Source organism: Stegostoma tigrinum, chromosome 43, assembly GCF_030684315.1.
Source record: "Stegostoma tigrinum isolate sSteTig4 chromosome 43, sSteTig4.hap1, whole genome shotgun sequence".
NCBI classification, from domain to species: Eukaryota; Metazoa; Chordata; class Chondrichthyes; order Orectolobiformes; family Stegostomatidae; genus Stegostoma; species Stegostoma tigrinum.
This window is the reverse complement of record NC_081396.1, coordinates 13,844,364-13,916,452: the sequence shown is the minus strand read 5'-3', so window position 1 is coordinate 13,916,452 and position 72,089 is coordinate 13,844,364.

The window sequence follows — 72,089 nt, the reverse complement described above, 5'->3', positions numbered from 1 at the left end:
CATTTCCCACTGTCACTGCATCCCATTTCACTCAGTCACTGCATCTCCTTCACCACAGTCACTGCATCCCATTTCACACAGCCACTGCATCCCATTTCACTCAATGCTTCACTTTACACTCAGTCAGGGCATCCCATTTCCATCAGTCACTGCGTCCCATTTCCTCAGTCACTGCATCTCCTTTCCACAGTCACGGCAATCCCATTTCATTCAGTCACTGCATCCCATTTCCCACAGTGACTGCACCCCATTTCCCACAGTCACTGCATCCCATTTCCCTCAGTCACTGCATCCCATTTCCCTTAGTCACTGCATCCCATTGCCCTCAGTCACTGCATCCCATTGCCCTCAGTCACTGCATCCCATTTCCCACAGTGACTGCATCCCATTTCCCACAGTCACTGCATCCCATTTTTCCTCAGTCACTGCATCCCATTGCCCTCAGTCACTGCATCTCATTGCCCTCAGCCACTGCATCCCACTTCACTCAGTCACTGCATCTCCTTTCAACAGCCACAGCAATCCCATTTCCCACTGTCACTGCATCCCATTTCCTCAGTCACTGCATCTCCTTTCCACAGCCACGGCAATCCCATTTCACTCAGTCCCTGCATCCCATTTCACTCAGTCACTGAATCCCATTTCACAGAGTCAGCGCATCCCATTTCCCACAGTCACTGCATCCCATTTCCCTCAGTCACTGCATCCCATTGCCCTCAGTCACTGCATCCCATTTCCCACAGTGACTGCATCCCATTGCCCTCAGTCACTGCATCCCATTGCCCTCAGTCACTGCATCCCATTGCCCTCAGCCACTGCATCCCACTTCACTCAGTCAGTGCATCTCCTTTCCAAAGTCACGGCAATTCCATTTCACTCAGTCACTGCATCCATTTCCATCAGTCACTGCATCCCATTACCCTCAGTCACTGCATCCCACTACCCTCAGTCGCAGCATCCCATTTCCCACAGACACTGCATTTCCTTTCCCTTAGTCACAGCATCTCATTTCCAACAGTCACTGCATCCCATTTCACTCCCCACTGCATCGCATTTCACTCAGTCACTGCATCCCATTTCACTCAGTCACTGCATCCCATTTCACTCAGTCACTGCATCCCATTCCACTCAGTCACTGCATACCATTTCACTCAGTCAGTGCATACCATTTCCCTCAGTCACTGTATCCCATTTCCTCAGTCACTGCATCTCCTTTCCACAGTCACGGCAATTCCATTTCACTCAGTCACTGTGTCCCATTTCACTCAGTCACTGCGTCCCATTTCCATCAGTCACTGCATCCCATTTCCCACTGTCACTGCATCCCATTTCACTCAATCACTGCATCTCCTTCACCACAGTCACTGCATCCCATTTCACACAGCCACTGCATCCCATTTCACTCAATGCTTCACTTGACACTCAGTCAGGGCATCCCATTTCCATCAGTCACTGCGTCCCATTTCCTCAGTCACTGCATCTCCTTTCCACAGTCACGGCAATCCCATTTCACTCAGTCACTGCATCCCATTTCCCACAGTCACTGCATCCCATTTCCCTCAGTCACTGCATCCCATTGCCCTCAGTCACTGCATCCCATTTCCCACAGTGACTGCATCCCATTTCCCACAGTCACTGCATCCCATTTTTCCTCAGTCACTGCATCCCATTGCCCTCAGTCACTGCATCTCATTGCCCTCAGCCACTGCATCCCACTTCACTCAGTCACTGCATCTCCTTTCCACAGCCACAGCAATCCCATTTCACTCAATCACTGCATCCCATTTCACAGAGTCAGCGCATCCCATTTCCCACTGTCACTGCATCCAATTTCCTCAGTCACTGCATCTCCTTTCCACAGTCACGGCAATCCCATTTCACTCAGTCACTGCATCCCATTTCACTCAGTCACTGCATCCCATTTCACAGAGTCAGCGCATCCCATTTCACAGAGTCAGCGCATCCCATTTCCCACAGACACTGCATCCCATTTCCCTCAGTCACTGCATCCCATTTCCCTCAGTCACTGCATCCCATTGCCCTCAGTCACTGCATCCCATTGCCCTCAGTCACTGCATCCCATTGCCCACAGTGACTGCATCCCATTTCCCTCAGTCACTGCATCCCATTGCCCTCAGTCACTGCAACCCATTGCCCTCAGCCACTGCATCCCACTTCACTCAGTCAGTGCATCTCCTTTCCAAAGTCACGGCAATTCCATTTCACTCAGTCACTGCGTCCCATTTCACTCCCCACTGCATCCCATTTCACTCAGCCACTGCATCCAATTTCACTCAGCCACTGCATCCCAGTTCACATAGTCACCGCATCCCAGTTCACAGAGTCACCACATCCCAGTTCACAAAGTCACCGCATCCCAGTTCCATCAGTCACTGTATCCGATTTCAATCAGTCACTGCGCGCATTTCACTCAGTCACTGCATCTCATTTCACTCATTCACTGCATCCCATTTCACGCAGTCACTGCATCGCATTTCACTCAGTCACTGCATCCCATTTCACGCAGTCACTGCATCCCATTCCACTCAGTCACTGCATCCCATTCCACTCAGTCACTGCATCCCATTCCACTCAGTCAGTGCATCACATTTCTCTCAGTCACTGCATCTCATTTCCTCAGTCACTGCATCTCTTTTCCACAGTCACGGCAAGTCCATTTCACTCAGTCACTGCGTCCCATTTCACTCAGTCACTGCGTCCCATTTCCATCAGTCACTGCGTCCCATTTCCCACTGTCACTGCATCCCATTTCCCAGTCACTGCATCCCATTTCCCTCAGTCACTCCATCCCATTTCCCTCAGTCGCAGCATCCTTTATCCCCCAGACACTGCATTTCCTTTCCTTAAGACACTGCATCGCATTTCACTCAGTCACTGCATCCCATTGCACTCAGTCACTGCATCCATTTCCATCAGTCACTGCATCCCACTACCCTCAGTCACTGCATCCCATTGCCCTCGGTCTCAGCATCCCATTTCCTACAGACACTGCATTTCCTTTCCCTTAGTCACTGCATCTCATTTCCACCAGTCACTGCATCTCATTTCACTCCCCACTGCATCCCATTTCACTCAGCCACTGCATCCCATTTCACTCAGCCACTGCATCTCAGTTCACTCAGCCACTGCATCTCAGTTCACTCAGCCACTGCATCTCAGTTCACTCAGCCACTGCATCCCAGTTCACATAGTCACTGCATCCCAGTTCACAAAGTCACCGCATCCCAGTTCCGTCAGTCACTGCATCCCAGTTCCATCAGTCACTGTATCCGATTTCTATCAGTCACTGCGCGCATTTCACTCAGTCACTGCATCCCATTTCACGCAGTCACTGCATCGCATTTCACTCAGTCACTGCATCCCATTCAACTCAGTCACTGCATCCCATTTCACTCAGTAAGTGCAACGCATTTCACTCAGTCACTGCATCCCATTTCACTCAGTCACTGCATCCATTTCCATCAGTCACTGCATCCAATTACCCTCAGTCGCAGCCTCCCCTTTCCCACAGACACTGCATTTCCTTTCCCTTAGTCACTGCATCTCATTTCCACCAGTCACTGCATCCCATTTCACTCCCCACTGCATCCCATTTCACTCAGCCACTGCATCCCATTTCACTCAGCCACTGCATCCCAGTTCACTCAGCCACCGCATCCCAGTTCACAACAGTCACCACATCCCAGTTCACAAAGTCACCGCATCCCAGTTCCGTCAGTCACTGCATCCCAGTTCCATCAGTCACTGTATCCGATTTCTATCAGTCACTGCATCCCATTCCACTCAGTCACTGCATCCCATTTCACTCAGTCACTGCATCCCATTCCACTCAGTCACTGCATCCAATTTCACTCAGTCAGTGTGTCACATTTCACTCAGGCACTGTATCCCATTTCCCTCAGTCACTGCACCCCAAGCTCGCTCAGGCACTGCATCCCGATTAACTCAGTCACTCCTTCCCAGTACCTCCGTCACTGCATCCCATTCCACTCAGTCACTGCATCCCATTCCACTCAGTCACTGCATCACATTTCCAACAGTCACGGCATCCCATTTCATTCCCCAATGGATCTCATTTCACGCTGTCACTGCATCGCATTTCACTCAGTCACTACATCCCATTCCACTCAGTCACTGCATCACATTCCAGTCAGTCACTGCATCACATTTCCCTCAGTCACTGCATCCCATTGCCCTCAGTCACTGCATCCCATTGTCCTCAGTCACTGCATCCCATTTCACTCAGTCTCTACATCCCATTTCACTCAGTCACTGCATCCCATTACCCTCAGTCACTGCATCCCGTTAACTTCAGTCGCAGGATCCCATTTCAAACAGACACTGCATCCCATTTCCGTCAGTCACTGCATCCCATTTCCCTGGTCACTGCATACCATTTCCATCAGGCACTGCATCTCATTTCACTCAGTCATTGCATCCCATTACACTCAGCCACTGCATCCCAGTTCACTCAGCCACTGCATCCCAGTTCACATAGTCACCGCATCCCAGTTCACACAGTCACCACATCCCAGTTCACAAAGTCACCGCATCCCATTTCCGTCAGTCACTGCATCCCAGTTCCATCAGTCACTGTATCCGATTTCTATCAGTCACTGCGCGCATTTCACGCAGTCACTGCATCGCATTTCAATCAGTCACTACATCCCATTTCACTCAGTCAGTGCGTCACATTTCACTCAGGCACTGTATCCCATTTCCCTAAGTCACTGCACCCCAAGCCCGCTCGGGCACTGCATCCCTATTAACTCAGTCACTCCTTCCCAGTACCTCAGTCACTGCATCCCATTTCACTCAGTCACTGCTTCCATTTCCATCAGTCACTGCATCCCATTACCCTCAGTCCCAGCATCCCATTTCCCACAGACACTGCATTTCATTTCCCTAAGATACTGCATCTTATTTCCACCAGTCACTGCATCCCATTTCATTCCCCACTGCATCTCATTTCACGCAGTCACTGCATTCCATTTCACTCAGTCACTGCATCCCATTCCACTCAGTCACTGCATCTCCTTTCCACAGTCACGGCAATTCCATTTCACTCAGTCACTGCGTGCCATTTCACTCAGTCACTGCGTCCCATTTCCATCGGTCACTGCATCCCATTTCCCACTGTCACTGCATCCCATTTTCCATTCACTGCATCCCATTTCCCTCAGTCACTGCATCCCATTGCCCTCAGTCACTGCATCCCATTGTCTTCAGTCACTGCATCCCATTTCACTCAGTCACTGCATCCCATTTCACTCAGTCACTGCATCCCATTTCACTCAGTCACTGCATCCCATTACCCTCAGTCACTGCATCCCATTAACTTCAGTCGCAGGATCCCATTTAAAACAGACACTGCATCCCATTTCCGTCAGTCACTGCATCCCATTTCCCTCAGTCGCTGCATCCCATTTCACTCAGTCGCTGCATCCCATTCCACTGAGTCACTGCATCCCATTCCACTGAGTCACTGCATACCATTTCACTCAATAAGTGCATCACATTTGCCTCAGTCACTGCATCCTCTTTCCTCAGTCACTGCATCTCCTTTCCACAGTCACGGCAATTCCATTTCACTCAGTCACTGCGTCCCATTTCACTCAGTCACTGCGTCCCATTTCCATCAGTCACTGAATCCCATTTCCCACTGTCACTGCATCCCATTTCCCTCAGTCACTGCGTCCCATTTCACTCAGTCACTGCGTCCCATTTTCATCAGTCACTGCATCCCATTTCCAACTGTCACTGCATCCCATTTCCCAGTCACTGCATCCCATTTCCCTGTCACTGCATCCCATTTCCCTCAGTCACTGCTTCCCATTTCCCTCAGTCACTGCATCCCATTTCCTCAGTCACTGCATCTCCTTTCCACAGTCACGGCAATTACACTTCACTCAGTCACTGCGTCCCATTTCACTCAGTCAGTGCGTCCAATTTCCATCAGTCACAGCATCCCATTGCCGTCAGTCACTGCATCCCATTGTCTTCAGTCACTGCATCCCATTTCCCTCAGTCATTGCATCCCATTTCACTCAGTCACTGCATCCCATTACCCTCAGTCACTGCATCCCATTACCCTCAGTCGCAGCATCCCATTTCCCACAGACACTGCATTTCCTTTCCCTTAGTCACTGCATCTCATTTCCACCAGTCACTGCATCCCATTTCACTCCCCACTGCATCCCATTTCACTCAGTCACTGCGTCCCATTTCACTCAGTCACTGCGTCCCATTTCCAAGAGTCACTGCATCCCATTTCCAACTGTCACTGCATCCCATTTCCCACTCTCTGCATCCCATTTCCCAAAGTCACTGCATCCCATTTCCCTCAGTCACTGCATCCCATTGCCCTGAGTCACTGCATCCCATTGACCGCAGTCACTGCATCCCATTTCACTCGGTCACTGCATCCCATTACCCTCAGTCACTGCATCCCATTAACTTCAGTCGCAGAATCCTTGTTCAAACAGACACTGCATCCCATTTCCCTCAGTCACTGCATACCATTTCTCTCAGTCACTGCATCTCATTTCACTCAGTCACTGCATCCCATTTCCGTCAGTCACTGCATCCCATTTCCCTCAGTCACTGCATCCCATTGCCCTCAGTCACTGCATCCCATTGCCCTCCGTCACTGCATCCCATTTCGCTCAGTCACTGCATCCCATTTCACTCAGTCACTGCATCCCATTTCCGTCAGTCACTGCATCCCATTTCCCTCAGTCACTGCATCCCATTGCCCTCAGTCACTGCATCCCATTGCCCTCCGTCACTGCATCCCATTTCGCTCAGTCACTGCATCCCATTTCACTCAGTCACTGCATCCCATTTCACTCAGTCACTGCATCCCATTTCCCTCAGTCACTGCATCCCATTTCCCTCAGTCACTGCATCCCATTTCCCTCAGTCACTGCATCCCACTTCCCTCAGTCACTGCATCCCACTTCCCTCAGTCAGTGCATCCCATTTCACTCAGTCACTGCATCCCATTTCACTCAGTCACTGCATCCCATTTCGCTCAGACACTGCATCCCATTTCCGTCAGTCACTCCATCCCATTTCCGTCAGTCACTCCATCCCATTTCCCTCAGTCGCAGCATCCTATATCCCACAGACATTGCATTTCCTTTCCTTAAGACACTGTATCGCATTTCATTCAGTCACTGCATCCCATTTCACTCAGTCACTGCATCCATTTCCATCAGTCACTGCATCGAAATACCCTCAGTCACTGCATCCCATTTCCCTCAGTCACTGCATCCCACTTCACTCAGTCATTGCATCCCATTTCACTCAGCTACTGCATCCCATTTCACTCAGCCACTGCATCCCAGTTCACATAGTTACCGCATCCCAGTTCACACAGTCACCACATCCCAGTTCACAAAGTCACCGCATCCCATTTCCGTCAGTCACTGCATCCCAGTTCCATCAGTCACTGTATCCGATTTCTATCAGTCACTGCGCGCATTTCACGCAGTCACTGCATCGCATTTCACTCAGTCACTGCATCCCATTTCACTCAGTCACTGCATCCCATTTCACTCAGTCACTGCATCCCATTTCACTCAGTCACTGCATCCCATTTCACTCAGTCACTGCATTCCATTCCACTCAGTCACTGCATTCCATTCCACTCAGTCACTGCATCCCATTCCACTCAGTCACTGCATCCCATTTCACTCAGTCAGTGTGTCACATTTCACTCAGGCACTGTATCCCATTTCCCTCAGTCACTGCACCCCAAGCTCGCTCAGGCACTGCATCCCGATTAACTCAGTCACTCCTTTCCAGTACCTCCGTCACTGCATCCCATTTCACTCAGTCACTGCTTCCATTTCCATCAGTCACTGCATCCCATTACCCTCAGTCACTGCATCCCATTCCACTCAGTCACTGCATCCCATTCCACTCAGTCACTGCATCACATTTCCAACAGTCACGGCATCCCATTTCATTCCCCAATGGATCTCATTTCACGCTGTCACTGCATCGCATTTCACTCAGTCACTGCATCCCATTCCACTCAGTCACTACATCCCATTCCACTCAGTCACTGCATCACATTCCAGTCAGTCACTGCATCACATTTCCCTCAGTCACTGCATCCCATTGCCCTCAGTCACTGCATCCCATTGTCCTCAGTCACTGCATCCCATTTCACTCAGTCTCTACATCCCATTTCACTCAGTCACTGCATCCCATTACCCTCAGTCACTGCATCCCGTTAACTTCAGTCGCAGGATCCCATTTCAAACAGACACTGCATCCCATTTCCGTCAGTCACTGCATCCCATTTCCCTAGTCACTGCATACCATTTCCATCAGGCACTGCATCTCATTTCACTCAGTCATTGCATCCCATTACACTCAGCCACTGCATCCCAGTTCACTCAGCCACTGCATCCCAGTTCACATAGTCACCGCATCCCAGTTCACACAGTCACCACATCCCAGTTCACAAAGTCACCGCATCCCATTTCCGTCAGTCACTGCATCCCAGTTCCATCAGTCACTGTATCCGATTTCACTCAGTCACTGCATCCCATTCCACTCATTCAGTGCGTCACATTTCACTCAGGCACTGTATCCCATTTCCCTAAGTCACTGCACCCCAAGCCCGCTCGGGCACTGCATCCCTATTAACTCAGTCACTCCTTCCCAGTACCTCAGTCACTGCATCCCATTTCACTCAGTCACTGCTTCCATTTCCATCAGTCACTGCATCCCATTACCCTCAGTCCCAGCATCCCATTTCCCACAGACACTGCATTTCATTTCCCTAAGATACTGCATCTTATTTCCACCAGTCACTGCATCCCATTTCATTCCCCACTGCATCTCATTTCACGCAGTCACTGCATTCCATTTCACTCAGTCACTGCATCCCATTCCACTCAGTCACTGCATCTCCTTTCCACAGTCACGGCAATTCCATTTCACTCAGTCACTGCGTCCCATTTCACTCAGTCACTGCATCCCATTTCCCACTGTCACTGCATCCCATTTCCCATTCACTGCATCCCATTTCCCTCAGTCACTGCATCCCATTGCCCTCAGTCACTGCATCCCATTGTCTTCAGTCACTGCATCCCATTTCACTCAGTCACTGCATCCCATTTCACTCAGTCACTGCATCCCATTTCACTCAGTCACTGCATCCCATTACCCTCAGTCACTGCATCCCATTAACTTCAGTCGCAGGATCCCATTTAAAACAGACACTGCATCCCATTTCCGTCAGTCACTGCATCCCATTTCCCTCAGTCGCTGCATCCCATTTCACTCAGTCGCTGCATCCCATTCCACTGAGTCACTGCATCCCATTCCACTGAGTCACTGCATACCATTTCACTCAATAAGTGCATCACATTTGCCTCAGTCACTGCATCCTATTTCCTCAGTCACTGCATCTCCTTTCCACAGTCACGGCAATTCCATTTCACTCAGTCACTGCGTCCCATTTCACTCAGTCACTGCGTCCCATTTCCATCAGTCACTGAATCCCATTTCCCACTGTCACTGCATCCCATTTCCCTCAGTCCCAGCATCCCATTTCCCACAGACACTGCATTTCATTTCCCTAAGATACTGCATCTTATTTCCACCAGTCACTGCATCCCATTTCATTCCCCACTGCATCTCATTTCACGCAGTCACTGCATTCCATTTCACTCAGTCACTGCATCCCATTCCACTCAGTCACTGCATCTCCTTTCCACAGTCACGGCAATTCCATTTCACTCAGTCACTGCGTCCCATTTCACTCAGTCACTGCATCCCATATCCCACTGTCACTGCATCCCATTTCCCATTCACTGCATCCCATTTCCCTCAGTCACTGCATCCCATTGCCCTCAGTCACTGCATCCCATTGTCTTCAGTCACTGCATCCCATTTCACTCAGTCACTGCATCCCATTTCACTCAGTCACTGCATCCCATTACCCTCAGTCACTGCATCCCATTAACTTCAGTCGCAGGATCCCATTTAAAACAGACACTGCATCCCATTTCCGTCAGTCACTGCATCCCATTTCCCTCAGTCGCTGCATCCCATTTCACTCAGTCGCTGCATCCCATTTCACTCAGTCACTGCATCCCATTCCACTCAGTCACTGCATACCATTTCACTCAATAAGTGCATCACATTTGCCTCAGTCACTGCATCCTATTTCCTCAGTCACTGCATCTCCTTTCCACAGTCACGGCAATTCCATTTCACTCAGTCACTGCGTCCCATTTCACTCAGTCACTGCGTCCCATTTCCATCAGTCACTGAATCCCATTTCCCACTGTCACTGCATCCCATTTCCCTCAGTCACTGCGTCCCATTTCACTCAGTCACTGCGTCCCATTTTCATCAGTCACTGCATCCCATTTCCAACTGTCACTGCATCCCATTTCCCAGTCACTGCATCCCATTTCCCTGTCACTGCATCCCATTTCCCTCAGTCACTGCTTCCCATTTCCCTCAGTCACTGCATCCCATTTCCTCAGTCACTGCATCTCCTTTCCACAGTCACGGCAATTACATTTCACTCAGTCACTGCGTCCCATTTCACTCAGTCAGTGCGTCCAATTTCCATCAGTCACAGCATTCCATTGCCGTCAGTCACTGCATCCCATTGTCCTCAGTCACTGCATCCCATTTCCCTCAGTCATTGCATCCCATTTCACTCAGTCACTGCATCCCATTTCACTCAGTCACTGCATCCCATTTCGCTCAGACACTGCATCCCATTTCCGTCAGTCACTCCATCCCATTTCCGTCAGTCCCAGCATCCTATACCCCACAGACACTGCATTTCGTTTCCTTAAGACACTGCATCGCATTTCACTCAGTCACTGCATCCCATTACCCTCAGTCACTGCATCCCATTACCCTCAGTCGCAGCATCCCATTTCCCACAGACACTGCATTTCCTTTCCCTTAGTCACTGCATCTCATTTCCACCAGTCACTGCATCCCATTTCACTCCCCACTGCATCCCATTTCACTCAGTCACTGCGTCCCATTTCACTCAGTCACTGCGTCCCATTTCCATCAGTCACTGCATCCCATTTCCAACTGTCACTGCATCCCATTTCCCACTCTCTGCATCCCATTTCCCAAAGTCACTGCATCCCATTTCCCTCAGTCACTGCATCCCATTGCCCTGAGTCACTGCATCCCATTGACCGCAGTCACTGCATCCCATTTCACTCGGTCACTGCATCCCATTACCCTCAGTCACTGCATCCCATTAACTTCAGTCGCAGAATCCCTGTTCAAACAGACACTGCATCCCATTTCCGTCAGTCACTGCATCCCATTTCCCTCAGTCACTGCATACCATTTCTCTCAGTCACTGCATCTCATTTCACTCAGTCACTGCATCTCATTTCACTCAGTCACTGCATCCCATTTCCGTCAGTCACTGCATCCCATTTCCCTCAGTCACTGCATCCCATTGCCCTCAGTCACTGCATCCCATTGCCCTCAGTCACTGCATCCCATTTCCCTCAGTCACTGCATCCCATTGCCCTCCGTCACTGCATCCCATTTCGCTCAGTCACTGCATCCCATTTCACTCAGTCACTGCATCCCATTTCATTCAGTCACTGCATCCCATTTCCCTCAGTCACTGCATCCCATTTCCCTCAGTCACTGCATCCCACTTCCCTCAGTCAGTGCATCCCATTTCACTCAGTCACTGCATCCCATTTCACTCAGTCACTGCATCCCATTTCAAACAGACACTGCATCCCATTTCCGTCAGTCACTCCATCCCATTTCCGTCAGTCACTCCATCCCACTTCCCTCAGTCGCAGCATCCTATATCCCACAGACATTGCATTTCCTTTCCTTAAGACACTGTATCGCATTTCATTCAGTCACTGCATCCCATTTCACTCAGTCACTGCATCCATTTCCATCAGTCACTGCATCGAAATACCCTCAGTCACTGCATCCCATTCCACTCAGTCACTGCATCCCATTTCACTCAGTCACTGCATCACATTTCCCTCAGTCACTGCATCTCATTTCCACCAGTCACTGCATACCATTTCATTCCCCACTGGATCTCATTTCACGCAGTCACTGCATCCCATTCCACTCAGCCACTGCATCCCATTGCCCTCAGACACTACATCCCATTTCACTCAGTCACTGTATCCCATTACCCTCAGTCACTGCATCCCATTAACTTCAGTCGCAGGATCCCATTTCAAACAGACACTGCATCCCATTTCCGTCAGTCACTGCATCCCATTTCCCTCAGTCACTGCATCCCATTTCCCTCAGTCACTGCATCCCACTTCACTCAGTCATTGCATCCCATTTCACTCAGCTACTGCATCCCATTTCACTCAGCCACTGCATCCCAGTTCACATAGTCACCGCATCCCAGTTCACACAGTCACCACATCCCATTTCACAAAGTCACCGCATCCCATTTCCGTCAGTCACTGCATCCCAGTTCCATCAGTCACTGTATCCGATTTCTATCAGTCACTGCGCGCATTTCACGCAGTCACTGCATCGCATTTCACTCAGTCACTGCATCCCATTTCACTCAGTCACTGCATCCCATTCCACTCAGTCAGTGCGTCACATTTCACTCAGGCACTGTATCCCATTTCCCTAAGTCACTGCACCCCAAGCCCGCTCGGGCACTGCATCCCTATTAACTCAGTCACTCCTACCCAGTACCTCCGTCACTGCATCCCATTTCACTCAGTCACTGCATCCCATTTCCGTCAGTCACTGCATCCCTGTTAACTCAGTCACTCCTTCCCAGTACCTCAGTCACTGCATCGCATTTCACTCAGTCACTGCATCCCATTTCACTCAGTCACTGCATCCATTTCCATCAGTCACTGCATCCCATTACCCTCAGTCGCAGCATCCCATTTCCCACAGACACTGCATTTCCTTTCCCTTCGTCACTGCATCTCATTTCCACCAGTCACTGCATCCCATTTCACTCCGCACTGCATCCCATTTCACTCAGCCTCTGCATCCCATTTCACTCAGCCACTGCATCCCAGTTCACATAGTCACCGCATCCCAGTTCACACAGTTACCACATCCCAGTTCACCCAGTCACCGCATCCCAGTTCCGTCAGTCATTGCATGCCAGTTCCATCAGTCACTGTATCCGATTTCTATCAGTCACTGCGCGCATTTCACTCAGTCACTGCATCTCATTTCACTCATTTACTGCATCCCATTTCACGCAGTCACTGCATCCCATTTCCCTAAGTCACTGCACCCCAAGCCCGCTCGGGCATTGCACCCCTATTAATTCAGTCACTCCTTCCCAGTACCTGAGTCACTGTATCGCATTTCACTCAGCCACTGCATCCCAGTTCACACAGTCACCGCATCCCAGTTCACACAGTCACCGCATCCCAGTTCACACTGCCACAACATCCCATTTCAAACAGTTACTGCATCTCATTTCACTCATTCAATGCTTCACATTCCATTCAGTCACCGCTTCCCATTTCCCACAGTCACTGCATCTCCTTTCCTCAGTCATTGCATCCCATTTCACTCAGTCACTGCAGGCCATTTCCCTCAGTCACTGCATCCCATTACCATCAGTCACTACATCCCATTACCCTCAGTCACTGCATCCCAGTTCCATCACTCACTGGTTCCCGTATCTCACAGACGCTGCATTCAATTTCCGACACTCACGGTATCCCATTTCCCACTGCATCTCATTTCAATCAGTGATTGCATCCTACTTCCCACAAATACTGCAACCCATTTCGCTCAGTCACTGCATCTCATTTCACTTGGTCACTGCATCCAATTTCGCTCATTCACTGCATCCCATTTCCCTCAGTCACTGCATCTCATTTCCGTCAAACAATGCATCTCATTGCACTCAGTCACTGCATCCCATTTCACTCAGTCAGGGCATCGCATTTCACTCAGTCACTGCATCGCATTTCACAAAGTCACTGCATCCCATTTCACTCAGTCACTGCATCCCATTTCACTCAGTCACTGCATCCCAATCCCCTCAGTCACTGCATCCCATGTCCGTGTGTCACTGCATCTCATTTCACTCAGTCACTGCATCCCATTTCACTCAGTCACTGCATCCCATTACCCTCAGTCACTGCATCCCATTAACTTCAGTCGCAGGATCCCATTTCAAACAGACACTGCATCCCATCTCCGTCAGTCACTGCATCCCATTTCCCTCAGTCACTGCATACCATTTCCATCAGACACTGCATCTCATTTCACTCAGTCACTGCATCCCATTTCCGTCAGTCACTGCATCCCTATTAACTCAGTCACTCCTTCCCAGTACCTCAGTCACTGCATCCCATTTCACTCAGTCACTGCATCCATTTCCATCAGTCAGTACATCCCATTACCCTCAGTCACTGCATCCCATTACCCTCAGTCGCAGCATCCCATTTCCCACAGACACTGCATTTCCTTTCCCTTAGTCATTGCATCTCATTTCACTCAGCCACTGCATCCCATTTCACTCAGCCACTGCATCCCAGTTCACATAGTCACCGCATCCCAGTTCACACAGTCACCACCTCCCAGTTCACAAAGTCACCGCATCCCATTTCCGTCAGTCACTGCATCCCAGTTCCATCAATCACTGTATCCGATTTCTATCAGTCACTGCGCGCATTTCACTCAGTCACTGCATCTCATTTCACTCATTCACTGCATCCCATTTCACTCAGTCACTGCATCCCATTTCACTCAGTCACTGCATCCCATTTCATTCAGTCAGTGCGTCACATTTCACTCAGGCACTGTATCCCATTTCCCTAAGTCACTGCACCCCAAGCCCGCTGGGGCACTGCATCCCTATTAACTCAGTCACTCCTACCCAGTACCTCCGTCACTGCATCCCATTTCACTCAGTCACTGCTTCCATTTCCATCAGTCATTGCATCCCATTACCCTTGGTCCCAGCATCCCATTTCCCACAGACACTGCATTTCATTTCCCTAAGACACTGCATCTTATTTCCACCAGTCACTGCATCCCATTTCATTCCCCACTGCATCTCATTTCACGCAGTCACTGCATCTCATTTCACGCAGTCACTGCATCGCATTTCACTCAGTCACTGCATCCCATTTCACTCAGTTACTGCATCCCATTCCACTCAGTCACTGCATACCATTTCACTCAGTCAGTGCATCACATTTCCCGCAGTCACTGCATCCTATTTCCTCAGTCAATGCATCTCCTTTCCACAGTCACGGCAATTCCATTTCACTCAGTCACTGCGTCCCATTTCACTCAGCCACTGCGTCCCATTTCACTCAGTCACTGCGTCCCATTTCCATCAGTCACTGCATCCCATTTCCCACTGTCAATGCATCCCATTTCCCAGTCACTGCATCCCATTTTCCTCAGTCACTGCATCCCATTGCCCTCAGTCACTGCATCCCATTGCCCTCAGTCACTGCATCCCATTGTCCTCAGTCACTGCATCCCATTGTCCTCAGTCACTGCATCCCATTTCACTCAGTCACTGCATCCCATTTCCCTCAGTCACTGCATCCCATTACCCTCAGTCATTGCATCCCATTCCCCTCAGTCACTGCATCCCATTGTCTTCAGTCACTGCATCCCAATGTCCTCAGTCACTGCATCCCATTTCACTCAGTCTCTACATCCCATTTCACTCATTCACTGCATCCCATTACCCTCAGTCACTGCATCCCATTAACTTCAGTCGCAGGATCCCATTTCAAACAGACACTGCGTACCATTTCCATCAGTCACTGCATCTCATTTCACTCAGTCACTGCATCCCATTTCACTCAGTCACTGCATCCCATTTCACTCAGCCACTGCATCCCATTTCACTCAGCCACAGCATCCCAGTTCACATAGTCACCGCATCCCAGTTCACACATTCACCACATCCCAGTTCACAAAGTCACCGCATCCCATTTCCGTCAGACACTGCATCCCAGTTCCATCAATCACTGTATCCGATTTCTATCAGTCACCGCGCATTTCACTCAGTCACTGCATCTCATTTCACTCATGCATTGCATCGCATTTCACGCAGTCACTGCATCGCATTTCACTCAGTCACTGCATCCCATTTGACTCAGTCACTGCATCCCATTCGACTCAGTCACTGCATCCCATTTCACTCAGTCAGTGCATCCCATTTCACTTCGGCACTGTATCCCATTTCCCTAAGTCAGTGCACCCCAAGCCCGCTCAGGCACTGCATCCCTATTAACTCAGTCACTCCTTCCGAGTCCCTCCGTCACTGCGTCCCATTTCACTCAGTCACTGCATCCCATTTCCCACTGTCACTGCATCCCATTTCCCAGTCACTGCATCCCATTTCCCTGAGACACTGCATCCCATTTCCCTGAGACACTGCATCCCATTTCCCTCAGTCACTGCATCCCATTGTCCTCAGTCACTGCATCCCATTTCACTCAGTCACTGCATCCCATTTCACTCAGTCACTGCATCCCATTACCCTCAGTCACTGCATCCCATTAACTTCAGTCGCAGGATCCCATTTCAAACAGACACTGCATCCCATTTCCGTCAGTCACTGCATCCCATTTACCTCAGTCACTGCATACCATTTCCATCAGTCACTGCAGCTCATTTCACTCAGTCACTGCATCCCATTTCCCTCAGTCACTGCATCCCATTTCCCTCAGTCACTGCATCCCACTTCCCTCAGTCACTGCATCTCATTTCACTCATTCACTGCATCCCATTTCACTCAGTCACTGCATCCCATTTCACTCGGTCAGTGCGTCACATTTCACTCAGGCACTGTATCCCATTTCCCTAAGTCACTGCACCCCAAGCCCGCTCGGGCACTGCATCCCTATTAACTCAGTCACTCCTTCCCAGTACCTTCGTCACTGCATCCCATTTCACTCAGTCACTGCTTCCATTTCCATCAGTCACTGCATCCCATTTCACTCAGCCACTGCATCCCATTTCGCTCAGTCACTGCATCCCACATCACTCAATCACTGCCGGCCATTTCACTCATTGACTGCATCCTATTTCACTCTGACACTGTGTCCCGTTTCCCTCAGTCACTGCATCCCATTACCGTCCGTCACTCCATCCAATTACTGTCAGTCACTGCATCCCATTTTGATCAGTCACTGCATCCCATTTTGATCAGTCACTGGATCCCATTTCCACCAGTTACTGCATCCCATTTCTCTCAGCCACTGTACTCCAAGCCCGCTCGGGCACTGCCTCCCCATTAACTCAGTCACTCCTTCCCAGGACCTCAGTCACTGCATCCCATGTCCCACAAAAACTGCCATTCAATTTCCATCAGTCACTGCATCTCATTTCACTCATTAACTGCTTCCCATTTCAATCAGACACTGCATCCCATTCCACTCAGTCACTGCACCCCATTCCATTCAGTCACTGCAACCCATTTCACTCAGTCAGTGCATCACATTTCACTCACGCACTGCATCCAATTTCCCTCAGTCACTGCACACCAAGCCCGCTCGGGCACTGCATCCCTGTAAACGCAGTCACTCCTTCCCAGTACCTCAGTCACTGCATCGCATTTCACTCAGTCACTGCATCCATTTTCACTCAGTCACTGCATTGGTTTCCATCAGTCACTGCATCCCATTACCCTCAGTCGCAGCATCCCATTTCCCATAGACACTGCATTTCCTTTCCCTAAGTCACTGCATCTCATTTCCAACAGTCACTGCATCCCATTTCACTCCCCACTGCATCCCATTTCACGCAGCCACTGCATCCCATTTCACTCGGCCACTGCATCCCAGTTCACACAGTCACCGCATCCCAGTTCACAGAGTCACCACATCCCAGTTCACACAGTCACCGCATCCCAGTTCCGTCAGTCACTGCATCCCAATCACTGCATCCCATTTCCATCAGTCACTGCATCCCATTTCACTCAGTCACTGCATCCCATTTCACTCAGCCACTGCATCCCAGTTCACATAGTCACCGCATCCCAGTTCACACAGTCACCACATCCCAGTTCACACAGTCACCGCATCCCAGTTCCGTCAGTCACTGCATCCCATGTCCATCAGTCACTGCATCCCATTTCCCACAGTCACTGCATCTCCTTTCCTCAGTCATTGCATCCCATTTCACTCAGTTACTGCAGGCCATTTCCCTCAGTCATTGCATCCCATTACCATCAGTCACTGCATACCATTTCCATCAGTCACTGCATCCCATTACCCTCAGTCGCAGCATCCCATTTCCCATAGACACTGCATTTCCTTTCCCTAAGTCACTGCATCTCATTTCCACCAGTCACTGCATCCCATTTCACTCCCCACTGCATCCCATTTCACTCAGCCACTGCATCCCATTTCACTCAGTCTCTACATCCCATTTCACTCATTCACTGCATCCCATTACCCTCAGTCACTGCATCCCATTAACTTCAGTCGCAGGATCCCATTTCAAACAGACACTGCATACCATTTCCATCAGTCACTGCATCTCATTTCACTCAGTCACTGCATCCCATTTCACTCAGTCACTGCATCCCATTTCACTCAGCCACTGCATCCCATTTCACTCAGCCACAGCATCCCAGTTCACATAGTCACCGCATCCCAGTTCACACATTCACCACATCCCAGTTCACAAAGTCACCGCATCCCATTTCCGTCAGACACTGCATCCCAGTTCCATCAATCACTGTATCCGATTTCTATCAGTCACCGCGCATTTCACTCAGTCACTGCATCTCATTTCACTCATGCATTGCATCGCATTTCACGCAGTCACTGCATCGCATTTCACTCAGTCACTGCATCCCATTTGACTCAGTCACTGCATCCCATTCGACTCAGTCACTGCATCCCATTTCACTCAGTCAGTGCATCCCATTTCACTTCGGCACTGTATCCCATTTCCCTAAGTCAGTGCACCCCAAGCCCGCTCAGGCACTGCATCCCTATTAACTCAGTCACTCCTTCCGAGTCCCTCCGTCACTGCGTCCCATTTCACTCAGTCACTGCATCCCATTTCCCACTGTCACTGCATCCCATTTCCCAGTCACTGCATCCCATTTCCCTGAGACACTGCATCCCATTTCCCTCAGTCACTGCATCCCATTGTCCTCAGTCACTGCATCCCATTTCACTCAGTCACTGCATCCCATTTCACTCAGTCACTGCATCCCATTTCACTCAGTCACTGCATCCCATTACCCTCAGTCACTGCATCCCATTAACTTCAGTCGCAGGATCCCATTTCAAACAGACACTGCATCCCATTTCCGTCAGTCACTGCATCCCATTTACCTCAGTCACTGCATACCATTTCCATCAGTCACTGCAGCTCATTTCACTCAGTCACTGCATCCCATTTCCCTCAGTCACTGCATCCCATTTCCCTCAGTCACTGCATCCCACTTCCCTCAGTCACTGCATCTCATTTCACTCATTCACTGCATCCCATTTCACTCAGTCACTGCATCCCATTCCACTCAGTCACTGCATCCCATTTCACTCGGTCAGTGCGTCACATTTCACTCAGGCACTGTATCCCATTTCCCTAAGTCACTGCACCCCAAGCCCGCTCGGGCACTGCATCCCTATTAACTCAGTCACTCCTTCCCAGTACCTTCGTCACTGCATCCCATTTCACTCAGTCACTGCTTCCATTTCCATCAGTCACTGCATCCCATTTCACTCAGCCACTGCATCCCATTTCGCTCAGTCACTGCATCCCACATCACTCAATCACTGCCGGCCATTTCACTCATTGACTGCATCCTATTTCACTCTGACACTGCGTCCCGTTTCCCTCAGTCACTGCATCCCATTACCGTCCGTCACTCCATCCAATTACTGTCAGTCACTGCATCCCATTTTGATCAGTCACTGCATCCCATTTTGATCAGTCACTGGATCCCATTTCCACCAGTTACTGCATCCCATTTCTCTCAGCCACTGTACTCCAAGCCCGCTCGGGCACTGCCTCCCCATTAACTCAGTCACTCCTTCCCAGGACCTCAGTCACTGCATCCCATGTCCCACAAAAACTGCATTCAATTTCCATCAGTCACTGCATCTCATTTCACTCATTAACTGCTTCCCATTTCAATCAGACACTGCATCCCATTCCACTCAGTCACTGCACCCCATTCCATTCAGTCACTGCAACCCATTTCACTCAGTCAGTGCATCACATTTCACTCACGCACTGTATCCAATTTCCCTCAGTCACTGCACACCAAGCCCGCTCGGGCACTGCATCCCTGTAAACGCAGTCACTCCTTCCCAGTACCTCAGTCACTGCATCGCATTTCACTCAGTCACTGCATCCATTTTCACTCAGTCACTGCATTGGTTTCCATCAGTCACTGCATCCCATTACCCTCAGTCGCAGCATCCCATTTCCCATAGACACTGCATTTCCTTTCCCTAAGTCACTGCATCTCATTTCCAACAGTCACTGCATCCCATTTCACTCCCCACTGCATCCCATTTCACGCAGCCACTGCATCCCATTTCACTCGGCCACTGCATCCCAGTTCACACAGTCACCGCATCCCAGTTCACAGAGTCACCACATCCCAGTTCACACAGTCACCGCATCCCAGTTCCGTCAGTCACTGCATCCCAATCACTGCATCCCATTTCCATCAGTCACTGCATCCCATTTCACTCAGTCACTGCATCCCATTTCACTCAGCCACTGCATCCCAGTTCACATAGTCACCGCATCCCAGTTCACACAGTCACCACATCCCAGTTCACACAGTCACCGCATCCCAGTTCCGTCAGTCACTGCACCCATGTCCATCAGTCACTGCATCCCATTTCCCACAGTCACTGCATCTCCTTTCCTCAGTCATTGCATCCCATTTCACTCAGTTACTGCAGGCCATTTCCCTCAGTCATTGCATCCCATTACCATCAGTCACTGCATACCATTTCCATCAGTCACTGCATCCCATTACCCTCAGTCGCAGCATCCCATTTCCCATAGACACTGCATTTCCTTTCCCTAAGTCACTGCATCTCATTTCCACCAGTCACTGCATCCCATTTCACTCCCCACTGCATCCCATTTCACTCAGCCACTGCATCCCATTTCACTCGGCCTCTGCATCCCAGTTCACATAGTCACCGCATCCCAGTTCACATAGTCACCGCATCCCAGTTCACACAGTCACCACATCCCAGTTCACACAGTCACCACATCCCAGTTCACACAGTCACCGCATCCCAGTTCCGTCAGTCACTGCATCCCAGTCACTGCATCCCATTTCGTTCAGTCACTGCATCCCATTTCCGTCAGTCACTCCATCCCATTTCACTCAGTCGCAGCATCCCATTTCCCCCAGACACTGCATTTCCTTTCCTTAAGTCACTGCATCCCATTTCACTCAGTCACTGCACCCCAAGCCCGCTCGGGCACTGCATCCCTATTAACGCAGTCACTCCTTCCCAGTACCTCAGTCACTGCATCGCATTTCACTCAGTCACTGCATCCCATTTCACTCAGTCACTGCATCCCATTACCCTCAGTCACTGCATCCCATTACCCTCAGTCGCAGCATCGCATTTCCCACAGACACTGCATTTCCTTTCCCTAAGTCACTGCATCTCATTTCCATCAGTCACTGCATCCCATTTCACTCCCCACTGCATCCCATTTCACTCAGTCACTGCATCCCATTTCACTCAGTCACTGCATCCCATTTCACTCAGCCACTGCTTCCCAGTTCACATAGTCACCGCATCCCAGTTCACACAGTCACCACCTCCCAGTTCACAAAGTCACCGCATCCCATTTCCGTCAGTCACTGCATCCCAGTTCCATCAATCACTGTATCCGATTTCTATCAGTCACTGCGCGCATTTCACTCAGTCACTGCATCTCATTTCACTCATTCACTGCATCCCATTTCACTCAGTCACTGCATCCCATTTCACTCAGTCACTGCATCCCATTTCATTCAGTCAGTGCGTCACATTTCACTCAGGCACTGTATCCCATTTCCCTAAGTCACTGCACCCCAAGCCCGCTGGGGCACTGCATCCCTATTAACTCAGTCACTCCTACCCAGTACCTCCGTCACTGCATCCCATTTCACTCAGTCACTGCTTCCATTTCCATCAGTCATTGCATCCCATTACCCTTGGTCCCAGCATCCCATTTCCCACAGACACTGCATTTCATTTCCCTAAGACACTGCATCTTATTTCCACCAGTCACTGCATCCCATTTCATTCCCCACTGCATCTCATTTCACGCAGTCACTGCATCTCATTTCACGCAGTCACTGCATCGCATTTCACTCAGTCACTGCATCCCATTTCACTCAGTTACTGCATCCCATTCCACTCAGTCACTGCATACCATTTCACTCAGTCAGTGCATCACATTTCCCGCAGTCACTGCATCCTATTTCCTCAGTCAATGCATCTCCTTTCCACAGTCACGGCAATTCCATTTCACTCAGTCACTGCGTCCCATTTCACTCAGCCACTGCGTCCCATTTCACTCAGTCACTGCGTCCCATTTCCATCAGTCACTGCATCCCATTTCCCACTGTCAATGCATCCCATTTCCCAGTCACTGCATCCCATTTTCCTCAGTCACTGCATCCCATTTCCCTCAGTCACTGCATCCCATTGCCCTCAGTCACTGCATCCCATTGTCCTCAGTCACTGCATCCCATTGTCCTCAGTCACTGCATCCCATTTCACTCAGTCACTGCATCCCATTTCCCTCAGTCACTGCATCCCATTACCCTCAGTCATTGCATCCCATTCCCCTCAGTCACTGCATCCCATTGTCTTCAGTCACTGCATCCCAATGTCCTCAGTCACTGCATCCCATTTCACTCAGTCTCTACATCCCATTTCACTCATTCACTGCATCCCATTACCCTCAGTCACTGCATCCCATTAACTTCAGTCGCAGGATCCCATTTCAAACAGACACTGCGTACCATTTCCATCAGTCACTGCATCTCATTTCACTCAGTCACTGCATCCCATTTCACTCAGCCACTGCATCCCATTTCACTCAGCCACAGCATCCCAGTTCACATAGTCACCGCATCCCAGTTCACACATTCACCACATCCCAGTTCACAAAGTCACCGCATCCCATTTCCGTCAGACACTGCATCCCAGTTCCATCAATCACTGTATCCGATTTCTATCAGTCACCGCGCATTTCACTCAGTCACTGCATCTCATTTCACTCATGCATTGCATCGCATTTCACGCAGTCACTGCATCGCATTTCACTCAGTCACTGCATCCCATTTGACTCAGTCACTGCATCCCATTCGACTCAGTCACTGCATCCCATTTCACTCAGTCACTGCATCCCATTTCACTTCGGCACTGTATCCCATTTCCCTAAGTCAGTGCACCCCAAGCCCGCTCAGGCACTGCATCCCTATTAACTCAGTCACTCCTTCCGAGTCCCTCCGTCACTGCGTCCCATTTCACTCAGTCACTGCATCCCATTTCCCACTGTCACTGCATCCCATTTCCCAGTCACTGCATCCCATTTCCCTGAGACACTGCATCCCATTTCCCTCAGTCACTGCATCCCATTGTCCTCAGTCACTGCATCCCATTTCACTCAGTCACTGCATCCCATTTCACTCAGTCACTGCATCCCATTTCACTCAGTCACTGCATCCCATTACCCTCAGTCACTGCATCCCATTAACTTCAGTCGCAGGATCCCATTTCAAACAGACACTGCATCCCATTTCCGTCAGTCACTGCATCCCATTTACCTCAGTCACTGCATACCATTTCCATCAGTCACTGCAGCTCATTTCACTCAGTCACTGCATCCCATTTCCCTCAGTCACTGCATCCCATTTCCCTCAGTCACTGCATCCCACTTCCCTCAGTCACTGCATCTCATTTCACTCATTCACTGCATCCCATTTCACTCAGTCACTGCATCCCATTCCACTCAGTCACTGCATCCCATTTCACTCAGTCAGTGCATCCCATTTCACTTCGGCACTGTATCCCATTTCCCTAAGTCAGTGCACCCCAAGCCCGCTCAGGCACTGCATCCCTATTAACTCAGTCACTCCTTCCGAGTCCCTCCGTCACTGCGTCCCATTTCACTCAGTCACTGCATCCCATTTCCCACTGTCACTGCATCCCATTTCCCAGTCACTGCATCCCATTTCCCTGAGACACTGCATCCCATTGTCCTCAGTCACTGCATCCCATTTCACTCAGTCACTGCATCCCATTTCACTCAGTCACTGCATCCCATTTCACTCAGTCACTGCATCCCATTACCCTCAGTCACTGCATCCCATTAACTTCAGTCGCAGGATCCCATTTCAAACAGACACTGCATCCCATTTCCGTCAGTCACTGCATCCCATTTACCTCAGTCACTGCATACCATTTCCATCAGTCACTGCAGCTCATTTCACTCAGTCACTGCATCCCATTTCCCTCAGTCACTGCATCCCATTTCCCTCAGTCACTGCATCCCACTTCCCTCAGTCACTGCATCTCATTTCACTCATTCACTGCATCCCATTTCACTCAGTCACTGCATCCCATTTCACTCAGTCACTGCGTCACATTTCACTCAGGCACTGTATCCCATTTCCCTAAGTCACTGCACCCCAAGCCCGCTCGGGCACTGCATCCCTATTAACTCAGTCACTCCTACCCAGTACCTCCGTCACTGCATCCCATTTCACTCAGTCACTGCTTCCATTTCCATCAGTCATTGCATCCCATTACCCTTGGTCCCAGCATCCCATTTCCCACAGACACTGCATTTCATTTCCCTAAGACACTGCATCTTATTTCCACCAGTCACTGCATCCCATTTCATTCCCCACTGCATCTCATTTCACGCAGTCACTGCATCTCATTTCACGCAGTCACTGCATCGCATTTCACTCAGTCACTGCATCGCATTTCACTCAGTTACTGCATCCCATTCCACTCAGTCACTGCATACCATTTCACTCAGTCAGTGCATCACATTTCCCGCAGTCACTGCATCCTATTTCCTCAGTCAATGCATCTCCTTTCCACAGTCACGGCAATTCCATTTCACTCAGTCACTGCGTCCCATTTCACTCAGCCACTGCGTCCCATTTCACTCAGTCACTGCGTCCCATTTCCATCAGTCACTGCATCCCATTTCCCACTGTCAATGCATCCCATTTCCCAGTCACTGCATCCCATTTTCCTCAGTCACTGCATCCCATTTCCCTCAGTCACTGCATCCCATTGCCCTCAGTCACTGCATCCCATTGTCCTCAGTCACTGCATCCCATTGTCCTCAGTCACTGCATCCCATTGTCCTCAGTCACTGCATCCCATTGTCCTCAGTCACTGCATCCCATTTCACTCAGTCACTGCATCCCATTTCCCTCAGTCACTGCATCCCATTACCCTCAGTCATTGCATCCCATTCCCCTCAGTCACTGCATCCCATTGTCTTCAGTCACTGCATCCCAATGTCCTCAGTCACTGCATCCCATTTCACTCAGTCTCTACATCCCATTTCACTCATTCACTGCATCCCATTACCCTCAGTCACTGCATCCCATTAACTTCAGTCGCAGGATCCCATTTCAAACAGACACTGCGTACCATTTCCATCAGTCACTGCATCCCATTTCACTCAGTCACTGCATCCCATTTCACTCAGCCACTGCATCCCATTTCACTCAGCCACAGCATCCCAGTTCACATAGTCACCGCATCCCAGTTCACACATTCACCACATCCCAGTTCACAAAGTCACCGCATCCCATTTCCGTCAGACACTGCATCCCAGTTCCATCAATCACTGTATCCGATTTCTATCAGTCACCGCGCATTTCACTCAGTCACTGCATCTCATTTCACTCATGCATTGCATCGCATTTCACGCAGTCACTGCATCGCATTTCACTCAGTCACTGCATCCCATTTGACTCAGTCACTGCATCCCATTCGACTCAGTCACTGCATCCCATTTCACTCAGTCACTGCATCCCATTTCACTTCGGCACTGTATCCCATTTCCCTAAGTCAGTGCACCCCAAGCCCGCTCAGGCACTGCATCCCTATTAACTCAGTCACTCCTTCCGAGTCCCTCCGTCACTGCGTCCCATTTCACTCAGTCACTGCATCCCATTTCCCACTGTCACTGCATCCCATTTCCCAGTCACTGCATCCCATTTCCCTGAGACACTGCATCCCATTTCCCTCAGTCACTGCATCCCATTGTCCTCAGTCACTGCATCCCATTTCACTCAGTCACTGCATCCCATTTCACTCAGTCACTGCATCCCATTTCACTCAGTCACTGCATCCCATTACCCTCAGTCACTGCATCCCATTAACTTCAGTCGCAGGATCCCATTTCAAACAGACACTGCATCCCATTTCCGTCAGTCACTGCATCCCATTTACCTCAGTCACTGCATACCATTTCCATCAGTCACTGCAGCTCATTTCACTCAGTCACTGCATCCCATTTCCCTCAGTCACTGCGTCCCATTTCCCTCAGTCACTGCATCCCACTTCCCTCAGTCACTGCATCTCATTTCACTCATTCACTGCATCCCATTTCACTCAGTCACTGCATCCCATTCCACTCAGTCACTGCATCCCATTTCACTCAGTCAGTGCATCCCATTTCACTTCGGCACTGTATCCCATTTCCCTAAGTCAGTGCACCCCAAGCCCGCTCAGGCACTGCATCCCTATTAACTCAGTCACTCCTTCCGAGTCCCTCCGTCACTGCGTCCCATTTCACTCAGTCACTGCATCCCATTTCCCACTGTCACTGCATCCCATTTCCCAGTCACTGCATCCCATTTCCCTGAGACACTGCATCCCATTTCCCTCAGTCACTGCATCCCATTGTCCTCAGTCACTGCATCCCATTTCACTCAGTCACTGCATCCCATTTCACTCAGTCACTGCATCCCATTACCCTCAGTCACTGCATCCCATTAACTTCAGTCGCAGGATCCCATTTCAAACAGACACTGCATCCCATTTCCGTCAGTCACTGCATCCCATTTACCTCAGTCACTGCATACCATTTCCATCAGTCACTGCATACCATTTCCATCAGTCACTGCAGCTCATTTCACTCAGTCACTGCATCCCATTTCCCTCAGTCACTGCATCCCATTTCCCTCAGTCACTGCATCCCACTTCCCTCAGTCACTGCATCTCATTTCACTCATTCACTGCATCCCATTTCACTCAGTCACTGCATCCCATTTCACTCGGTCAGTGCGTCACATTTCACTCAGGCACTGTATCCCATTTCCCTAAGTCACTGCACCCCAAGCCCGCTCGGGCACTGCATCCCTATTAACTCAGTCACTCCTTCCCAGTACCTTCGTCACTGCATCCCATTTCACTCAGTCACTGCTTCCATTTCCATCAGTCACTGCATCCCATTTCACTCAGCCACTGCATCCCATTTCGCTCAGTCACTGCATCCCACATCACTCAATCACTGCCGGCCATTTCACTCATTGACTGCATCCTATTTCACTCTGACACTGCGTCCCGTTTCCCTCAGTCACTGCATCCCATTACCGTCCGTCACTCCATCCAATTACTGTCAGTCACTGCATCCCATTTTGATCAGTCACTGCATCCCATTTTGATCAGTCACTGGATCCCATTTCCACCAGTTACTGCATCCCATTTCTCTCAGCCACTGTACTCCAAGCCCGCTCGGGCGCTGCCTCCCCATTAACTCAGTCACTCCTTCCCAGGACCTCAGTCACTGCATCCCATGTCCCACAAAAACTGCCATTCAATTTCCATCAGTCACTGCATCTCATTTCACTCATTAACTGCTTCCCATTTCAATCAGACACTGCATCCCATTCCACTCAGTCACTGCACCCCATTCCATTCAGTCACTGCAACCCATTTCACTCAGTCAGTGCATCACATTTCACTCACGCACTGTATCCAATTTCCCTCAGTCACTGCACACCAAGCCCGCTCGGGCACTGCATCCCTGTAAACGCAGTCACTCCTTCCCAGTACCTCAGTCACTGCATCGCATTTCACTCAGTCACTGCATCCATTTTCACTCAGTCACTGCATTGGTTTCCATCAGTCACTGCATCCCATTACCCTCAGTCGCAGCATCCCATTTCCCATAGACACTGCATTTCCTTTCCCTAAGTCACTGCATCTCATTTCCAACAGTCACTGCATCCCATTTCACTCCCCACTGCATCCCATTTCACGCAGCCACTGCATCCCATTTCACTCGGCCACTGCATCCCAGTTCACACAGTCACCGCATCCCAGTTCACAGAGTCACCACATCCCAGTTCACACAGTCACCGCATCCCAGTTCCGTCAGTCACTGCATCCCAATCACTGCATCCCATTTCCATCAGTCACTGCATCCCATTTCACTCAGTCACTGCATCCCATTTCACTCAGCCACTGCATCCCAGTTCACATAGTCACCGCATCCCAGTTCACACAGTCACCGCATCCCAGTTCCGTCAGTCACTGCATCCCATGTCCATCAGTCACTGCATCCCATTTCCCACAGTCACTGCATCTCCTTTCCTCAGTCATTGCATCCCATTTCACTCAGTTACTGCAGGCCATTTCCCTCAGTCATTGCATCCCATTACCATCAGTCACTGCATACCATTTCCATCAGTCACTGCATCCCATTACCCTCAGTCGCAGCATCCCATTTCCCATAGACACTGCATTTCCTTTCCCTAAGTCACTGCATCTCATTTCCACCAGTCACTGCATCCCATTTCACTCCCCACTGCATCCCATTTCACTCAGCCACTGCATCCCATTTCACTCGGCCTCTGCATCCCAGTTCACATAGTCACCGCATCCCAGTTCACATAGTCACCGCATCCCAGTTCACACAGTCACCACATCCCAGTTCACACAGTCACCACATCCCAGTTCACACAGTCACCGCATCCCAGTTCCGTCAGTCACTGCATCCCAGTCACTGCATCCCATTTCGTTCAGTCACTGCATCCCATTTCCGTCAGTCACTCCATCCCATTTCACTCAGTCGCAGCATCCCATTTCCCCCAGACACTGCATTTCCTTTCCTTAAGTCACTGCATCCCATTTCACTCAGTCACTGCACCCCAAGCCCGCTCGGGCACTGCATCCCTATTAACGCAGTCACTCCTTCCCAGTACCTCAGTCACTGCATCGCATTTCACTCAGTCACTGCATCCCATTTCACTCAGTCACTGCATCCCATTACCCTCAGTCACTGCATCCCATTACCCTCAGTCGCAGCATCGCATTTCCCACAGACACTGCATTTCCTTTCCCTAAGTCACTGCATCTCATTTCCATCAGTCACTGCATCCCATTTCACTCCCCACTGCATCCCATTTCACTCAGTCACTGCATCCCATTTCACTCAGCCACTGCTTCCCAGTTCACATAGTCACCGCATCCCAGTTCACACAGTCACCACATCCCAGTTCACACAGTCACCGCATCCCAGTTCCGTCAGTCACTGCATCCCATTTCACTCAGTCACTGCGCGCATTTCACTCAGTCGCTGCATCTCATTTCACTCAGTCACTGCATCCCATTTCACTCAGTCAGTGCATCACATTTCACTCAGGCACTGTATCCCATTTCCCTAAGTCACAGCACCCCAAGCCCGCTCGGGCATTGCACCCCTATTAATTCAGTCACTACTTCCCAGTACCTGAGTCACTGTATCACATTTCACTCAGCCACTGCATCACAGTTCACACAGTCACCGCATCCCAGTTCACACAGTCACCGCATCCCAGTTCACACAGCCACAGCATCCCATTTCAAACAGTTACTGCATCTCATTTCACTCATTCAATACTTCACATTCCATTCAGTCACCGCTTCCCATTTCCCACAGTCACTGCATCTCCTTTCCTCAGTCATTGCATCCCATTTCACTCAGTCACTGCAGGCCATTTCCCTCAGTCACTGCATCCCATTACCATCAGTCACTACATCCCATTACCATCAGTCACTGCACCACAGTACGCTCAGTCACAGCGTCCCATTTCCAACAGTGACTGCATCCCATTGCCAACAGTCACTGCAATCCATTTCCAACAGTCACTGCATCCCATTTCCAAGAGTCACAGCATCCCATTTCCAAGAGTCAGTGTATCCCATTTCACTCAGCCACCGCATTCCATTTCCCTCAGTCACTGCATCCCAAATCACTCAATCACTGCAGGCCATTTCACTCCTTGACTGCATCCCATTTCACTCATTGACTGCATCCCATTTCACTCTGACACTGCGTCCCGTTTCCCTCAGTCACTGCATCCCATTACCGTCCGTCACTCCATCCAATTACTGTCAGTCACCGCATCCCATTTCAATCAGTCACTGCATTCCATTTCCACCAGTTACTGCATCCCATTTCACTCAGCCACTGCATCCCATTTCACTAAGACAGTGCATCTCATTTCTCTCAGCCACTGTATCCCATTTCCCTCAGTCACTGTACTCCAAGCCCGCTCGGGCACTGCATCCCTATTAACTCAGTCTCTCCTTCCCAGGACCTCAGTCACTGCATCCCATGTCCCACAGTAACTGCATCCCATTTCAATCAGACACTGCATCCCAGTTCACTCAGTCACTGCATCCCATTTCCCTCAGTCACTGCATCCCACTTCCATCAGTCACTGGTTCCCGTATCTCACAGACGCTGCATTCAATTTCCGACACTCACGGTATCCCATTTCCGACTGCATCTCATTTCAATCAGTGATTGCATCCTACTTCCCACAAATACTGCATCCCATTTCGCTCAGTCACTGTATCTCATTTCACTTGGTCACTGCATCCAATTTCGCTCATTCACTGCATCCCATTCCCCTCAGTCACTGCATCTCATTTCCGTCAAACAATGCATCTCATTGCACTCAGTCACTGCATCCCATTTCACTCAGTCAGTGCATCGCATTTCACTCAGTCACTGCATCCCATTTCACTCAGTCACTGCATCCCAATTCCCTCAGTCACTGCATCCCATGTCCGTGTGTCACTGCATCTCATATCACTCAGTCACTGCATCCCAATTCCCTCAGTCACTGCATCCCATGTCCGTGTGTCACTGCAACTCATATCACTCAGTCACTGCATCCCATTTCCCTCAGTCACTGCATCCCATTACCCTCAGTCACTGCATCCCATTAACTTCAGTCGCAGGATCCCATTTCAAACAGACACTGCATCCCATCTCCGTCAGTCACCGCATCCCATTTCCCTCAGTCACTGCATACCATTTCCATCAGACACTGCATCTCATTTCACTCAGTCACTGCATCCCATTTCCGTCAGTCACTGCATCCCTGTTAACTCAGTCACTCCTTCCCAGTACCTCAGTCACTGCATCGCATTTCACTCAGTCACTGCATCCCATTTCACTCAGTCACTGCATCCATTTCCATCAGTCACTGCATCCCATTACCCTCAGTCGCAGCATCCCATTTCCCACAGACACTGCATTTCCTTTCCCTTCGTCACTGCATCTCATTTCCACCAGTCACTGCATCCCATTTCACTCCGCACTGCATCCCATTTCACTCAGCCTCTGCATCCCATTTCACTCAGCCACTGCATCCCAGTTCACATAGTCACCGCATCCCAGTTCACACAGTTACCACATCCCAGTTCACCCAGTCACCGCATCCCAGTTCCGTCAGTCATTGCATGCCAGTTCCATCAGTCACTGTATCCGATTTCTATCAGTCACTGCGCGCATTTCACTCAGTCACTGCATCTCATTTCACTCATTTACTGCATCCCATTTCACGCAGTCACTGCATCCCATTTCCCTAAGTCACTGCACCCCAAGCCCGCTCGGGCATTGCACCCCTATTAATTCAGTCACTCCTTCCCAGTACCTGAGTCACTGTATCGCATTTCACTCAGCCACTGCATCCCAGTTCACACAGTCACCGCATCCCAGTTCACACAGTCACCGCATCCCAGTTCACACTGCCACAACATCCCATTTCAAACAGTTACTGCATCTCATTTCACTCATTCAATGCTTCACATTCCATTCAGTCACCGCTTCCCATTTCCCACAGTCACTGCATCTCCTTTCCTCAGTCATTGCATCCCATTTCACTCAGTCACTGCAGGCCATTTCCCTCAGTCACTGCATCCCATTACCATCAGTCACTACATCCCATTACCCTCAGTCACTGCATCCCAGTTCCATCACTCACTGGTTCCCGTATCTCACAGACGCTGCATTCAATTTCCGACACTCACGGTATCCCATTTCCCACTGCATCTCATTTCAATCAGTGATTGCATCCTACTTCCCACAAATACTGCAACCCATTTCGCTCAGTCACTGCATCTCATTTCACTTGGTCACTGCATCTCATTTCCGTCAAACAATGCATCTCATTGCACTCAGTCACTGCATCCCATTTCACTCAGTCAGGGCATCGCATTTCACTCAGTCACTGCATCCCATTTCACTCAGTCACTGCATCCCATTTCACTCAGTCACTGCATCCCAATCCCCTCAGTCACTGCATCCCATGTCCGTGTGTCACTGCATCTCATTTCACTCAGTCACTGCATCCCATTTCACTCAGTCACTGCATCCCATTACCCTCAGTCACTGCATCCCATTAACTTCAGTCGCAGGATCCCATTTCAAACAGACACTGCATCCCATCTCCGTCAGTCACTGCATCCCATTTCCCTCAGTCACTGCACACCATTTCCATCAGACACTGCATCTCATTTCACTCAGTCACTGCATCCCATTTCCGTCAGTCACTGCATCCCTGTTAACTCAGTCACTCCTTCCCAGTACCTCAGTCACTGCATCCCATTTCACTCAGTCACTGCATCCATTTCCATCAGTCAGTACATCCCATTACCCTCAGTCACTGCATCCCATTACCCTCAGTCGCAGCATCCCATTTCCCACAGACACTGCATTTCCTTTCCCTTAGTCATTGCATCTCATTTCACTCAGCCACTGCATCCCATTTCACTCAGCCACTGCATCCCAGTTCACATAGTCACCGCATCCCAGTTCACACAGTCACCACCTCCCAGTTCACAAAGTCACCGCATCCCATTTCCGTCAGTCACTGCATCCCAGTTCCATCAATCACTGTATCCGATTTCTATCAGTCACTGCGCGCATTTCACTCAGTCACTGCATCTCATTTCACTCATTCACTGCATCCCATTTCACTCAGTCACTGCATCCCATTTCACTCAGTCACTGCATCCCATTTCATTCAGTCAGTGCGTCACATTTCACTCAGGCACTGTATCCCATTTCCCTAAGTCACTGCACCCCAAGCCCGCTCGGGCACTGCATCCCTATTAACTCAGTCACTCCTACCCAGTACCTCCGTCACTGCATCCCATTTCACTCAGTCACTGCTTCCATTTCCATCAGTCATTGCATCCCATTTCCCACAGACACTGCATTTCATTTCCCTAAGACACTGCATCTTATTTCCACCAGTCACTGCATCCCATTTCATTCCCCACTGCATCTCATTTCACGCAGTCACTGCATCGCATTTCACTCAGTCACTGCATCCCATTTCACTCAGTTACTGCATCCCATTCCACTCAGTCACTGCATACCATTTCACTCAGTCAGTGCATCACATTTCCCTCAGTCACTGCATCCTATTTCCTCAGTCAATGCATCTCCTTTCCACAGTCACGGCAATTCCATTTCACTCAGTCACTGCGTCCCATTTCACTCAGCCACTGCGTCCCATTTCACTCAGTCACTGCGTCCCATTTCCATCAGTCACTGCATCCCATTTCCCACTGTCAATGCATCCCATTTCCCAGTCACTGCATCCCATTTTCCTCAGTCACTGCATCCCATTTCCCTCAGTCACTGCATCCCATTGCCCTCAGTCACTGCATCCCATTGCCCTCAGTCACTGCATCCCATTTCACTCAGTCACTGCATCCCATTTCACTCAGTCACTGCATCCCATTTCACTCAGTCACTGCATCCCATTTCACTCAGCCACTGCATCCCATTTCACTCAGCCACTGCATCCCAGTTCACATAGTCACCGCATCCCAGTTCACACAGTCACCACATCCCAGTACACAAAGTCACCGCATCCCATTTCCTTCAGTCACTGCATCCCAGTTCCATCAATCACTGTATCCGATTTCTATCAGTCACTGCGCGCATTTCCCTCAGTCACTGCATCCCATTTCCCTCAGTCACTGCATCCCATTACCCTCAGTCACTGCATCCCATTAACTTCAGTCGCAGGATCCCATTTCAAACAGACACTGCATCCCATCTCCGTCAGTCACTGCATCCCATTTCCCTCAGTCACTGCATACCATTTCCATCAGACACTGCATCCCATTTCATTCAGTCAGTGCGTCACATTTCACTCAGCCACTGCGTCCCATTTCACTCAGTCACTGCGTCCCATTTCACTCAGTCACTGCGTCCCATTTCACTCAGTCACTGCATCCCATTTCCCACTGTCAATGCATCCCATTTCCCAGTCACTGCATCCCATTTTCCTCAGTCACTGCATCCCATTTCCCTCAGTCACTGCATCCCATTGCCCTCAGTCACTGCATCCCATTGCCCTCAGTCACTGCATCCCATTTCACTCAGTCACTGCATCCCATTTCACTCAGTCACTGCATCCCATTTCACTCAGCCACTGCATCCCATTTCACTCAGCCACTGCATCCCAGTTCACATAGTCACCGCATCCCAGTTCACACAGTCACCACATCCCAGTACACAAAGTCACCGCATCCCATTTCCTTCAGTCACTGCATCCCAGTTCCATCAATCACTGTATCCGATTTCTATCAGTCACTGCGCGCATTTCCCTCAGTCACTGCATCCCATTTCCCTCAGTCACTGCATCCCATTACCGTCAGTCACTGCATCCCATTACCCTCAGTCACTGCATCCCATTAACTTCAGTCGCAGGATCCCATTTCAAACAGACACTGCATCCCATCTCCGTCAGTCACTGCATCCCATTTCCCTCAGTCACTGCATACCATTTCCATCAGACACTGCATCCCATTTCATTCAGTCAGTGCGTCACATTTCACTCAGGCACTGTATCCCATTTCCCTAAGTTACTGCACCCCAAGCCCGCTCGGGCACTGCATCCCTACTAACTCAGTCACTCCTTCCCAGTACCTCCGTCACTGCATCCCATTTCACTCAGTCACTGCTTCCATTTCCATCAGTCACTGCATCCCATTCCCCTCAGTCCCAGCAGCCATTTCCCACAGACACTGCATTTCATTTCCCTGAGACACTGCATCTTATTTCCACCAGTCACTGCATCCCATTTCATTCCCCACTGCATCTCATTTCACGCAGTCACTGCATCGCATTTCACTCAGTCACTGCATCGCATTTCACTCAGTCACTGCATCCCATTTCACTCAGTCACTGCATCCCATTTCACTCAGTCACTGCATCCCATTTCACTCAGTCACTGCATCCCATTACCCTCAGTCACTGCATCCCATTACCCTCAGTCACTGCATCCCATTAACTTCAGTCGCAGGATCCCATTTCAAACAGACACTGCATCCCATTTCCGTCAGTCACTGCATCCCATTTCCCACAGTCACTGCATACCATTTCCATCAGTCACTGCATCTCATTTCACTCAGTCACTGCATCCCATTTCCCTCAGTCACTGCATCCCATTTCCCTCAGTCACTGCATCCCATTTCCCTCAGTCACTGCATCCCATTTCCCTCAGTCACTGCATCCCACTTCCCTCAGTCAATGCATCCCATTACAATCAGTCACTGCATCCCATTTCGCTCAGACACTGCATCCCATTTTCGTCAGTCACTCCATCCCATTTCCCTCAGTCGCAGCATCCTTTCTCCGACAGACACTGCATTTCCATTCCTGAAGTCACTGCATCGCATTTCACTCAGTCACTGCACCCCAAGCCCGCTCGGGCACTGCATCCCTATTAGCTCAGTCACTCCTTCCCAGTACCTCAGTCACTGCATCGCATTTCCCTCAGTCACTGCATCCCATTTCACTCAGTCACTGCATCCCATTACCCTCAGTCACTGCATCCCATTACCCTCAGTCACTGCATCCCATTACCCTCAGTCACTGCATCCCATTTCCCACAGACACTGCATTTCCTTTCCCTAAGTCACTGCATCTCATTTCCACCAGTCACTGCATCTCATTTCACTCCCCACTGCATCCCATTTCACTCAGCCACTGCATCCCATTTCACTCAGCCACTGCATCCCAGTTCACAAAGTCACCGCATCCCAGTTCACAAAGTCACCGCATCCCAGTTCCATCAGTCACTGTATCTGATTTCTATCAGTCACTGCGCGCATTTCACTCATTCACTGCAACCCATTTCACTCCCCACTGCATCTCATTCCACTCAGTCACTGCATCCCATTCCACTCAGTCACTGCATCCCATTCCACTCAGTCAGTGCATCACATTTCACTCAGGCACTGTATCCCATTTCCCTAAGTCACTGCACTCCAAGCCTGCTCGGGCACTGCATCCCTCTTAATTCAAACACTCCTTCCCAGTACCTGAGTCACTGCATCGCATTTCACTCAGCCACTGCATCCCAGTACACACAGTCACCGTGTCCCAGTTCACACAGCCCCTGCATCCCATTTCAAACAGTCACTGCATCTCATTTCACACATTCAATGCTTCACATTCCACTCAGTCACTGCTTCCCATTTCCCACAATCAGTGCATCTCCTTTCCTCAGTCACTGCATCCCATTTCACTCAGTTACTGCAGGCCATTTCTCTCAGTCACTGCATCCCATGACCATCAGTCACGACATCCCATTACCCTCAGTCACTGCATCACAGTACGCTCAGTAACAGCATCCCATTTCCCTCAGACACTGCATCCCATTTCCATCAGTCACTGCATCCCATTTCAATCAATCACTGCATCCCATTACCCTCAGTCACTGCATCCCATTTCACTCAGTCACTGCATCCCATTTCCCATAGTCACTGCATCTCCTTTCCACAGTCACAGTATCCCATTTCACTCAGTCACTGCATCCCATTCCCCTCAGTCACTACATCCCATTACCCTGAGTCACAGTATGCCATTTCCCACAGTCACTGCATCTCCTTTCCCTCAGTCACTGCATCCCATTTCCCACACTCACTGCATCCCATTTCCAACAGTGACTGCATCCCATTGCCAACAGTCACTGCAATCCATTTCCAACAGTCACTGCATCCCATTTCCGAGAGTCAGAGCATCCCATTTCACTCAGCCACTGCATCTCATTTCCCTCAGTCACTGCATCCCACATCACTCAATCACTGCCGGCCATTTCACTCATTGACTGCATCCTATTTCACTCTGACACTGCGTCCCATTTCCCTCAGTCACTGCAACCCATTACCGTCCGTCACTCCATCCAATTACTGTTAGTCACTGCATCCCATTTCGATCAGTCACAGCATCCCATTTCCACCAGTTACTGCATCCCATTTCACGAAGACAGTGCATCCCATTTCTCTCAGCCACTGTATCCCATTTCCCTCAGTCACTGTACTCCAAGCCCGCTCGGGCACTGCCTCCCCATTAACTCAGTCAATCCTTCCCAGGACCTCAGTCACTGCATCCCATGTCCCACAAAAACTGCATCCCATTTTCATCAGGCACTGCAGGTCATGTCACTCTGTCACTGCATTCAATTTCCATCAGTCACTGCATCCCATTTCACTCATTAACTGCATCCCATTTCAATCAGACACTGCATCCCATTTCACTCAGTCAGTGCATCCCATTCCACTCAGTCACTGCATCCCATTCCACTCAGTCAGTGCATCACATTTCACTCAGGCACTGTATCCCATTTCCCTCAGTCACTGCACCGCAAGCCCGCTCGGGCACTTCATCCCTGTTAATTCAGTCACTGCTTCCCAGTACCTGAGTCACTGCATCGCATTTCACTCAGCCACTGCATCCCAGTTAACACAGTCACCGCATCCCAGTTCACACAGCCACTGCATCCCATTTCCCACAGTCACTGCATCTCCTTTCCTCAGACACTGCATCCCATTTCACTCAGTCACTGCAGGCTATTTCCCTCAGTCACTGCATCCCATTACCATCAGTCACTACATCCCATTACCCTCAGTCACTGCATCACAGTACGCTCAGTCACAGCATCCCATTTCCCTCAGACACTGCATCCCATTTCCATCAGTCACTGCATCTCATTTCACTCAGTCACTGCATCCCATTTCCCTCAGTCACTGCATCCCATTTCCCTCAGTCACTGCATCCCACTTCCCTCAGTCAGTGCAGCCCATTTCACTCAGTCACTGCATCCCATTTCAATCAGTCACTGCAACCTATTTCACTCAGTCACTGCATCCCATTTCCGTCAGTCACTCCATCCCATTTCGCTCAGTCGCAGCATCCCATTTCCCACAGACACTGCATTTCCATTCCTTAAGTCACTGCATCCCATTTCACTCAGTCACTGCACCCCAAGCCCGCTCGGGCACTGCATCCCGATTAATTCAGTCACTCCTTCCCAGTACCTCAGTCACTGCATCCCTTTTCACTCAGTCACTGCATCCGTTTCCATCAGTCACTGCATCCCATTTCCTCAGTCACTGCATCTCCTTTCCACAGTCACGGCAATCCCATTTCACTCAGTCACTGCACCCCATTTCACTCAGTCACTGCATCCCATTTCACAGAGTCACTGCATCTCCTTTCCATCAGTCACTGCGTCCCATTTAACTTCGTCACTGCATCCCATTTCCATCAATCACTGCATCCCATTTCCCAGTCACTGCATCCCATTTCCCTCAGTCACTGCATCCCACGTCCCTCATTCACTGCATCCCACGTCCCTCAGTCACTGCATCCCATTTCACCTAGTCACTGCATCCCATTTCCCTCAGTCACTGCATCCCATGTCCCTCAGTCACTGCATCCCATGTCCCTCAGTCACTGCATCCCATGTCCCTCAGTCACTGCATCCCATGTCCCTCAGTCACTGCATTCCATTGCCATCAGTCACTGCATTCCATTGCCATCAGTCACTGCATCCCACTTCACTCAGTCACTGCATCCCACTTCACTCAGTCACTGCATCCCACTTCACTCAGTCACTGCATCCCATTAACTTCAGTCACTTCATACCATTTCCCTCAGTTACTGCATTCCATTTCACTCAGTCAATGTATCTCTTTTCACTCAGTCACTGCATCCCATTTCCATCAGTCACTGCACCCCAAGCCCCCTTGGGCACTGCATCCCTATTAACTCAGTCACTCCTTCCCAGTACCTCAGACACTGCATCCCATGTCCCACAGTAACTGCATCACATTTCCATCTGGCACTGCAGCGCATGTCACTCTGTCAGTGCATCCAATTTCCATCAGTCACTGCATCTCATTTCACTCATTAACTGCATCCCATCTCACTCAGACACTGCATCCCATTTCACTCAGACACTGCATCTCATCTCATCAGTCACTTCATCCCATTTCCTTCAGTCACTGCATCCCATTTCCGTAAGTCACTGCATCCCATTTCCCACAGTCACTGCATCTCCTTTCCCCAAGTCACGGCGTCCAATTTCCATCAGTCACTGCTTCCCATTTCACTCAGTCACTGCATCCCATTTCCCTCAGTCACGGCGTTCCATTTCCCTCAGTCGCTGGATCCCATTTCTCTCAGTCACTGCATCCCGTTTCTCACTGATGCTGCATTCAATTTCCGTCAGACACTGTATCCCATTTCCATCAGTCACTGCATCCCATTTCCATCAGTCACTGCGTCCCATTTCCCATCGTCACTGCATCCCATTTCCCAGTCACTGCATCCCATTTCACTCAGTCACTGCGTCCCATTACCCTCAGTCACGGCATCCCATTACCTTCAGTCGCAGCATCCCATTTCCAACAGACACTGCATTCCATTTCCGTCAGTCAGTGCATCCCATTTCCCTCAGTCACTGCATACCATTTCCATCAGTCACTGGATCCCAGTTCACTCAGTCTCGGCATCTCATTTCCCTCAGTCACTGCATCCCATTTCCCTCAGTCGCTGCATCCCATTTCCTCAGTCACTGCATCCCATTTCCTCAGTCACTGCATCTCCTTTCCACAGTCACGGCAATCCCATTTTACTCAGTCACTGCATCCCATTTCACTCAGTCACTGCATCCCATTTCACAGAGTCACTGCATCTCCTTTCCATCAATCACTGCGTCCCATTTCACTTAGTCACTGCGTCCCATTTCCATCAATCACTACATCCCATTTCCCAGTCACTGCATCCCATTTCCCTCAGTCGCTGCATCCCATTCTCCTCAGTCACTGCATCAGTTTTCACTCAGTCACTGCATCACTTTTCACTCAGTCACTGCATCTCATTTCCGTCAGTTACTCCATCATATTTCCATCAAACAAGGCATCTCATTTCACTCAGTCACTGCATCGCATTTCACTCAGTCAGTGCTTTCCATTTCACTTAGTCACTGCATGTCATTTCACTCAGTGACTGCATCCCATTTTTCTCAGTCACTGCGTCCCATTTCACTCAGTGATGCGTCCCATTTCACTCAGTGATGCGTCCCATTTCACTCAGTGATGCGTCCCATTTCACTCAGTGATGCGTCCCATTTCACTCAGTGACTGCAACACATTTCACTCAGTGACTGCAACACATTTCACTCAGTGGCTGCAACACATTTCACTCAGAGACTGCATCCCATTTCCCTCAGTCACTCAGTCACTGCATCACATTTCACTCAGTCACTGCATCACATTTCACACTGTCACTGCATCACATTTCACTCAGTCACTGCATCTCGTTCACCATAGTCACTGCATTCCATTTCCCTCGGTCACTGTTTCCCGTATCTCACAGGCTCTGCATTCAATTTCCCACACTCACTGCATCCCATTTCCCATAGTCACAGCATCTCCTTTCCCGCAGTCTCTGCATCGCATTTCACTCAGTCAATGCTTCCCATTTCCCTCAGTCACTGCATCTCATTTCACTCAGTCACTGCATCTCATTTCACTCAGTCACTGCATCTCATTTCACTCAGTCACTGCATCTCATTTCACTCAGTCACTGCATCCCATTTCACTCAGGCACTGTATCCCATTTCACTCAGGCACTGCACCCCAAGTCCGCTCGGGCACTGCATCCCCATGAACTCAGTCACTCCTTCCCAGTACCTCAGTCACTGCATCCCATTTCACGCAGTCACTGCATCCCATTTCCCTCAGTCACTGCATCTCCTTCACCACAGTCACTGCATCCCATTTCACTCAGTCACTGAATCCCATTTCCCTCATTCACTGCATCCCATTTCCCTCAGTCACTGCATCTCCTTCACCACAGTCACTGCATCCCATTTCACTCAGTCACTGAATCCCATTTCCCTCATTCACTGCATCCCATTTCCCTCAGTCACTGCATCTCCTTCACCACAGTCACTGCATCCCATTTCACTCAGTCACTGAATCCCATTTCCCTCATTCACTGCATCCCATTTCCATCAGTCACAGCATCCCATTTATCTCAGTCACTGAATCTCATTTTCCTCAGTCACTGCATCCCATTCCCCACAGTCACTGAATCCCATTTCCCTCATTCACTGCATCCCATTTCCATCAGTCACTGCATCCCCTTTATCTCAGTCACTGCATCTCATTCCCCACAGTCGCTGCACCCCATTCCCCACAGTCACTGCATCCCATTCCCCACAGACACGGCATCCCATTCACTTGAGTCGCAGCATCCCATTTCAAACAGACACTGCATCTCCTTTCCCTCAGTCACTGCATCCCTATTCACACAGCCACTGCATCCCAGTTCACACAGCCACTGCATCCCATTTCACTCAATGCTTCACCTTACACTCAGTCAGGGCATCCCATTTCCATCCGTCACGGCAATCCCATTTCACTCAGTCACTGCGTCCCATTTCACTCAGTCACTGCATCCCATTTCCCTCAGTCACTGCATCCCATTTCACTCAGTCACTGCATCCCATTTCACTCAGTCACTGCGTCCCATTTCACTCAGTCACTGCGTCCCATTTCCCATAGTCACTGCATCCCATTTCCCTCAGTCACTGCATCCCATTTCCCTCAGTCACTGCGTCCCATTCCCCATAGTCACTGCATCCCATTTCCCAGTCACTGCATCCCATTGTCCTCATTCACTGCAGCCGATTCCCCTCAGTCACTGCATCCCATTTCACTCAGTCACTGCATCACATTACCCTCAGTCACTGCATCACATTACCCTCAGTCACTGCATCCCATTACCTTCAGTCGCAGGATCCCATTTCCCTCAGTCACTGAATCCCATTTCCCTCAGTCACTGCATCCCATTTCCCTCAGTCACTGCATCTCCTTTCCACAGTCACGGCAATCCCATTTCACTCAGTCACTGCATCTCCTTTCCATCAGTCACTGCGTCCCATTTCACTTAGTCACTGCGTCACATTTCCATCAATCACTGCATCCTATTTCCCAGTCACTGCATCCCATTACCATCAGTCACTACATCCCATTACCCTCAGGCACTGCATCACAGTACGCTCAGTCACAGCATCCCATTTCCCTCAGACACTGCATCCCATTCCCATCAGTCACTGCATCCCATTTCCCTCAGTCACTGCATCCCATTTCACTCAGTCACTGCATGCCATTTCCCATAGTCACTGCATCTCCTTTCCTCAGTCACAGTATCCCATTTCACTCAGTCACTGCATCCCATTCCCCTCAGTCACTGCATCCCATTACCCTAGTCACAGTATGCCATTTCCCACAGTCACTTCATCTCCTTTCCCTCAGTCACTGCATCCCATTTCCATCAGTCAATGCGTCCCATTCATCTCAGTCACTGCATCCCATTCTCCTCAGTCACTGCATCCCATTCCACTCAGTCACTGCATCACTTTTCACTCAGTCACTGCATCACTTTTCACTCAGTCACTGCATCGCATTTCACTCAGTCAGTGCTTCCCATTTCACTTAGTCACTGCATGTCATTTCACTCACTGACTGCATCCCATTTCCCTCAGTCACTGCGTCCCATTTCACTCAGTGATGCATCCCATTTCACTCAGTGACTGCAACACATTTCACTCAGTGGCTGCAACACATTTCACTCAGAGACTGCATCCCATTTCCCTCAGTCACTGCATCCCATTTCACTCAGTCACTGCATCACATTTCACTCAGTCACTGCATCACATTTCACTCAGTCACTGCATCACATTTCACTCAGTCACTGCATCACATTTCACTCAGTCACTGCATCACATTTCACACAGTCACCGCATCACATTTCACTCAGTCACTGCATTCCATTTCCCTCGGTCACTGTTTCCCGTATCTCACAGGCGCTGCATTCAATTTCCCACACTCACTGCATCCCATTTCCCATAGGCACAGCATCTCCTTTCCCTCAGTCTCTGCATCGCATTTCACTCAGTCAATGCTTCCCATTTCCCTCAGTCACTGCATCTCATTTCACTCAGTCACTGCATCTCATTTCACTCAGTCACTGCATCTCATTTCACTCAGTCACTGCATCCCATTTCACTCAGGCACTGCATCCCATTTCCCTCACTCACTGCACCCCAAGTCCGCTCGGGCACTGCATCCCCATGAACTCAGTCACTCCTTCCCAGGACCTCAGTCACTGCATCCCATTTCCCTCAGTCACTGCATCTCCTTCACCACAGTCACTGCATTCCATTCCCCACAGTCACTGAATCCCATTTCCCTCATTCACTGCATCACATTTCCATCAGTCACTGCATCCCATTTATCTCAGTCACTGCATCTCATTCCCCACAGTCGCTGCACCCCATTCCCCACAGTCACTGCATCCCATTCCCCACAGACACGGCATCCCATTCACTTGAGTCGCAGCATCCCATTTCAAACAGACACTGCATCTCCTTTCCCTCAGTCACTGCATCCCTATTCACACAGCCACTGCATCCCAGTTCACACAGCCACTGCATCCCAGTTCACACAGCCACTGCATCCCATTTCACACAGCCACTGCATCCCATTTCACTCCATGCTTCACCTTACACTCAGTCAGGGCATCCCATTTCCATCCGTCACGGCAATCCCATTTCACTCAGTCACTGCATCCCATTTCACTCAGTCACTGCATCACATTACCCTCAGTCACTGCATCCCATTACCTTCAGTCACAGGATCCCATTTCCCTCAGTCACTGCATCCCATTTCCCTCAGTCACTGCATCTCCTTTCCACAGTCACGGCAATCCCATTTCACTCAGTCACTGCATCCCATTTCACTCAGTCATTGCATCTCCTTTCCATCAGTCACTGCGTCCCATTTCACTTCGTCACTGCGTCCCATTTCCATCAATCACTGCATCCCATTTCCCAGTCACTGCATCCCATTACCATCAGTCACTACATCCCATTACCCTCAGTCACTGCATCACAGTACGCTCAGTCACAGCATCCCATTTCCCTCAGACACTGCATCACATTCCCATCAGTCACTGCATCCCATTTCCATCAGTCACTGCATCCCATTTCACTCAGTCACTGCATGCCATTTCCCATAGTCACTGCATCTCCTTTCCTCAGTCACAGTATCCCATTTCACTCAGTCACTGCATCCTATTCCCCTCAGTCACTGCATCCCATTACCCTGAGTCACAGTATGCCATTTCCCACAGTCACTGCATCTCCTTTCCCTCAGTCACTGCATCCCATTTCCCATAGTCACTGCATCCCATTTCCAACAGTGACTGCATCCCATTGCCAACAGTCACTGCAATCCATTTCCAACAGTCACTGCATCCCATTTCCAAGAGTCAGTGCATCCCATTTCACTCAGCCACTGCATCCCATTTCCCTCAGTCACTGCATCCCACTTCACTCAATCACTGCAGGACATTTCACTCATTGACTGCATCCTATTTCACTCTGACACTGCGTCCCGTTTCCCTCAGTCACTGCATCCCATTACCGTCCGTCACTCCATCCAATTACTGTCAGTCACCGCATCCCATTTCCCACAGTCACTACATCCCATTTCCACCAATTACTGCATCCCATTTCACTCAGCCACTGCATCCCATTTCACTCAGCCACTGCATCCCATTTCACTCAGCCACTGCACCCCATTTCACTTGGCCACCACATCCTAGATCACACAGTGACTGCATTACAGTTCGCACAGACACTGCAACCCATTTCACACAGTCACTGCATCCCATTTCACACAGTCACTGCATCCCATTACCCTCAGTCAGAGCATCCATTTCCCTCAGTCACTGCAGCCCATTTCACTCAGTCACAGCATCCCATTTCCATGAGTCACTGCATCGCATTCCCCTCAGTCACTGCATCGCATTCCCCTCAGTCACTGCATCCCATTTCCATCAGTCATGTATCCCATTTAGCTCAGTCACTGCATCCCATTTCACTCAGTTACTGCATCCCAGGTCACTCAGTCAATGCATCCCAGGTCACTCAGTCACTGCGTCCCATTTCAGACAGTCACTGCATCTCCTTTCCTCAGTCACTGCATCCCATTTCACAGAGTCACTGCTGCCCATTTCACTCAGTCACTCCGGCCCATTTAACAGTTACTGCATCCCATTTCCACAGTCACTGCATCCCATTTCCCAGTCACTGCATCCCATTACCATCAGTCACTACATCCCATTACCCTCAGTCACTGCATCACAGTACGCTCAGTCACTGCATCCCATTTGCCTCAGACACTGCATCACATTCCCATCAGTCACTGCATCCCATTTCCCTCAGTCACTGCATCCCATTTCACTCAGTCACTGCATGCCATTTCCCATAGTCACTGCATCTCCTTTCCTCAGTCACAGTATCCCATTTCACTCAGTCACTGCATCCTATTCCCCTCAGTCACTGCATCCCATTACCCTGAGTCACAGTATGCCATTTCCCACAGTCACTGCATCTCCTTTCCCTCAGTCACTGCATCCCATTTCCCATAGTCACTGCATCCCATTTCAAACAGTGACTGCATCCCATTGCCAACAGTCACTGCAATCCATTTCCAACAGTCACTGCATCCCATTTCCAAGAGTCAGTGCATCCCATTTCACTCAGCCACTGCATCCCATTTCCCTCAGTCACTGCATCCCACTTCACTCAATCACTGCAGGACATTTCACTCATTGACTGCATCCTATTTCACTCTGACACTGCGTCCCGTTTCCCTCAGTCACTGCATCCCATTACCGTCCGTCACTCCATCCAATTACTGTCAGTCACCGCATCCCATTTCCCACAGTCAGTGCATCCCATTTCCACCAATTACTGCATCCCATTTCACTCAGCCACTGCATCCCATTTCACTCAGCCACTGCATCCCATTTCACTTTGCCACTGCACCCCATTTCACTTGGCCACCGCATCCTAGATCACACAGTGACTGCATTACAGTTCGCACAGACACTGCAGCCCATTTCACACAGTCACTGCATCCCATTACCCTCAGTCAGAGCATCCATTTCCCTCAGTCACTGCAGCCCATTTCACTCAGTCACTGCATCTCCGTTCCCTCAGTCACAGCATCCCATTTCCATGAGTCACTGCATCGCATTCCCCTCAGTCACTGCATCCCATTTCCATCAGTCATGCATCCCATTTAGCTCAGTCACTGCATCCCATTTCACTCAGTTACTGCATCCCAGGTCACTCAGTCACTGCATCCCAGGTCACTCAGTCACTGCGTCCCATTTCAGACAGTCACTGCATCTCCTTTCCTCAGTCACTGCATCCCATTTCACCAAGTCACTGCTGCCCATTTCACTCAGTCACTGCGGCCCATTTAACAGTCACTGCATCCCATTTCCACAGTCACTGCATCCCATTCCCCTCAGACACAGCATGCTATTTCCCACAGTCACCGCATCGCCTTTCCTCCGTTACTGCATCCCATTGCACTCATTCACTGCATCCCATTGCACTCAGTCACTGCATCCCATTTCACTCAGTCACTGCGTCCCATTTCAGACAGTCACTGCATCTCCTTTCCTCAGTCACTGCATCCCATTTCCAAGAGTCAGTGCATCCCATTTCACTCAGCCACTGCATCCCATTTCCCTCAGTCACTGCATCCCACTTCACTCAATCACTGCAGGACATTTCACTCATTGACTGCATCCTATTTCACTCTGACACTGCGTCCCGTTTCCCTCAGTCACTGCATCCCATTACCGTCCGTCACTCCATCCAATTACTGTCAGTCACCGCATCCCATTTCCCACAGTCACTGCATCCCATTTAAGAGTCACTGCATCCCAAAACCGTCAGTCACAGCATGCCATTTCTCTCAGTCACAGCATGCCATTTCCCACAGTCACTGCATCTCCTTTCCCTCAGTCACTGCATCCCATTAACCTCAGTCACTGCATCCCATTAACCTCAGTCACTGCATCCCATTAACCTCAGTCACAGCATCCCATTTCACTCAGTCACTGCATTCCATCTCCCACCGTCACTGCATCCCATTCGCCACAGTCACCGCATCCCATTTCCCAAATACACAGAATCACCTTTCCCTCAGTCACTGCCTCCCATTACCCTCAGTCACAGCATCCCATTTCACTCAGTCACAGCATCCCATCTCCATCAGTCACTGCATCCCAGTTCACACATTCACTGCAGCCCATTTCACTCAGTCACTGCATCCCATTTCACTCAGTCACTGCATCCCATTTCACTCAGACACTGCAACCCATTTCCCACAGTCACTGGATCCCATTTCCCTCAGTCACTGCATCCCATTAGACATAGTCACAGCATCCCAGTTTACTCAGTCACTGCAACCCAGTTCAATCAGTCTCGGCATCCCATTCCCCTCAGTCACTGCATCCCATTACCCTCAGACACAGCATGCCATTTCCCACAGTCACTGCATCTCCTTTCCATCAGTCAACGCATCCCATTTCCATCAGTCACTGCATCCCATTTCCATCAGTCACTGTATCCCATTTCCCTCAGTCACTACAACCCATTTCCCGCAGTCACTACAACCCATTTCCCGCAGTCACTGTATCCGATTTCACTCAGTCACTGCATCTAATTACCCTCAGTCACTGCATCCCATTACCCTCAGTCACTGCATCCCATTACCCTCAGTCACTGCATCCCAGTTCACACAGTCACTGCATCCAATTTCACTGAGTCACTGCATCCCGTTTCACTGAGTCACTGAATCGCATTTGTTGTTCTCACTTGAATGCAATGGTCATGAATCTCCTCCAATGGCTTGTCATGTATTTCCAATGCAAAATTTTACCAAGTTTTGATTTTCAATTTTGATTACATGTGTCTCCTCTATTCTATAAGATGCTGCAATAAACTCAAATTTGACGAATCATAATTCAACCACCATTACCGACAGAGTTAATTTCATCAAACAGATCAAATTAGAATTGTCACATTCCCAAATCCTGATTCAAGTTTTTCTAATTATGGGCCACGTGGTTAAGAAAAAAGACACTTAGAATCAGAGAGATGTACAGTCGGGAAACAGATCCTTTGGCCCAATTTGTCTATGTTCACCAGATATCCGAAATTAATTTAGTCCCATTTGCCAGCATTTGGCCCATATTCCTCTCAACCCATCCTATTCATATACCCATCCACATGCCTTTTAAACGTACAAGCCTCCACCACTTCCTCTGGCAGCTCACTCCATACATGCACCACTATGAAAAAAATCCGGTCCATTTTAAATCTTCCCTCTCTCATTTTTAACCTATTCCCTCCAGTTTTGGATTCCAGCAACCCGGGGAAAAGATCTTGGCTGTTCGCTCTATCCATGTCCCGCGTAATTGTATAAACTTCTATATGGTCAGCCCTGAACTCCAAAGTTCCAAGAAATAGCTGCCTGTTCAAGCCCACGGTATACCTTCAACCTCCGATGCTCATAACATCCTTGTAGATCTTCTCTGAACCCTTTCAAGTTTACAACATACAACAATACAGCGCAGAACAGGCCCTTCGGCCCTCAATGGTGCGCCGACATCCTTCCTCTCGCAAGGAGACCAAAATCGATTGCGGTATTCCAAAAGCAGCCGAACCAACGTCCTATATGGCTGCTAAGTGATCTCCCAACTCCTATTCTCAATGCACTGACCGATAAAGGCGAGCACACCAAATGTCTCCTTCATATCCTTTCTACCGGTGGCCGTACTTTGATGGAACTACGAAACTGCACTCCAGTGTCTCTTTATTAAGCAACACTCCCCACAACCTTCAGTGTATACGTGCTGCCCTGATTTGCCTTTCCAAAATGTAGCACCTCACATTTGTCTAACCTCAACACCATCTGCCATTCCTCAGTTTATTGGCCCTTGTCAATGTCCCATTGTATTCTGAGGTGACCTTCTTGGCTGGCTACTACACCTTCAATCATTGGGAAACTTACTAACCACACCTTCTATTTTCATATCCAAATCATTGCATCACTTCAACTCCCCCTCCCACTCCCTGAATGACATGTCCATCCTGGGCCTCTTCCAGTGTCACAATCAAACCACCCAGAAACTGGAGGAGCAGCACCTCATATTCCGCCTCGGGAGCTTCCAACTCAATAGCCTCAATGTGGACTTGGCCACCCTCAAAATCTCCCCACCCGCCAGCCTCATCCCAAGACTAGTTCCTCCCCTCATCCCCGCCTCCATGACCTGTCCGCCTTCTCTCCCACCTATCCACTCCTCCCACCTCACTGACCAACTCCCACCACTGCTTGGAATTATTATTCTTTTCACACTTCATCAGCTCGACGTTATTTCTAAAATCTATTTTCCAATTGTTGGAAAAAGTGAGATAAAGAGAAGTCAAAGAAGTTACATTCTTACCACTCGGGAAATCTCTGAATATTCTTCTGTTGAAAGGCCGCCAAGGAACGATGCAATTCTTTTGTCACAAGCGCTGTGAGGGAGACATCTTTTTCGGTTCCACTAACTCCACCCTAAGGAAGACAAACCCATGTAACATATCTAGTGACTTAACGCATACTCTATTGTAGCCCAAGGTGGAGAGCTGGATGAACACAGCAGGTCAAGCAGCATCAGAGAAGCAAGAAAGCTGATGTTTCGGGACGAGACCCGACTTCAGAAAATTGGCGCTGGAGAATCTGAGATAACAAGGTGTAGAGCCGGATGATACTGCTTGGCCTGCTGTGTTCATCCAGCTTTACACCTTCTTATCTCAGATTCTCCAGCATCTGCAGTTCCTACTACCTCTATTGTTGCCCTTTCACTTTACTGAACTAATCTGAGCCAGTAGTTTTGTTTAGGCTCGTGTAATCTTACGGTTATTGGCCTGTACAAAATCCTGAATTAATTTTGATCGACTGACGGGAGGAGAGATGAATTTTATAGAAATTTTTGTTTTCTACCAATTTGCAGAGGGCATCGTGGGCGATTGAAGGACAGTGTTATTATCCTCCAGGTCTGTGGACTGCATCGTTACCAACTTGCCTATTTGCATATACATAAAATATTCATTATGTACCAATGAAACATAATAAACCAATATTGCGTACTAAAAACAACGCTCACATATCAATGGAAATTTAAATATTTATCATAGAGTTTTAAGGATTGAATTCAATGATACAAAGCAAAAACCAGTGAAGATGAGGGCAGTTGGTCAGCACTTTTGCCACTAAGTGGAGGTTGGCAATTTGTGGACACCCAGGAACAAGCAAGCTCTGTCTAACTCCAAGGGCAGCACGGTGGCTCAGTGGTTAGCACTGCTGACTCACAGCGCCAGGGACCCAGGTTCGATCCCACCGTTGGACGATCTTCTGTGCGGAGTTTGTACATTCTGCCCATGCCTGCATGGGTTCCTGCTGGGTGCTCTGGTTTCCTCCCACAGTCCAAAGATGCGCAGGCTCAATGTATGGGCCATGCCAAACTTGCCCATTGTGTTTAGGGATGTGTAGATTAGGTGTGTTAGTCATGGGAAATGTAGGGTTACTGAGGAAAGGGTCGGGGGATGAGTCAGGGTGAGACGCTCTTTGGAGGGTGACCGTGGACTTCTTGGGTCAAAAGGTGCTTGTTTCCACACCGTAGGGATTCTATGATGTGGAAGTATCTTTTGAAGTGGACATTCGTGGGTGTGCTCTAACAGAGACCTTGAAATACTGCACAACAAATATTTGGAACTAGACTGTCAATTCAGACAGAGCATCAAAAAAGGTCATGGAAGTTGTCACTGATATAAAGCAGGACTGATGAAAATCCAGCAGGAAATGGTGTCAAAAGGCACAGTATCTTTTATTCATCTCCAGTTATTTTGTCCAAGGCACTGGATGCTGGCAGGATTGAAACATTTAAGAAATGCTTCACAAATCACATATAAGGACCTGCACATCTTTGAACAATGGGAGGAAACTGCAGCACCTGGCGGAAGCCCCTCGCAGACGCGGGGAGGACGTGTCAATTCCACACAGATAGTTACCCAAGACTGGAATCTCAATTGGCTCCCCAGTGCATGAGCAGCTCTGACCACTGAGCAACTACCTTGCCCAGAAGGGGTTTTATAAGCGCATACATTATTTCCAGTAAGACAGATCCAATCCTCTATGTCCAATCAAAATAACATATTGTAGATATCATGACAACAATCATAAATGATTTTGAACAAGTAAATCAAAAAACTTGAAATAGTTTCCAAGCCTAAATACTAGATATGTTGCAGTTAAGATGAATAGCACAACAACAAAAAGGCCATATTTTATGTGACGATCGGTAACACTTGAAAACTTGCAACAATTTGTCGCCAGTAGTGCTCTGAAGTGGCTTGATGGTGCACTCCTTCATTCACTGGAATGAAACTCCAAAGATCACAAATTCTCCTTCAATACCGTGTTTTAACAGTGACTGCATCAACCTGTGTTTATGCGCCTGACTGGAAACCCACACAACATGCATAAACAAAAAAAAAATCTAAGGTGATAGGAGAAAAAAATGTATGTATGCAACGTCTCTGAAAAGCAATTATTTGTAGCAGCTGCAAGCCCATAAGGAATCTCGTTTCGCATATTATATTCATTTGCACTGCAGGTCATGCCAGTCAGAATCAGTTTTCGTTTCATGACAGGTAACTAAAATGTCCATTACAATGAACTTTGGTTGATCAGAAGATTTTAAGTAAGGGCTATGTCTTGTGTGAGCTGATGGCATTAGGGGATGGAGAAGGTACATGCACTGCTGGCATCTTGACACCATTGAATGAGCAAGCGTGGACGCAAAGGTTGTAACAGGTAACAATTGGACAGGCAATATCTTTTGAGCTCCTTCCCAGCAGGCCTGTAATACTCTAAAGCTGTGCTAGACCCTCACTTCCTCCACCTTACGTACGCTGCCTTTTCTTTTTGACAAGAAGCACCTCTGTACCCGTCATCCAAGGCTCCTTAATCTCACCCCTTCTACCCTGTCTCAGAGGAACAAATTTATACATCACTCGCAACAACTGCTCCTTGAACAGCCTCCACATGTCTGCTGCGCCCTTTCTGTGGAACAATTGCTCCCAATCTGTAGTTCCCAACTCCTGTCTGACAGCATCATAGTTTCCTTGACCCCAGTGAAATATCTTCCCCTGGTAACTGCTCCTTTCCCTTTCCATGGCGATGGTAAATGGGAGGCTCTTGCGGTCACTGTCGCCAAAGTGTTCTCCCAACACGAGATCTGACACGTGTCCTGGCTCATCCCCAGCACCAAATCCAAAATGGCCTCCCCCCTCGTCGGCCTGTCCACATACTGAGTCAGGAAACCCTCCTGAACACACCTGACAAAAACGGCTCCATCCAAACCATCTGCACTAAGGAGGTTTCGATCTATATTGGGAAAGTTGAAGTCACCCAAAACAACAACCCTGATACGTTTGCACTTTTCAACAATCTGCCGGCCAATGAGTTCTTCGATCTCCCAACTGCTATTTGGGGTCTGTAGAAAACCCCCAGTGAAGTGACTGCTGCCTTGCTGTTCCGAACTTCCACCCACACTGACTCAGTCGACAAACGTTCCTTGGCTACCTCAGCCCATACAACCGCAGTAGACGAGTCCTCAAAGGTTCTTTCAGCCGCCGTTATACTGTCCTTGACCAACAAAGCCACACCTCCCCCTCTTTTACCACCTTCCCAGACCTTAATGAAAGATCTAAACCCGAGAACCTGCAACATCCATTCCTGACCCTGCTCTATCCATGCCTCCGAAATGGCCACAACATCGAAGTCCCAGGTACCTATCCAAGCTGCAAGCTCACCTACATTATTCCGGATACTCCCGGCATTAAAGTCGTCACACTTCAATCCAGCTTGCTGTCTGCCAGCACACTTCTGTGACAGTGAGGTCCTGACCATGTCCTCCCTATGCTCATCCTCCTGTGTACTAGGACTACACCTCAGTTTCCCATCCCCCTTCTGAGCTCGTTTAAATCCACCCGAATGGCATGAGCCAATTTCCCACCCAGGATATTCGTGACATCACAGACCCTGGCACCTGGTAGGCAACACACCAATCGTGAGTCTCTTTCGTTCCCGGCAAATCTTCTATCAGTGCCTCTAACTATTGAGTCCCCAATGACTATCACTCTCTTCCTATCCCCGCTTCCCTTCTGTGCAAGAGGGACAGACTCTGTGCCAGAGACCTGCACCCTACTGCATACCCCTGCTAAGTCATCCCCCGGAACAGTATCCAAAATGGTATACTTGTTTTTCAGGGGAGCTACTGCAGGGGATTTCAGGGGAACGACCACAGGGGAAGGTTAGTCAAGCTACACCGAGTAAACGTGCATTTTTGGCTGAAGAAACATGTGTTTCAACGTGAGCTAATGGAAGAAGCCATGGAGTCAATGCTAAACATTTCGACAATAAGACAACCATTCTTGAAAGCAGCATACAGCGTGAAAAAGAAATGAGCTGCTTTAATATCCACTTAAAATTTATGTGGAATATCAGATGGAATTTTCTTATTGACTCCATTGTGCAATCATGTCAATCTAAAAATGTTAACTGCATTAATTAATACTAACCAGAAACGGACTTTGTAGTAAATGGTTTGACGATTTTCTGTATCTGGAACATCCCTTTTCCTTCTCCAACGAAGATCGTACCAACCTATGGTACCAAACTCTGAGTCAAACGGATGGGACACATAATCTTTAAATTCCTCATCAAAACAGTCTAATCGTATGGTTCTGTGCAATATAAGAGAAAGAATAAACATGTTTCCCACAATTTTGCTGATGTTTACGAACAGAACGCTCAAATTCAAAAAGTTTGGGCTGGCATGTCTGCTTCCTCCAGCCTGTTTAAACTGTTCCATTCAATGTGAAATTTGTGCTAAGTTTTAGCACACAGGTCTATGTGATCTGCGCCACCACCTTCTATTCGTCATACATGCTTTCCCCCTCTTCCTGTAATACATTCCTTGAAGTGTTCAATGAGATTTTGATTTTAAATCTTATTGTCATATTCTTTTGATTCTCAAGCATCAATGAATCTGATGTTGCCGCCATTCCATGCAGTGCACAGCACGTCAAACAGGAGTCTTACTGTTGCCATGAGCACTGAGGTAGTATGGGGTCACAACTGTCTCATAGTTCGGAATGAAATTCTACATATAGGGCTATGAAGAGTCATGCAGTTAATTTTATTTGACATGCTATTTCTTTTCTTCACAAATATGCTGGATTTAAAGTGATCTTCACACTCATTTAAAATGAATTCAATATCCAACCATCTGTAAAACTAGCATATCCAAATTTTAATTTGAGTTCAGTGTTACACAAATATATGACTTTTTTAAAAATTATGTTCGAGTCAACATTAACATTTCATTCCCTGACAGCGGGTGAACTTACTTTTAAACTCCAATTTTCCTTCGGTATTAATGGAGAGATGAGCCTTTTTGCAAGCACCGAAAGTCTCCACCAGTTTAAGCTAAAACTTGCAAAACTGTAAGTTTCACAAATATGTTCCTATTAAACACTAATTCCTATTGAAGCAGTATGAGCTAAATTCATTCAACTGGACAGCAAAAACGGTCAAGATTTTAAAAGCAAGCAACTATTTTGAACTCACTCTTCGAACTAAATTCCATCTTGGTGTGTGAGAGTCCATAGGTTCCTCACTCTCAACGAACCATTCAACTGTCATGCAATTACTGAAACACACAGACAAAAAACATCAACGTTAACAGTCACTAAGATTTTGAGAGTGATTTGGAATTCGTACTCAATACCCCCTGGGGAAAATATGTTCCAATCTGGATAGTACTCACTTATTACCATCCCACCTACCTTCCCCAGCACCTCCTCCCCCTCCACACTATTTGTTTCTGAGCTCCCTTCCACCCTCCATTTCTCAGGAAGGGTCCTGACCCAAAACCTCAACTTTCTTGAGCCTCTGATGCTGCCTGCCCTGCTGTGTTCCTCCAGCTCCACAATGTGTTATCTCAGACACCAACATTGGCAGGTCTTACCACCTGGATAACTCATTCTCACCTTGCAACAAGTGTTTTATAGTCATTTTCTTTTCAGATTACGCATGTACATGTATATACATAAATATACATATTACACTTTTATGCCTGAACCACTAACCTAGAGGATATTTTAAAAGAGTCTCTTCATATCTGCATGAAAGAGAAATCATCAAGGTCATAACTTTCATTTTAGGAATAACTCGAACATTCAAAGTACTCACAGTCAGTGTCCCATTTCCTTGACCAGTCAATTTGATGTGAATCTTTCTTCCAAGTGGAAACTATAACAGCAATTATATTTGAGAGTCAAACACTTCATTGCATCACCAATATTTCCTTGTCTGTTTGAAGCATAACATAATGAAATAATCATGGACAGATTGGCCAACAGTGTAATTTAATGTGTGTTATGGCAACTGAAAATCACAACCATTGAAGTGATCTTTAAAAAGCTGCTGTCATACACCAGAGCACTTTTTGAGATGCAGTGATGAACATACTTCCTGAGATGCAAATAATATATGCCAAATTAATTCCAAAGAATACCTTTACAATTAAAAAGAAGCTGAAAATCTCTTTACATTGCGAAGCTTGTCAGATTGCTATGAGTCAATGGAAATCGTTCAGAACAATTATTTATTCCCAGATGAAAAGGAAGGGTATACATTTCATTTTCACATCTTATCCAAGAGAGAGAAAAAAAACGCCTTCATGAATGCATTGTCAAACAAGAAGACTCAGAAAAAAAGTCATTTGGCCCATTGAATATTCCTCCATCATTCGGTGAGATCATGGTTGATCTCATTACATTTATCATGACACATTTCCACCAAACCCTCCTTATAGCTAATACATTCCGATCCAAGTCACATCCCGGTAAATCTCTGTTTCTGTGCCATGCCTTGTCTTTCTGAATATTTTTTCAGTCATCTACAAATTTTGCCACAGCACATGCACCTCTTTCCTCCAAGTCCTTAATAAACAAGCTGAAGACCAGTGGTTCCTTCAGCGCGACCTCATTTCTTACTGACAAGCCAATCCTGGCATCTCTGTCCATTTGTATCGGAGATAATGGGAACTGCAGATGCTTCAGAATCCAAGATAACAAAGTGTGGATCAGGATGAACACACAGAAGTAGAAGGGTCTCGGCACAAAACGTCAGCTTTTACGCTCCTGAGATGCTGCTTGGCCTGCTGTGCTCATCCAGCTCCACACTTTGTTATCTCTGCCCATTTGCCTGTTCTTTCTATCGGACATGAATCATTGGCTATTTCGTTCCCAACACTTATCCCCTAACAACCACCTCTCTGTGATACCCAGAGTGATGTATCTGTCAATTTCAATCTGCACCACAAACTCATTCACTTTGTTTCATACACTCCCTGCAATTCAATACAAGATCTTCAGTCTGGCATTTACAGCCACCCTTCTTATCTGCTGCAGCTGAAGTGAGACTCCTGACCATTTCCATACTTTTTGTCCTATTACTTGCTCTGGAAACTTTGCTGAGCACTTACCAGCTTCTAACTTTTTCCACAATTTTCCATGCAACTGAGCTCACCCACTCCACACTTTTTATTTTAACGCCCTAGCCCCAGGCCTAGCTCTGTATTTTGCGAGGATACTTGTCCCAATATGATTCTCGTCGAGCCTATAACACCAGAACGACTCCCTCCTTCCCCGTACCGATGCCAATGTCCCATGAATTCAAACACATTCCTGCCATGCCACCATTTGAACAATGTACATCTATAATTATGTTCACACCGTGCCAAATTGCTCAGATAATAATCCAGAGATTATTACCATTCTGGTTCTGCTTTCTCACCTCAGCACCTCGGTGCTCATAATCCCTCAGCAGAACCTCTTTCCTCTTTCTTCCATATCAATGGTACCTGTGTGGACCACGATAGCTGGATTTCTACTCCTCCCACTTCAAGTTCCTTTGTAGCCGAGATGGAATATCCTGAACCTGGGCACCAGGCAGGCAACACTACTTTCGAGACTCTCGATCCTGGTCACAACGAACAGTGTTCATTCTCCTAACTATACTACCTCTGATTATAACTACATTTCACTTTTTATCCCCTCCTGAATGTCCCACCTATACCACAGTGCTACAGTCAGTTTACTCATCTTCCCTATACCCTGCACTCTCATCCACACAGGAAGAAAGAATCTCAAACCTGTTCGATAAGATCAAAGGCCAAGGTTCCTTCTGCACTACATCCTGGATCCTTCCACCTGCCCTGTTCTTTGTCATTGGCCACTGACCGAGTTTCAGCTAGTTAATCTAAGGTGTGTGACTGCCTCCTGAAGCACAGCATTCCCTGGTAACTCTGCCCCACATGATTTGTTGATTGGTCAAAACTGAGGTTCCAGTTCATCAGACGTAAGCTGGAGTATGGGGCCTGACCACTCGCCCGTCATGTAGGTACAAATCATCATCTGGCCTGGCATCTCCATTTCAATTACTTCGATCTTAATTTGATTTGAAAACATTCTGGTCTTTTAGTTTGTAGCCTGTAAATATTTCTCCGATTTACTTTCAATCTGAAAGCTACCGATAATAGATTCTTAAACCAGTAGCGATCACCAACCAATGAACCTGGTTCACCCTCTCGGTCCCTGATTCTGGCTTCAATTCACCCTGTCTCAAAAAAAAATGCTTATGAACTATCAGGCAAAAAAAGCAAGCAAATGGCACCTCTTACACTCTGCACTGACTTCCCGCATTGCCACCAAGTTCCCCAAAATATATATTCACTTGGTGCATTTCACTCGAGATGTGATCTCTTCTTCCAGAACATGCAAAGCATACTGATCCATAGCAATATACTACCTTCAAAACCTCAGCTCTTAGCTTATTACTTTTGTGTACATTCTCAAATGCTTTCTCCAAGTCCAAACACAACACATTTACTGGTTTTCCTCAGTTAATTCTCCTCCCAAAACTTCCTCCAAAAACCCAAACAAATTAGCCAGACATAATTTCTCTTTCATCAGGCTATGGTGATTCTGTTTGATTAGATTCTGATTTTCCAAATGTCCTGCTATTATTTTCTTCATAGTTGATTGCCACACATTTCCAACAATATTAGACTGGTTCGGTTGTAGTTATCTTCTTTTTGCCTCTCTCCTTTTTAAATAGGTATGTCACATCGGCAGTTTTCCAGCCCTCAGATGCTTCTCTGGAATCTAAACCTTTTTGGGAAATTACAATCAACGCAGACACCGACTCTGAAGCTCATTGTTGAGAATCTTAGAAAGTCAACCATCACGGCAAAGAGTCGAATCTGCTTTCACTCCATTAGATTGTCTACTGCTACTTCTCTCATGGTACTGATGGTGTGGTAGTGATGTGTTTAATTCCTCCCTGTATTCTTTAGTAATAAGGGGATCCTTGAAGTATCTTCCACTGTAAAGACTACCCCTTTCTCATTATCACTGATAATGGGAAGCTCAGATGCTGGAGAATCCAAGATAACAATGTGTGAAGCTGGATGAACACAGCAGGCCAAGCAGCATCTCAGGAGCACAAAAGCTGACGTTTCAGGCCTCGACCCTTTTCTCATTATCATTGTTTCTTGATTTAAAAATTAACCTGGCCGTTACAGCCTAGCATATGATTAATGGCATTACCTCTAAAACCTTCTTGGCTAAAGTGTTCAATAGAGTGCTACAACCTGAAAGAAGTAATTCTTCCCTGAATTAATAGGCAACCAATTTGAAAATGTGGCCTCTGGTCGTAAAATCTTTCACAAATGGGAGTAATCTCTACGGATATACACTATCAAGCCTCTTTAGAATCTTACATGTTGAAAAAATAAGATTTTTTCAATCTTATAAACGCCAATGAACGTAGTCCCAGCCTGCCCAACTTTCCTAAGCATAGCAATCCCCTCCGCCATTTCCGAAATCAACCCAGTCAACATGAGGTGTATGGCATCCGCGGCATTCGCTCTGTGGCCGTACATGACTTGTCAGTTACCATCCTGCTGCTACGACTCTACTTCTATTTACGATGCAGTCCTCTGTCCATCCGAACAAACTACCCTTGAACACATGGGCTCTTTTCATTTGAGACACCTTATGAGCTGTACCTTATCAAATGCTTTGTTGAAATCTCAATGTACTACATCAACTGGTGGTCCTTCATCAGTAATGTTTGTTTCCTTCTCAAAGCACTGTAGCAAGTTTGTCAAGTATTATTTCCCCTTTATAAAAGGATGTTAACTCTGTAGGATGTTATAGCACACTAAGTACCCTGTTATTTCATCTTTCATTGCCGGCATGAACATCTACCCAGGTTGACCTAAATTGGCAATACTGGCTTGCTATTTTGTCGAAGTATCTTTGTAATAATGGTGTTATGTTCACAATCTTTCAATCCTCTGAGAATTTTGCACAATCTAAGGATTCTTGGAAGATTATCATCAGTGCCTCCATTGTATCTGTAGCTGCATTGTTCAACATGAGAGGATACAACTCATGATACCCCTTGGATATTTCCTCTACTGATTGGAGTCATGTTTGGAATTCTGTGCAGTGACATTCACTTTTAACAGTTTGCTAAATACTACCAGGAACAGAAATTGTCATCCAGCTGCAACTAAACTAAAGCTTTCAGCACAGAAGGAAGTCTTTCAATTCATTATGAACCTAATAACTCCTGTAAAGGGCAATACAATTTGCCTCAGTCCATAAATGTTCTTCCTCCAACATCCTGAGATGCATCATCTGTATTTCTTCAAATTTACCACAGATTCTGTTTCAATCATCCTTTCAGCAATACGCATGACAACAATTCGGCATTCTTAGTCCCCCTGTAGCCTCCGTTGCACACGTGCATTGTTAGATGATTATTTATTTGTGTGCCTGCTTTTTTGCTCGAATGGATAAAGGTAAATTTCTGTTCTTTTGTCATCAGAGCTATTGCCTCCTCATTCTCATCTTCCTTGTTTTATCCCTCTGCTGGAATATTTAATTTGTCGACATATCTGAAATATGCTGTCGAATGGATTGGGTTTTGTGCCATTGCAGTCCCCATAGACCATCTACCAATACTGTTGCTTGTTCTAACAGTTATTATCTTGCAGAGTGGAAAATGCAGTTTGAAAGCAATGGAACATTATCGATGAAGAAGTTGATGCATAAATTGCTGCGATCTTCCAAACTACAAACTCACCTTCAATTCTTTCTCAGTCAGAGCATTGTGCCGGCGCAAATGAATCGTGTTCTCAATGGGACTTCCAAAACCATGGAATTGAATTTGCATGTTGATTTCTTCTTCCCTCTTCAGAAATGCAAAGTTGTATCGTGATGAAGCTTCCAAGGCGATGATTGTGTCCTTCAATGAACGGAAAAGTGACTCTTAGATTCATGGAAATATTTCACTACTTCTATAGACATGAAAGGCAAACATTCTCCCTGCATATGACCCAGTCTCATTTTATCGTATCTTTCTGATTTTACATGCCACGGGATAATCATTGCAGTGTAACAGAAATGTTGATCATGGAAATTTATCACTGTTTTCATAAATAATGGCAAATTTTCAACATCTTGCAATTGTATGAAGGCTCAGTCTCATCACAACTCGCCTGCTGCACAAAGACATTCTTGCACTGCTTTGAATGTTAGGGCTCAAACAAAACACAATCATGACACAAATGCATCAACACCCCACTTTCAACAGGATCTGATATCCTTGCCAGGCACTGGAGGGGTTGCGGAGACTGGTGAGTGGATAAAGTCGTTCCTCTGTTCAAGCAGGAAAACAGGGACTTTCCAGGAAACTACAGACTGGTGAGTGTCTCATGTCTCAAAGGTATGGGCTAATAAGGGACAGCCAGCATGGCATTATGCGGGGCAGGTTATGTCTTACCAAGTCAGTTGAAGTTTTCAAGAAGGTGACAAGGGTGATCAATTAGGGTAGAACAGTTGATAACATATACATGGATTTCACGAAGGTTTTCAACAAGGTCCCTCATGGTATGCTCATCCAGAAGATTAAGATCCATGAGATCCGTGGTGACTTGGGCTGCCCATATAAGGCAGACGGTAGCGGTGGAAGGCTAACAAAGAGAACACAGCAGGCCAGGCAGCATCAACAATGTCAGCTTTCCTGTTCCTCTGATGCAGCCTGACCTGCTGCGTTCCTCCAGCTCCACACTTGGTTATCTCTGATTCCAGCATCTACAGTTCTTGCCGTCTCAGTGGTGGAAAGCTGTTTTTCTGGCTGCAGCTCAGTGACAAGTGGTGTTCCGCATCGATGTGACTTCTGCTGTTTGTGATATATGTAAATGACTTGGTTGCAAATGTAGATGGGGGATTCGTAAGTTTGCAGATGATATAAGGACCAGTGGACTTGTGGACAGCATGGAAGGTTGTCAAAGGACACAGCAAGATACAGACCAATTGCAAACACGAGCGGAGAAATGGCCGATGGAATTTAATCTGGGCAGGCATGAGGTGTTGCATTTTAGGAGACCAAGTGTTAAGGAAAGGGATACACAGTTAATGGCAGGACCCCAAACAGCAGTGATGTCCAGAGGGATCTTGGGGTCCTAGACCATAACTCCCTGACAGTAGCCACACAAGTAGATAGGGTGGTCAAGAAGGCATATCGCATGCTTGCCTTTATTCATAGGGGAACTCAGTGCAAGAGTCAGGATGTCACATTGCAGCTTTACAAGACTTTGGTGAGACCACACAGAGTATTGCATTCAATTCTGGCCGCCACATTACACTAAGGACGTGCAGGCTTTGGACAGGGTGCAGAAGAGATTTACCAGCATGCTGACTGGAATAGAGGGTATGAACGAGAGGGAGAAGCTGGAAAAACTCTTCGTTTTCTCTGGAGCAGTAGAAGCTGAGGGCAGGCTTGATAGAAGTCTATAAAATTAGGAGATACATAAATACAGCTAACGGTCAGAAAATTTCTCCCCCGGAGTTGAAGTGTCCACTATTAGGGGGCATGCATTTAAGCTGAGAGGGGGGAAGTTCAAAAGAGATGTGAGGGGCAAATATTTCACACTGAGCATGTTAAAAGTGTGGAATACATTGCCCGGGGTGGTAGTGGATGCAGATACGATGAAAGCATTTAAAAGGGACTTTTAGTTAAGTGCACGAATATGCAAGGAATGGAGGACTATGGATCAAGGACAGGCAGAAGGGATTATTTCATTTGTTGTCATGTTTGGCCCAACATGGTGGGCCAAAGGGCACATTCCTGTTGCTGTCGTGTTCCAAGTTTTATGCTCACCTGTGTCATGATTGCAAAAAGTAGGATTGGGAAGAATTTTTGAGAAGCGTTTGTGAACATTATTTCATGTAAGGACAAATGGGATAAGGATGAGGTGACACAGCACAATCAGATCTTGGAGCCCATGATGAATCATAGGGACCTCACAAGCACCAATGATCAGAGGGGTCTCAGGATCTTGATGTGCATGCCTGTTGATCCCCCAATGTAACGGACCAGGTCGTTGAAGTGGTTTGGAAGGCACATTGGATACTTGTCTTTATTAGACTTAATATTAAGTGGTAGAGTTTCAGAATAGGCAGGGTATGTACAACACTGTTGGGCTTAACCAACATTAAGTCAACGATGAGAAAATACAGTGAGACTTGGACAACGATCAGGCTTGGCCTGATAAAGGATAAGTTACATTTGCACCATACAAGTGCTAAGCAGCAATCAGCTCCAACAAGAGAGAATATGACCATATCAAAAAAATTCCATGTCCTTACCCTCACATCATCGTTACATTTATTTTTTTTTGATGTGCAAGTGCAATCCAAGCCATGCAAGGCTACGGGCCAGGTGTTGGAAATGAGGTCAGAACAATTCAGTGCTTGTTCTTGACTGTCACAGAATCTGTCAGCTTATAATGTATTTCTCCTGTATTGTAGACTACTGAGGTGCTTGGCTATCCACTAAACCAAGGTTAACACTGATCTAAAACTAAACTGGGTCAGTTATATAATCAGCAGTAGCCAGGTCCATAGTACAAACCACCCTGCTGTGGGACAGAGTAAGGCAAATCCAAGTGAGTGAACGTGGTTGGAGACTCATTCGTTGGGGGCATAGATTCTGTTGCCACATTTGAGACACAAGGGCCGCGTGTTGCTTCCCTGGTGCCAAGGTCAAGGACATCGCTGAGTGGTTGCAACAAATTCTTAAAGGGGAGGGTGAGCAGCCAGAGGCCACGGGGCACGTTGGTACCAATGACATAGGCCGAAAGAGGGATGACATCCTGCGGACTATGTGCAAGGAGTTAGCAAAGAGGCTGAAAGGCAGGACCGAGAGGGTAGTAATTTATGGGTTGCCATGAGTGCCACATCTTAGTGAGCTAAGTCATAGAAAGATAGGTGAGATGAATGCATGGTTAAGGAGCTGGCACAGGGGGCAGGGTTTCCGGTTCATGGATAATTGGGACCGTTTCTGAGCAAGGGGTGACCTGTCTAAGAGGGATGGGAGGCAAGACGCTGTGAGCGGGTCAGGACGGAGGGGGCAAGTCGTTGTGAGCGGGTTACGACGGAGGGAACAAGTGCCTGTGAGCAGGACAGGAAGGAGGGGAAAGTCGCTGTGAGCAGGTCAGGGCTGCGGGGGCAAGTCACAGTGAGCGGGTCAGGGCTGCAGGGGCAAATCCCTGTCAGCGGGAGAGGGCTGCAGGGGGCCAGTCCCTGTCAGCGGGAGAGGGCTGCAGGGGGCCTGCCCCTGTGAGCGGGTCAGGGCAGTGGGGGCAAATCCCTTTGAGCGGGTCAGGGCTGCGGGGGCCGGACCCTGTGAGAGGGTCAGGGCAGCGGGGGCGAGACCCTGTGAGCGCGAAAGGACTGCAGGGGGAAAATCACTGCGAGCGGGTCAGGGCTGTGGGGCGAACCCCTGTGAGCGGGTCAGGGCTGCGGGGGCCAGTCCCTGTCAGCGGGACAGGTCTGCGGGGGCCAGTCCCTGTCAGCGGGAGAGGGCTGCGGGGGTCAGTCCCTGTCAGCGGGAGAGGGCTGCGGGGGCCAGTACCACTGAGCGCGACAGGACTGCAGGGGGCAAATCGCTGTGAGCGGGTCAGGGATCGGGGGCCAGTCCCTCTGAGCGGGTCAGGACTGCAGGGGGCAAATCGCTGTGAGCGGGTCGGGGCTGCGGGGGCCAGCCGCTGTGAGTGGACAGGGCTACGGAGGCCAATCCCTGTGAGCGGGACAGGGCTGCGGGGGCCAGTCCCTGTGAGCGGGTCAGGGCTGCGGGGGGGCAGTCCCTGTGAGCGGGTAAGGGCTGTGGGGGCCAGCCGCTGTGAGAGTGACAGGAATGCAGGGGCCAGTCGCTGTGAGCGGGTCAGGGCTGCAGGGGCCAGTCGCTGTGAGCGGGTCAGGGCTGCGGGGGCCAGTCCCTGTCAGCGGGACAGGACTGCAGGGGGCAAATCCCTGTTAGCGGGTCAGGGCTGCGGGGGCCAGTAACTGTGAGGGGGTCAGGGGTGCGGGGGAAAATCGCTGTGACCAGGAGAGGGCTGCAGGGGACAGTCCCTGTGAGCAGGTAATGGCTGCGGGGGCCAGTGCCTGTGAGAGGGTCGGGGCTGCGGGGGCCAGTGCTTGTGAGCGGGTCAGGGCTGCGGGTCCAGTCCCTCTGAGCGGATCAGGGCTGCAGGGGGCCAGCCCCTGTGAGCGGGTCAGGGATGTGGGGGCGAGCCCCTGTGAGCGGGTCAGGGCTGCGAGGGCAAGTCCCTGTCAGCGGGACAGGACTGCGGGGTAAATCGCTGTGAGCGGATCAGGGCTGTGGGGGCCAGTCCCTGTGAGCGGGTCAGGACTGCGGGGGCCAGTCCCTGTGAGCGGGTCAGGGCTGCGGGGGCCAGTCCATGTGAGTGGGTCAGAGCTGCGGGGGCAAGTCACTGGGAGCGGATCAGGGCTGTGGGGGCCAGTCCATGTGAGCGGGTCAGGACTGCAGGGGGACTGTCCCTGTCAGCGGGACAGGACTGCAGGGGGCAAATCGCTGTGAGCGGGTCAGGGCTGCAGGACCCAGTCCCTGTGTGCGGGTCAGGGCTGCGGGGGCCAGTTCATGTGAGCGGGTCGGACTGCAGGGGGCCAGTCCCTGTGAGCGGGTCAGAGCTGCGGGGGCCAGTCCCTGTGAGCAGGTCAGGGCTGCAGGGTCCAGTGCCTGTGAGCGGGTCAGGGCTGCGGGGGCCAGTGCTTGTGAGCGGGTCAGGGCTGCGGGGGCCAGTGCTTGTGAGCGGGTCAGGGCTGCGGGGGCCAATCCCTGTGAGCGGGAGAGGGCTGCGGGGGCCAGTCCCTGTGAGCGGGTCAGGGCTGCGGGGGCCAATCCCTGTGAGCGGGTCAGGGCTGCGGGGCAAAGTCCCTGGGAGCGGGTCAGGGCTGCGAGGGCAAGTCCCTGTCAGCGGGACAGGACTGCGGGGTAAATCGCTGTGAGCGGATCAGGGCTGCGGGGGCCATTCCCTGTCAGCGGGACAGGGCTGCGGGGGCCAGTCACTGTCAGCGGGACAGGGCTGCGGGGGCCAGTCCCTGTCAGCGGGAATGGACTGCAGGGGGCAAATCACTGTGAGCGGGTCAGGGCTGCAGGGGGCAAGTCGCTGTGAGCGGGTCTGGGCTGCGTGGGCCAGTCCCTGTGAGCGGGTCAGGGCTGCGGCAGCCAGTCCCTGTGAGCGGGTCAGGGCTGCGGGGGGAAGTCCCTGTCAGGGGGACAGGACTGCAGGGGGCCAGTCCCTGCGAGCGGGTCAGGACTGCGGGGGCCAGTCCCTGTGAGCGGGTCAGGGCTGCGGGGGCAAGGCCCTGGGAGCGGGTCAGGGCTGAGAGGGCAAGTGGGACAGGAATGCAGGGGGAAAATCGCTGTGAGCGGGTCAGGGCTGCAGGGCCCAGTCCCTGTGTGTGGGTCAGGGCTGCGGGAGCCAGAGCCTGTGAGCGGGTCAGGGCTGCGGGTGCCAGTCCCTGTGAGAGGGTCAGGGCAGCGGGGCCAAGTCACTGTGAGCGGGAAAGGACTGCGGGGGACAGTTCATGTGAGCGGGTCTGACTGCAGGGGGCCAGTAACTGTGAGGGGGTCAGGGGTGCGGGGGCCAGTCCCTGTGAGCAGGTCAGGGCTGCGGGGGCCGGTGCTTGTGAGCGGGTCAGGGCAGCGGGGGCCAGTCCCTGTGAGCGGGTCAGGGCTGCGGGGGCAAGTCGCTGTGAGCGGGTCAGAGCTGCGGGGGGCAAGTCGCTGTGAGCGGGTCAGGGCTGCGGGGGCCATTCCCTGTCAGCGGGACAGGGCTGCGGGGGCCAGTCACTGTCAGCGGGACAGGGTTGCGGGAGCCAGTCCCTGTCAGCGGGACAGGGCTGAGGGGGCCAGTTGCTGTCAGCTGGACAGGGCAACAGCGGCCAGTCCCTGAGAGCGCGGCAGGACTGCAGGGGGCAAATCGCTGTGAGCCGGTCAGGCCTGCGGGGGCCAGCTGCTGTGAGAGCGACAGGAATGCGGGGGCCAGTCCCTGTGAGCGGGTCAGGGCTGCGGGGGCAAATCGCTGTGAGCGGGTCAGGGCTGCGAGGGCCTGGCCCTGTGAGCGCGAACGGACTGCAGGGGGCAAATCGCTGTGAGCAGAATAGGGCTGCGGGAGCCAGTCCCTGTGAGCGGGTCATGGCCGCGGGGGGCCAGTCCCTGTGAGCGGGTCAGGGCTGCGGGGGCCAGTGCCTGTGAGCGGGTCGGGGCAGTGGGGGCCAGTGCCTGTGAGCGGGTCAGGGCTGCGGGTCCAGTCCCTGTGAGCGGGTCAGGGCTGCGGGTGCCAGTCCCTGTGAGTGGGTCAGGGCTGCGGGGGCAAGTCCCGGTGAGCGGGTCAGGGCTGCGAGGGCAAGTCCCTGTCAGCGGGAAAGGACTGCAAGGGGCAGGTCCCTGTCAGCGGGACAGGACTGCGGGGGGCAAGTCGCAGTGAGCGGGTCAGGGCTGTGGGGGCCAGTCCCTGTCACCGGGTCAGGGCTGCGGGGGGCCAATCCCTGTGAGCGGGTCAGGGCTGCAGGGACCAGTCCCTGTGAGTGGGTCAGGGCTGCGGGGGCAAGTCCCTGGGAGCGGGTCAGGGCTGCGAGGGCAAGTCCCTATCAGCGGGACAGGACTGCAAGGGGCAGGTCCCTGTCAGCGGGACAGGACTGCGGGGGGCAAGTTGCAGTGAGGGGGTCAGGTCTGCGGGGGGCAAGTCACTGTGAGCGGGTCAGGGCTGCAGGGGGCAAGACGCAGTGAGCAGGTCAGGGCTGCGGGGGCAAGTCCCTGTCAGCGGGACAGGACTGCGGGGGGCAAGCCGCAGTGAGCGGGTCAGGGCTGTGGGGGCCAGTCCCTGTCACCGGGTCAGGGCTGCGGGGGGCCAATCCCTGCGAGCGGGTCAGGGCTGCGGGGGCAGGCCCTCTGAGCGGGTCAGGGCTGCGGGGGCATGTCCCTGTCAGCGGGACAGGTCTGCGGGGGGCAAGTCGCAGTGAGCGGGTCAGGGCTGCGGGGGGCAGTGTCGTAGTGAGCTGGTCAGGGCTCTGGGGGGCAATCGCAGTGAGTGGGTCAGGGCTGCGGAGGGCCAGTCGCAGTAGGCGGGTCAGGGCTGTGGGGGCCAGTCCCTGTGAGCGGGTCAGGGCTGCGGGGGGCAAGTCACTGTGAGCGGGTCAGGGCTGTGGGGGGCAAGTCGCAGTGAGCGGGTCAGGGCGGTGGGGGGCAAGTCGCAGTGAGCGGGTCAGGGCTTGGGGGGCCGGTCCCCGTAAGCGGGTCAGTGCTGCGGGGGGCCGGTACCCCTGAGCGGGTCAGGGATGCGGGGAGGTCTGCGGGGGGTATATCGCAGTGAGCTGGTCAGGGCTGCGGGGGCCAGTTGCAGTGAGCGGGTCAGGACTGCGGGGGGCAAGTCACAGTGAGCGGGCCAGGGCTGCGGAGGCCAGTCCCTGTGAGCGGGTCAGGGCTGCGGGGGCAAGTCCCTGTCAGCGGGACAGGTCTGCGGGGGGCAAGTCGCAGTGAGCGGGTCAGGGCTGCGGGGGCAAGTCGCAGTGAGCGGGTCAGGGCTGCGGGGGCCTGTCCCTGTGAGCGGGTCAGGGCTGCAGGGGCAAGTCCCTGTCAGCGGGACAGGTCTGCGGGGGGCAAGTCGCAGTGAGCGGGTCAGGGCTGCGGGGGCAAGTCGCAGTGAGCGGGTCAGGGCTGCGGGGGCCAGTCCCTGTGAGCGGGTCAGGTCTGCGGGGGCCAGTCCCTGTGAGCGTGTCAGGGTTGCAGCGGGCCAGTCCCTGTGAGCGGGTCAGGGCTGCGGGGGGCATGTTGCAGTGAGCGGGTCAGGGCTGCAGGGGCCAGTCCCTCTGAGGAGGTCAGGACTGCGGGGGCAAAGTCGCACTGAGTGGGTCAGGACTGCGGGGGGCCAGTTCCTGTGAGCGGGTCAGGGCTGCGGAGGACAGTTCCTGTGAGCGGGTCAGAGTGCGGGGACCAGTCCCTGTGAGTGGGTCAGGGCTGCGGGGGAAAAGTCGCAGTGAGTGGGTCAGGGCTGCGGGGGGCAGTGTCGCAGTGAGCTGGTCAGGGCTGCGGGGGCAGGTCGCAGTGAGCGGTTCAGGTCTGCGGGGGGCAGGTCGCAGTGAGCGGTTCAGGGCTGCGGGGGGGCAGGTCGCAGTGAAATGGGTCAGGTCTGCGGGGGGCAAGTCGCAGTGAGCGGGTCAGGTCTGCGGGGGCTCGTCCCTGTGAGCGGGTCAGGGGTGCGGCGGGCCAGTCCCTGTGAGCGGGTCAGGGCTGCGGGGGCCAGTCGCAGTGAGCGGGTCAGGGCTGCGGGGGCCAGTCGCAATGAGCGGGTCAGGGCTGCGGGGGCAAGTCAATGTGAGCGGGATAGGACTGCGGGGGCAATTCCCCATGAGCGGGTCAGGGCTGCAGGGTGCAAGTCGCAGTGAGCGGGTCAGGAATGCGGGGGCCAGTCCCTGTGAGCAGGTCACGGCTGCGGGGGCCAGTCACTGTGAGCAGGTCACGGCTGCGGGGGCCAGTCCCTGAGAGCAGGTCAGGGATGCGGGGGCCAGTCCCGGTGAGCGGGTCAGGGCTTCGAGGGCATGTCCCTGTCAGCGGGACAGGACTGCAGGGGGGCAGGTCCCCGTCAGCGGGACAGGACTGCAGCGGGGCAGGTCGCAGTGAGCGGTTCAGGGCTGCGGGGGCCAGTCCCTGAGAGCAGGTCAGGGATGCGGGGGCCAGTCCCGGTGAGCGGGTCAGGGCTTCGAGGGCATGTCCCTGTCAGCGGGACAGGACTACAGGGGGGCAGGTCCCCGTCAGCGGGACAGGACTGCAGCGGGGCAAGTCGCAGTGAGCGGGTCAGGGCGGTGGGGGGCAAGTCGCAGTGAGCGGGTCAGGGCTTGGGGGGCCGGTCCCCGTAAGCGGGTCAGTGCTGCGGGGGGCCGGTCCCCCTGAGCGGGTCAGGGATGCGGGGAGGTCTGCGGGGGGTATATCGCAGTGAGCTGGTCAGGGCTGCGGGGGCCAGTTGCAGTGAGCGGGTCAGGACTGCGGGGGGCAAGTCACAGTGAGCGGGCCAGGGCTGCGGAGGCCAGTCCCTGTGAGCGGGTCAGGGCTGCGGGGGCAAGTCCCTGTCAGCGGGTCAGGGCTGCGGGGGGCAAGTCGCAGTGAGCAGGTCAGGGCTGCGAGTGGCAGTGTCACAGTGAGCGGGTCAGGGCTGCGGGGGGGCAAGGCCCCGTGAGCGGATCAGGGCTGCGGGGTGCGAGTCGCAGTGAGCGGGTCAGGGCTGCGGGGGGGCCAGTCGCAGTAGGCGGGTCAGGGCTGCGGGGGGCATTGTCGCAGTGAGCGGGTCATGGCTGCTGGGGGCAAGTCGCAGTGAGCGGGTCAGGGCTGCGGGCGGCAAGTCGCAGTGAAATGGGTCAGGTCTGCGGGGGGCAAGTCGCAGTGAGCGGGTCAGGTCTGCGGGGGCTCGTCCCTGTGAGCGGCTCAGGGGTGCGGCGGGCCAGTCCCTGTGAGCGGGTCAGGGCTGCAGGGGCCAGTCCCTGTTAGTGGGTCACAGCTGCGGGGGCCAGTCCCTGCGAGCGGGTCAGGGCTGCGGGGGCCAGTCCCTGTGAGCGGGTCAGGGCTGCGGGGGGCAAGTTGCAGTGAGCGGGTCGGGGCTGCAGGGGACAGTCCCTCTGAGGGGGTCAGGGCTGCGGGGGGCAAGTCGCAGTGAACGGGTCAGGGCTGCGGAGGACAGTTCCTGTGAGCGGGTCAGGGCTGCGGGGGAAAGTCACAGTGAGCGGGTCAGGGCTGCGGGGGCAAGTCCCTGTCAGCGGGACAGGACTGCGGGGGTCAAGTCGCAGTGAGCAGGTCAGGGCTGCGGGAGGGCAGTGTCACAGTGAGCGGGTCAGGGCTGCGGGGGCCAGTCGCAGTGAGCGGGTCAGGGCTGCGGGGGCAAGTCAATGTGAGCGGGACAGGACTGCGGGGGCAATTCCCCATGAGCGGGTCAGGGCTGCGGGGTGCAAGTCGCAGTGAGCGGGTCAGGGCTGCGGGGGGGGGGGCCAGTCGCAGTGAGCGGGTCAGGGCTGCGGGGGCAAGTCCCTGTCAGCGGGACAGGGCTGCGGGGTGCAAGTCACAGTGAGCGGGTCAGGGCTGCGGGGGCCAGTCGCTGTGAGCGGATCAGGGCTGCGGGGGGCAAGTCGCAGTGAGCGGTTCAGGGCTGCGGGGGCCAGTCCCTGAGAGCAGGTCAGGGATGCGGGGGCCAGTCCCGGTGAGCGGGTCAGGGCTTCGAGGGCATGTCCCTGTCAGCGGGACAGGACTGCAGGGGGGCACGTCCCCGTCAGCGGGACAGGACTGCAGCGGGGCAAGTCGCAGTGAGCGGGTCAGGGCGGTGGGGGGCAAGTCGCAGTGAGCGGGTCAGGGCTTGGGGGGCCGGTCCCCGTAAGCGGGTCAGTGCTGCGGGGGGCCGGTCCCCCTGAGCGGGTCAGGGATGCGGGGAGGTCTGCGGGGGGTATATCGCAGTGAGCTGGTCAGGGCTGCGGGGGCCAGTTGCAGTGAGCGGGTCAGGACTGCGGGGGGCAAGTCACAGTGAGCGGGCCAGGGCTGCGGAGGCCAGTCCCTGTGAGCGGGTCAGGGCTGCGGGGGCAAGACCCTGTCAGCGGGACAGGTCTGCGGGGGGCAAGTCGCAGTGAGCGGGTCAGGGCTGCGGGGGCAAGTCGCAGTGAGCGGGTCAGGGCTGCGGGGGCCTGTCCCTGTGAGCAGGTCACGGCTGCGGGGGCCAGTCACTGTGAGCAGGTCACGGCTGCGGGGGCCAGTCCCTGAGAGCAGGTCAGGGATGCGGGGGCCAGTCCCGGTGAGCGGGTCAGGGCTTCGAGGGCATGTCCCTGTCAGCGGGACAGGACTGCAGGGGGGCAGGTCCCCGTCAGCGGGACAGGACTGCAGCGGGGCAGGTCGCAGTGAGCGGTTCAGGGCTGCGGGGGCCAGTCCCTGAGAGCAGGTCAGGGATGCGGGGGCCAGTCCCGGTGAGCGGGTCAGGGCTTCGAGGGCATGTCCCTGTCAGCGGGACAGGACTGCAGGGGG